The sequence below is a fragment of the Carassius carassius genome, chromosome 5, assembly GCF_963082965.1.
Source record: "Carassius carassius chromosome 5, fCarCar2.1, whole genome shotgun sequence".
NCBI lineage: Eukaryota > Metazoa > Chordata > Actinopteri > Cypriniformes > Cyprinidae > Carassius > Carassius carassius.
In genome coordinates, this window is record NC_081759.1 from 17,978,606 (window position 1) to 18,039,553 (window position 60,948).

At 36.8% G+C, this 60,948-nt stretch overlaps 6 protein-coding genes, 1 long non-coding RNA gene and 1 other non-coding gene across 9 annotated transcripts in view; 5 read left to right on the top strand and 3 right to left on the bottom strand.

The window, feature by feature from the left end:
- LOC132140889 (alpha-ketoglutarate-dependent dioxygenase alkB homolog 4-like) overlaps positions 1-10,057 on the top strand; it is a 62,598-nt gene extending 52,541 nt beyond the window's left edge. The window contains exons 1-3 of one of the 2 annotated variants that reach the window (XM_059549941.1): positions 7,241-7,398; positions 8,899-9,093; positions 9,435-10,057. In XM_059549941.1, the coding sequence (XP_059405924.1) occupies positions 7,243-7,398; positions 8,899-9,093; positions 9,435-9,953 (870 nt within the window). In that variant the 5' untranslated portion in view covers positions 7,241-7,242 and the 3' untranslated portion in view covers positions 9,954-10,057. Of the gene's footprint in view, positions 1-7,240; positions 7,399-8,898; positions 9,094-9,434 lie in introns of those variants that run through there. The other variant, XM_059549942.1, reaches the window with a different exon arrangement.
- Positions 5,129-7,141, top strand: LOC132140890 (DNA-directed RNA polymerase II subunit RPB11-a). The gene is made up of 4 exons (XM_059549943.1): positions 5,129-5,272; positions 5,761-5,850; positions 6,076-6,250; positions 6,841-7,141. Exons 1-4 carry the CDS (start codon positions 5,220-5,222, stop codon positions 6,874-6,876), a joined length of 354 nt encoding a protein of 117 aa, XP_059405926.1. The 5' UTR covers positions 5,129-5,219; the 3' UTR covers positions 6,877-7,141.
- Positions 10,058-11,059: 1,002 nt separating the features above from the next.
- Positions 11,060-11,957, bottom strand: LOC132140316 (uncharacterized). Its single transcript, XR_009433773.1, has 2 exons — positions 11,340-11,957; positions 11,060-11,206 (listed from the first exon to the last, which is right to left on the bottom strand). It is a non-coding gene; the product is annotated as an uncharacterized LOC132140316 (long non-coding RNA).
- Positions 11,958-27,369: 15,412 nt separating this feature from the next.
- On the top strand, positions 27,370-42,359 carry LOC132140891 (3-methyl-2-oxobutanoate dehydrogenase [lipoamide] kinase, mitochondrial-like). Its single transcript, XM_059549944.1, has 11 exons — positions 27,370-27,759; positions 29,281-29,349; positions 29,728-29,838; positions 31,313-31,360; positions 32,238-32,357; positions 32,495-32,593; positions 33,427-33,500; positions 34,740-34,868; positions 38,812-38,901; positions 40,349-40,504; positions 40,988-42,359. Exons 1-11 carry the CDS (start codon positions 27,532-27,534, stop codon positions 41,130-41,132), a joined length of 1,269 nt encoding a protein of 422 aa, XP_059405927.1. The 5' UTR covers positions 27,370-27,531; the 3' UTR covers positions 41,133-42,359.
- Positions 42,360-43,612: 1,253 nt separating this feature from the next.
- On the top strand, positions 43,613-49,349 carry LOC132140892 (protein orai-2-like). Its single transcript, XM_059549945.1, has 4 exons — positions 43,613-43,773; positions 45,899-45,929; positions 46,196-46,431; positions 47,143-49,349. Exons 2-4 carry the CDS (start codon positions 45,908-45,910, stop codon positions 47,692-47,694), a joined length of 810 nt encoding a protein of 269 aa, XP_059405928.1. The 5' UTR covers positions 43,613-43,773; positions 45,899-45,907; the 3' UTR covers positions 47,695-49,349.
- A 1,752-nt stretch (positions 49,350-51,101) lies between these two features.
- Positions 51,102-51,202, top strand: LOC132141650 (Z30 small nucleolar RNA). The gene has a single exon (XR_009433918.1). It is a non-coding gene; the product is annotated as a Z30 small nucleolar RNA (small nucleolar RNA).
- A 2,406-nt stretch (positions 51,203-53,608) lies between these two features.
- Positions 53,609-56,205, bottom strand: pex12 (peroxisomal biogenesis factor 12). The gene is made up of 3 exons (XM_059549107.1): positions 55,844-56,205; positions 54,472-55,001; positions 53,609-54,380 (listed from the first exon to the last, which is right to left on the bottom strand). Exons 1-3 carry the CDS (start codon positions 55,967-55,969, stop codon positions 53,990-53,992), a joined length of 1,047 nt encoding a protein of 348 aa, XP_059405090.1. The 5' UTR covers positions 55,970-56,205; the 3' UTR covers positions 53,609-53,989.
- A 3,086-nt stretch (positions 56,206-59,291) lies between these two features.
- Positions 59,292-60,086, bottom strand: LOC132140193 (gastrula zinc finger protein XlCGF57.1-like). The gene has a single exon (XM_059549000.1). The coding sequence runs from the start codon at positions 60,084-60,086 to the stop codon at positions 59,292-59,294; it is 795 nt and encodes a 264-aa protein (XP_059404983.1).
- Between the last annotated feature and the right edge of the window lie 862 nt (positions 60,087-60,948).

Here is a 60,948-nt window from a genome sequence, read left to right on the forward strand (position 1 = left end):
ACATAAACATATTAGAAACATTTGATAATATTGACCTTTAAAAAAAGTATTTTCTGAGGTTTTGGAGGTTATGCCAACTCCAAATTTTTATTTGATTATGTCCTTGATTTCATTAACCAGTTGGGCATGAAGTAACCACTGTTCTAGCATCCAGTTTGTTTCTTTCTTGTTGTTGTTTTTTACATTTGCATGTTTTACTATCAGCCATGATTATTCTACTCTGTTAATTAAAAGGCTGTTTATATGCATATTCACTAATTATGAAAAGCATACATATAAGAGGCTGACATTAAGCTGAACACATACTTGTTTAATTAGTGACACGTATCCTGCATTTTAAAATATTTTATTTGAATGTGGAAATTAACTTTTTTAAGCCTTTATTTGAATATAGCAACATAATGCACTATACAATATTTCTATGAATAAATCTCTGACAGAGACAAACAGCCAATCACTGTGTGCATAGTTAAAAAACTCTTAGCTTAAAACTTTTACTGCTATTTAGGAGAACTTAGTTGTAAGATAAAATGATTTGTGAATATGGTCCCAGGTCTACTGTATTTCAACACACACATAGTTTTTCATAGTTGATGTCATTGTTGGCTTACAGTTAAAGGCAGGGTAGGTAAAAAAATGTATAAAAAACTTTTTTTCCAAATTTGTTTAAACTTTATTTATATATCAATACATAATTAATATGTAAGTACTCTGAAAAAGAAAGTATAAAAATCGAGTGACTGTAGACCTCTCACGACTGTTTTGAAGACAGCTCATTATTTACATTCACTCCACCCCCTCCCTTCTGGGCTCCTTCAAAAGCCTCTACTACAGCTCGCTAAGTAATGTTATGTTAGCTATATTACGCAGCTACGTGTGCTAATGACACATGCTTCATGAAAAAAATATGTATGATCAAAATACAAAAAGAAAGATTTACCTGTCCAGCAGAAATAAAGCCATCAAGGAGTCACTTTTCAGCCCCTTGAGTTCCTTCAGTTCTCGCCATCGCTGGAAAGCCACGCCGATTTTTATTTCTTTGTTTATCCAAAGACTTTTTGTCATTGCCTTTTCTTGTACTGTTACTGTCTTCCTTTTTTTGCCTGGTTTGCCTTCACTAACTGCATAGGCTGGTACTGTGAATTTTGCTTGCTGTTTCTCTGCCATTGTTTTGGTATTCCTATAGGATCCGTGCCTGTTGAATCAAACGTGCTGTTTCCTCAAATCAAACGTGCACGCGCAAGTGGGCAGGTCATGTGTGGCAAAAGGGTGGTTGCCATGGTTGCGAGAGAGTGACAGTCGCCTAAGCCAATCCTATGTTTCGTCCAGAAATGGAAATAATGAGCTGTGTTTAATACAGATTAAACGGTCTAGAGTCACTCGATTTTTATACTCTTTTTATCAGAGTACTTACATTTTAATTATGCATTGATATATATAGAAAGTTTAAACAAATTTGGAAGAAAGTTGTTTATACATGTATTACCTACCCTGCCTTTAATGCAGACATTCTCTATGAGCAGTTTCTTACGTTCAAATCTTTGTCTTTAGATGTCCTTGTTTGCTCAAAAAGAGAAGGAAGCAAATGTAAAAACAAACTCTTTTTCAGGTGGCCATGACGTTTTATGGCTTATTCCTCTCTTTTTTAATCACCAAATTGTTTTGTAGTTATAACTTATAACTGTGGTGTTTCATCAACATAAGAGTCATGTCTGTTTCCAACTAGCAATACTCAGTGAGTTATAACTTATAAGTCACTGAGTATTGCTAGTTGGAAACAAACATGACTCTTATGTTGATGAAACACCACACTGCTTCTGAAGTCATTTTATAAAAGCTTCATGACTTCAGCTAGTCAATTTTACAAGGGATTTCAGAAGAATTGTGATGACTTACATAACCACACACTATACACCACAAAATGCAAAATGCAAGTTCTGAAGCATTTCTGGACTGATATTTAATGTGAAAAGTGCTGCATAAATATAATTCTGGTCTATATATTTACCATAACTCTAATAGTAGCTAGAAAAGAAAATATTAAATACAAAGTCTTTTTTAACTGGCTTCAGTACAGTAACTATATAAAAACAGAATATTTGTGACCCTGTTTGTGAAATCCAGGCTAAAGTCTCAAAACCTTATTATGAGATAACTAGGATCAATGTTTGATTTCAACCATTAATTTCAACATGATTTCAGTTTTTGATATAGCCTTGCTCTGTCAATATTAAAGATATCAAGGTTACATTTTCACAGAATGTTCTTTACCTTTTAAGTAGAAAACAGTAACACAGCCAGGGTCACATTTAATTTCTATTCAAGGCAAGGCAAGGCAAGTTTATTTATATAGCACATTTCGTACACAATGGTAATTCAAAGTGCTTTACATAAAAGAAAGTAAAATAATCATGAAGAAAAATAACAAAAATAAAACAAGGAATTTTAAAACTTTTAAAATGATTAAAAAATGTACTTAATTAAAATTAATTTAAAAACAGTTAGAAAATGATTTTACATAAAAAATAACAAGTTTCTTCAGTTTCTTTCCTCACATACAAAGGACTTTCTTCAAAATATATTGCTGCATTTATATTTTTGGAAGAGGGTCCCTCACAAGGGGATCAGTTTAAATATCACCTAAACTACACTACAGACATCAATCTGTCACTGTAGGTAATATTTTATTAATATTTATTACCATATTGTAACTACAAACTACTTATTTGTTTGTAAATTTGCAGTCATTTTAAGTAATGTTCAGCTTTTTAGGTAAGATACAAGGCAAATTTAAACAAAAAATACAATAAAATAAATAATAATAATACTGCTATTCATGAACACCTCATAAGATTCCTTGTGATAGTGACAGTTTTCAATAGTAGGTGTGTTACCACATTAACAAGATAATAAAATGTAAACATTCTGGTTCTGAGTCATTATTGAAGTCATTTCAAATATGGAAGAAATGAAGAAATTTGTGAAAGACCCGTGGTCTGCATGATTCCTTCATGACATTTCTTTACCCGCACTAGACATACTCCCATACATAAACACACACCCAATTCTTTAGTGGTTATAAGACGGTTTGTCTTAATTCTCATTTCCCTTTTTTTACCTTTTTCATGTGACTTGATTTTAGAAGGTCATCAAGGATCATTAAAACACAATCTTCCTGCATTTATAAAGTCTTCTTCTGATTTAATGTGGCAGCTGAGTAGCTTCATAACTTTTTACTATGGAAACAGGTGAATTAAGAAAACAAATGGGCAGATTGGGATACCTCACTGCTTCGGTCTTTCCCAACCTAGACACTATAACTAGATAGTGCTTACATTGCTACTTTTCATAGATTACCATAACGAATGACTAATAACCTCCAAGAACTGCTTAGAGAACTATTGAGCTTCAAAAACAAAAATCAAAAAAAAATCTCATCATCTCATTTCCTCAAAGGACACCTTCCGAATTGCCACATCAGTTTATATTTTACTCACCAGGGTGAAACGAAGTGTAAGATGTGTGAATCATGTTAAAATTAAAGACAGTGAGTGAAAACGCTGTCATGTCTTTGAACAGCAGGTTTTCATCACTGAAAATACACTTGAATTATTCATTTAAAACTTTGATTGTTGCACAAACTTGATATTCAGCATTGGTATTTGTTTTTACTGAAAATTACAGGCCTGCTAAACAAAACAACAACAAAAATATATAAATTTATGTATATGATGGTAGACCTAACAAGCTTAGAGACATTTATAATGTGTTGTGTGTTAAATAGACAACATCTTAATGTCTTGGATTTTGATATTTTGTTACAGTTTTTCTCGATTGTTAAAACACTTTAACCAGGCTTTGGAACTAAAATTTCAAAACCAGAATGCCAATTTTGAAAAAGAACACCCATCTTGCTGAACTATAAACACTATTTCCCTGCTTTAACACATGAGTCAGATTTGGTGAACTGTTACTGCAAAACTCTACACACAAATCTCTACATTTCTCATTTAGAAAACACTAGCATTTACAGTAATATTGTTCACTCAAGTCTGCACAGTTTAGAGTTCAGAGTTCAGAGAGTTCAGTTCAGAATTCAGAGTGGAAGAGTACCCAAAAGGAAACACTGAGTCAAAATTTATCACACACCAATCAGAAACTTCAACAGATAGATACAAGTGGAAGAGGAAGAGGAGGAGGAGGAGGAAGAGGAGGGGGAGGATGAGGGGCAAGGAGACAAGGAGACTCAGATTAAATTTGTGCCACTAGCTGACCATGTCCTTGTCCATGGTATGACTATGAGGGAGGCTGGGAGATGAGCTCAGCCAAACTTACAGTAAGTAGCTTCCCAGTTGCCTTGGGCATAAGAACCTTAAGGCAGGAAAACATGTAGGCCTTAGTGTACTCTACTGTAACTTTTGAGAGCTGTACTCTGTAACAACGCTTGCATCATATTGCTTGACATACAAAGATAGTTTCTGTCTGCTTCCATTTTGTAAAAAGGATATCACAGTTACAATAGCCAGTACTTCTATTTTTGTAGGACACGGAGACGATGGAATGGAAAAAGAATGACTAGACATTACAGTTGATGTGTGACAGGGGCGGATCAGTCATGCAGGAGGATTTTACCCCCACTGCCTGGCTAGGGCCAGTATAGCCTGAGATGTGGATGAGATTCTCTGGTCTGGCCCAGACCAAAGATGTGATGCTGGGGCAGAATATTTTGTTGTTGTTTGGTGTATTGTACTGTACAGTACATTAATGAATAGAAAATGTGCAAATGTATACACGTGTTCATCATGTGAAAAGTTTCTTGAGGGGGAGAACCACAAGCAACACAAGCAAACCATCTATAGACCATTACTTCAATACCACCTTATCATAACATTGTTATTAGGTGTTAAGTCAAAATTAGGTTTATGTTAATATCATTTAAACTTATGAAGGAAGAATCTGCAACCAATAATTAAGAAATTGTAGCCTTTGTATACTTTTCACACCTTTGTGTCGGTGTGCTGAAAACTGAAAACATAGACTACATTTCGGGTAAGCATTTTTGAATAAGACATTTTTTTTATTACAGCTCTTCGCTTCCCTCCAGCGATCTCCACTCAACACTGCACTTAAATACTGACGTATTATTATCACGCCGTAAACTGCGCATGCGTCGCTCAGTGTTCGTCCATTAGCGTCATCGCTGCTGGTTTTTAAACAGGATGAACGCGCCACCGGCATTCGAGTCGTTTTTGCTATTTGAGGGAGAAAAGAAGTAAGTTCAGTACATCGCTATTTAACTTTTAAGTGAAATTAACATAACTAACTGAAACCTGTAATGAAACAAAGTCAGTAAGCTCACTGGAATACAAGACTTGGCTTGTAAAGCGTATAACATTAGCTTGTTGGCTAACGAGAAGTCCATGTATAAAACAAAAACATGTTAATTAACGTTAGTTGTCTGACTAGCTTTTGTTCTCATTATATGACTAAATACTTTATTGAGCTTGATGTTTTGCAGGCTATGCACTGGACATAAATATGTATCTAATGTAATTTTTTTTATTATGCTCTCTCTCCACACACACAAAACCAACGTTTTTGGACATGGGACCATGACATTTTTTAGTATGTCGTGTAAATAACTATAATGTATATATCAAAGTACCATATTATTACCATCATTGTACCATGGTGCCCTCAAATAACTGTTTGTAAAGGGGAAAAAATCGGCTAATATTCCTGTTCAACTTCATTTTTCAGGATCACAATAGTTAAAGACACCAAGGTGCCAAATGCATGTCTGTTTACACTGAATAAAGAGGATCACACACTGGGGAACATCATCCGGTCGTAAGTGCACACGCATCTGATGGCCAAACATATCCTGAGTCATTTTGGGAAGCTGTGGCCTAATGGTTAGAGATTCATTCTTGTAATCCAAAGATTGTGAGTTCGAGTCTCTGGCCGGCAGGAATTGTTGTTGGCTGTATGTCATGTCACTTTTTACTCTCACTTTTGTGATCACGGTGATGCTCTGTTGGTTTGTATATTCAACCTTTGACACTTTTGTGTAAGGCAACTGCTGAAGGACCCTCAGGTGCTGTTTGCTGGATATAAGGTTCCTCATCCTCTGGAGCACAAGATAGTGATCCGTGTTCAGACGACACCAGACTACAGTCCCCAGGAAGCCTTCACTAATGCCATCACTGATCTGATCAGTGAACTGTCCCTTCTGGAGGAGCGATTCAGGGTATGTGACATGTACATAGCTTTCAGTTCAGTGAGGAGTGCTGTGTTTTATTAGTGGTGTTTGCTATTGCTCATACATATAATTATGGATTTTTGAACTAGATACCTAGAACTCCAGGTATGAAATTTAAGTGTATAAAGGCCTGTTCACACCAAGATTTGGTGCAATAATTTTCAATTGAATGAACAGCTGATAATGTGTGTGTTTAGACCGACACAAACATTTGCATGTCGTCAATGCAACAATGTCTTTTCCACTGCACTGCAAAGAAAACTGTCCAACCAATAATATTAGTGCTTTTGTTTGCACATGCCCAGACCTGCTGCTTTTATAGAAAGCTATAACTTGTTGGCACTCACATATAGAGTATTCGGCTAAATGACAGTGAATAGCAGAGGAGTTGGATTTGCAACATCAGTGTTATTTTATGACATTCTAATATTTTTAGATGCACTTGTATTTCACATTTTTAAGTTGTTCTGTTTCAGTACATATGATACACACAATTATTAGTGAATGAGAACTGCTGTGTTGTATATTCCAGAAAATGATTTGACTTTTTTTAATTATTATTATTATTATTATTGTAGGTTGCCATCAAAGACAAACAAGAGGGAATCGAATGAAGGCCACCACACACCACTGGAACACAACAACTGATTCACTATGGACTGAACTGTAAATCTTGAACTCGGTTTCTGTAATGGGCTACAATATTCCCATTTATGTATTTTCATGAAATATTATAAGGTCAGTTGACAAGTTCTCATAATGAATACTAAGAGATCTTTACCAGCTTCTAACAACATAATTTTCTCTTCAGTGTCCCACTCATTTGTGATTTAGTTTATTTTTTGTTATTAATAAATTTACTTTTGTAATGAAATACAATGACTTGCATTTATTTGAATCTCAACATTGTGGCTTGATTGTGGCTTCGTGGGTTTGTTAACCTCGTAGCTTTCAATGTAGGAACTGTTTTGGACCTTCAGATGTTTCGAAGGGGACGTATTAAAATGATGCACAAATGTAACTGGGTGGCTACTGGAGAGATGGAGAATATTAACTGTGGTTGTAAAGGAATAAGAACATGTTTGAGATGTGAGGCAGGGGAGTCTAAACAATATTTACTACAGAAGAACGAGCTGGTGAGTTCACAAGCTTGACACGCGGAATGTGAGCTAACATGATTCGACACTGTCTATCGCCACCAGAGACGAACTGGGTTCTCTGACCGATATAAAGTTGGTTCGACGTTGGATGTTAGACAGATATTCAGCCGGGAAGAAAATCAATAAATTCTTAGTGGATGAGTGTAATTGTATTTAAAAAAAATGGCTCATCTGAAAAGCAACTGAACGTAGAACTGAACACACATCGCAGTTTAATTGTTTTAATTCTCCACGATTTGTTGAAACACAAAGTATCTAGCAGCAGCGCCCTAGCGCTTAGGCCATCTAGGAACCGTCTACAAAGTACATGATAATGAAAAAACGATAATTTTTCCCACCGGAATGTTTTTTCATAGTTAACAAAACGAGCAATTTGTGCACCCAAGGTCTTTGAAAGATATAAAGACAAACACTTATAGTGCTCACTTGGAATATAAATAAGAAATATTGTAAACAAGATATTTGATAGTGGTTATTATTACTATTACAGTTTTTCTCAATTGCTAAAACAATTTCTGAAACCTTGCTCCATTTTCTGAAAACATTGAACACAAAACCTCACCTTCAAGCACTATTTACAAAACCTGTGATTCCTCTTGCAAAATGAAACTTTCACCTCAAAACCGTTTTACCTCTGTTCAAAATCAAACACTGCTCTCAAAGCATAAACAAAGTGATCAAAATTATATACACTATCAAGCAGTCAGTAAACAATACACCAACAAATAGAAAATACATTGTTCAAATTATCAGAAATGCCTACTCTGCTTTGCTCTTTGCATGTTTTTTTTTTTTTTTTTGGTTCTTTCTCCTTCGATCCCTATTTTTACAGTACTGTACTCTGCATCTCATAAACTTGACCTTGGTCTCTATGATAGTGTAATTATTGTTCTTTGTTGATATGAACCTGCAACCATTCAAAATCTATATTGAGCAGTCAGTACTGTTCACAAATGGAAAGCACAGTGTTCAGAGCCAAAAAATTTGTTTATTGTACAGTATACAGCCTACAATGTACTGTAATATGGAGTAAAATCATTCTCTTATGCTCATCGAGGCTGCATTGATTTGATCAGAAATAAAATAAACTGCAACATTGTGAAATTTTACAACTATTTTTCTATTTTAAATTATAATTTTCTAAAATGTCATTTATAAATTGAATGGTAAATTCGAATTTTCGGCATCATTTTACTCCAGTCTTCAGTGTCACATGATCTTTCAGAAATCACTGTAGCATGATGATTTGCTGCTCAAGAAACATTTCTTCTGTTGAAAACAGTTGTGTTGCTTAATATTTTTGTGAAAACATTGGTAAATTTTTGAATTTTGAATTCTTTTTAACTTTATAAATGTTATAATGTATTATAAATGTCGCTGTTGATCAATTTAATTCAAACTTGCAGAAGTATTGTTTTCTTAAATATTAACATTAGTAGTGTGTATAGGAAAAAAAAATGATATATTCTGTTGCAGATACATTATGATTTCACCTATGATCCAGTGTCAAAGTCAGCAGTCCGAGAGGAGGAAAGCGGCACTCAGCAGTCCTTTGCATTTCCTGGAATATTTCTGTGGGAGAATTTTGTGTCAGAATATGAAGAGAATGAACTGATTGCTAGAATGGATCAAGATGTCTGGAGAGAATCTCAGTCAGGCCGTCGAAAACAGGTGAATGAGAAAATAAACCGTGAAAGAATAAACTAATAAATACATTCCTATTAACCTTTTATTTCTTAGCAGTATGATCTTAAAGTGGTTATGAAAGTCAGAATAATTTGGTTAAAGTCAATTACCTTTTTTGTTTTTTATTCTTTTGTTTTGTTATTTATTTGTTTTCTGTGGCAAAAACATCTCCTTAGTTCAGAATTTTAATTTAGTTTCTCAGTTAATGTAAGGTTATAAAAGTTGTAAATAAAATCTAATTAACAGTATGAAGTGGAAGAAAAATGTTGATTAAAGTTGTCCTAAGACAAGAACACATTTAGATTTTAGGTTTTATATATCCACAGGACTTTGGGCCAAAGGTTAACTTTAAGAAACATCGTGTCCATGTGGGAAACTTTACTGGCCTGCCTGCTATCAGTCGTCAACTGGTGGACAGGATGTCAAAGGCACCTCAGTTGGCCTCCTTCAAACCAGTAGAGCAATGCAACCTAGACTATGATCGCCTCAGAGGCTCTGCGATTGACCCTCATTTAGATGATAGCTGGCTGTGGGGAGAGCACCTGGTGACCATTAACCTGCTCTCAGACACCGTCCTCACAATGAGTTTAGATCAAGGCTGGGGAGACATGGATGATGGAGAAGTGCGAGTGGCTGTGCATTTACCACGCAGATCTCTGATTGTACTCTATGGAGAAGCACGTCATCGGTGGAAACATGCCATCCACAGGAAAGACATTCAGGGGCGCAGAGTGTGCAGCACCTTCCGGGAGCTGTCTGAGGAGTTTCTACAGGGAGGGGAGCAGGAGAAACTGGGCTCAGAGTTGTTAGATATAGCACTGAGCTTTAAAGGTGTAGCTTTATAAATTGCCTTTACTTTGTTATGTCAATGCATGTACAGTTTTCTGTACTCACAACTGTAAAGTGATGATTTTTAACTCTTAATTTAAATAAATGCGTATTATTTTTATTCTGTGTTGTTATTTTGTGAATGAATTATGGATATGGTATGAGATGCAAAAATATCTAACTAGGTCTAACACCCTGTTGAAGGACTGCATGAGCTGATACACATTGGTGTCCTTTTAATTAGTTTTTAAAAACTAGTGGGTGGTGACATGCCATAATCTCATGACTACCAGCTATGGAGTTTTGTCCTCTGTAGATGACGTAATTCTTTAGCAATTTCTCTGAAATTTCTCTGTCAGTTTTAAGTCTGGATGTCAGTTTTAAGTCAGGACTTTTCAGAAAAATGTTCTGGGGTTTCAAATCAAAATATGACCTGTTATGAAACAGGATATTGATTTCATACATGTCCTCATATGAGGACACCGGGGCTTAAAGCATATTTATTATACATTTTAGGAGACACAACAATTCAATGGAGAAAAAGTATATATATATATATATATATATATATAATATTCGATACCATTATGAAAATCTTGTTAATTATTACTCCCATTATTTCATTTATTTATTCATTCTATGTTGTCCCAGTGTTTTGTCATTTAAAATAAAATTACATTTTGTTTGAGGGATTTAAGATTTTAGTTGGACATAAGTTATTGTACTGAAACCAAAATCTTCTGCACTAAAAATGTTTCAGTGTAGATTGATTCCACGATTCCAGTTCGAAACAATTGCTGACCCCTCAGAGGACCCCAGATGATGCTTACCCTGAATCAACAAACAGAACTAACAAATATTGCTACAAGTGTGACTGCATCATATAATAATTATTAATAATATTAATAATGTTCATCGTCTGGCTGACTACGTCTTGTATTAATTTGTCTAAAAATCCTGTCATATGTACACAAACTGACAATCATCACTTATATGCTACTACTAAATATTGTAGAAACATAATTTTCTGTAAAGTTGCTTTGTAACGATTTGTATTGTAAACAGCGCTATAAAAATAAACTTGAATGTTTTCCAATCAAAGGGCATCAAAGTGTGTGAGACATGAATTTAAATTGGGTTTATTTACAGAGGTAAATGATGTCCATCAACTAGTAGAGTTTGCACTCTGTAACATTCTTGGAACATATTTAACAAGTCCATCAAAGAAAGACTGCTGGAGGTCAGTAGAAACCATAAACTCAGCACCAATCTGTAGGAAGAAGAAAACAATTAAATAAGAGTTTGTTGTAATTTTGTGCACATTGCAATGAAAATAACATTGACTCATATTAATTCATCTTCTAACGTTAAAATAGTTTAATTAAATTGTTGCCATTTGGTACCAAATTGTTAACTCGTTTATGTGCTGAGCTTCACACTTCAGCTCCCTCAGACGGCCCAGCCTCACACTCTTCAAACGCCTGGTACAGGACTGAGTGCAGGTCGATCGTCACAGGCTTCACTAAATAGATTTCACTGGTGTGGCTCTGTATTATGCAGTTTTTGGCCTCATCTTCTGGTTCCTCCAGAAGCATACTTCTTATAGGCCACTCCTTCGGTATATTCAAATACAAGACCCGGTATTCACGGGGAGGTACTTTTGGGGGTAACATGTCCCACCAGACGCGCTCCTTTTTAAATAAGGCTTTAACATTCTTCCATTTAAGTAAGCTCTTTCTTCCACGAAATTGGAAGGGGGAACAAGTTTTGTCCATAACATCTTCCCTCCAGTCACACTGATAGCCTGGCAATATTACAAACTCTCTTTTAAGGAAGTTCTCGCGTCTTTTGAACTTCCGATGCCACTCTTTAAACTCTGCACGCTTTTCTTCCAACAGTTTTTCAAACATTTTGAGTTTTATGTCGTTATGGCGTTATCAGGAGAAATCACGGTAGAGGAGCTCAAGAACAAAGTGACTCGACTCTCGAGATTTGCGCTGCTTTTATATGCCGGGAAAGTTCTAAAAATGACGTCGTCTCACTGTGACGTCACATAGACCCCTAGACGTAGTCTCTTCATCATCATCACCGCGATGGCCAAGGATGAACTGCTTTCAAATGAATTTTAAAACATCACTTGATCCATAATGAAATGGCTTTGATTCGAGTGTGTTTTGAGGTTGTGGTTAGGACAGTCATTTACGTTTTTACACTTTAAATTGATTTGGTAACATGGATAAGAAATTCAAAAGCAGGACGTGCTTGATGTTAAAAATAGTTATTAAACCCTATAATCACCAAAACGCAAGAAGTACGAGCGCAGAGAGACGTTTCTTTCACGCTTGTAGCACTTTAATAGTAAATAAACCCAAAGTTATTGGACAAAATGGATTTCATGGTTAGTGTAGTCAGTTGTGTCTGAAATAAATATAGTTAAATATTGTATCTTGAGAAGTATGCAGTGCACTCATATTACATTTACATACATTGCATTTTTGAAGATTGAATTAATAATTGACCTAATTTTTAATCTCAGAACTGAATATGGTGGTTTTGCATTTGAACCCAAACTAACTCAGATAGTCATAAAGATATGCCCTTTATATTGCACAAGGCGTAATAAAAAAATAAAATAAATAAATAAATATATATATATATATATATATATATATATATATATATATATATATAAACATTTAAATTAATTAAACAATTTAACTGTGTGTCATTATAACATAAAACCAATAATGAAATGTTCTGAAAAACATCCCTGTTATTGCACAAAGCTCCATTTTTGGAATTACCGTTTTATGTGTTTTATAATAATTTTACAACTTTTAACGTATGCAGTAATATAAATCCATTAAACTCTCAGACTATTAAAGATAAAGGAATCAAACCAACTGTAAAATATTCTAAATAATATCTCCTATAATGCACAAGACTTGTTTTTTTTTTTCAAATTATGCCTTTATTGTTTTTATATACAGTACTGAATCCATATTTTTCATGTTTTATATACCGTTCCCAATTAAATGAATTAAACTCTGACACTATTTGAGATAAAGGAATCAAACCAACTGTAAAATATTCAGAATATTATTCCTTATAATGCAAAAAAACGGATTTTTTTTTTCAGATTATGCATTTAATGTTTTTATATACAGTACTGAATCCATATTTTTCATGTTTTATATATCGTACGTACCAAATTAAATGAATTAAACTCGAATGAATTAGACTTGGTTTTTCAAATTAGGCCTTTATTGTTTTTAAAAATAATAATGAAACTATATTTTTCATATGTTTAATATACTGTATCCACTTAAATGAATTAAACTCTGACACTAATTGAGATAAAGGAATCAACTGTAAAATATTCATAATATTTTTCCCTATAATGCAAAAGACTTGGTTTTTCAAATTATGCCTTTATTGTTTTTATATACAGTACTGAAACCATATTTTTCATATTTTTTTTTATACTTCACCCACTTAAATTAATTAAACTCTGACATCCTAATTAATAATAATAATAACAACTAAACTCTAAAATCCTCTGTCCTTATTGGCTGCCGACACTGCTGAGAATGCTCAGTCTCGTACCTGATTCCCGGGTCCTGATTGGATGTTTGCACATCAGCACATGCACAGTAATCAGATTGAGTCTCTGACCACTGCACTGTTTGGCGTGTCCTCGAACCCATTTAAAAAACACATTTTAAAACTCATTCAGCAATTTTGTCAACAAAGTCATTGTTTTGAATGGTTTACAGGGTTTAAGTAACATAGATGAGGACCATTATTTCAAAAACAAGCATAGTGCAATATAGATTAAAATATTCAGAACAATATGCATAATCAGATTAAAAATTATCTTTGTCAAATATTATAAAGGCAATAAAATGCAATGTATATCAACAGTAAGAAAAAAATATATACATATAAAAGTTATAAAAACACAATTAAAAAATGTATATGGGTTCAGATGAAAAATAAAACAAAATAATAATATAAAAATAGGCTTTGTACAGGGGCTTCCCCAGCAGATAACATTGCACCCCAAATCATCACAGACTGTGGAAACTTAACTTGGGACCTCAAGCAACTTGGGCTATGAGTTTCTCCACTCTTTCTCCAGACTCTAGGACCTTGGTTTCCAATTGAAATACAAAACTTGCTCTCATCTGAAAAGAGGCTTCTTACGTTGTCTGTGGTATAGATTAACAAGAGGAATACAACAACTGTAGCTAAATTTCTTGACACGTCTGTGTGTGGTGGCTCTTGATGCCTTGACCTCAGCATCAGTCCATTCCTTGTGAAGTTCACTCAAATTCTTGAAATTATTTTGCTTGACAATCCTCATAAGGCTGCGTTTTTCTCGGTTGGTTGTGTATCTTTTTCTTCCACACTTTTTCGTTCCACTCAACTTTCTTTTAACATGCTTGGATACAGCAATCTGTGAACAGCCAGCTTATTAGCAATTAATTTTTGTGGCTTACACACCTTGTGAAGGGTGTCAAAGATTGTCAGAGACCATTTTGAAGGCTCAGGAATCATTTGCAGGTTTTTTGAGTTGATTAGCTGTTGGAATGTCACCATATTCTAATTTGTTGAGATGGTGGGTTTTTGTTAAATGTGAGCCAAATTCATCACAATTAAAAGAACCAAAGACTTTATTTAATACATGAGTTTCACAATTTTAGTAGAATTACTGAAATAAATGAACTTTTCCTTGACATTCTAATTTATTGAAGATGCACCTGTACATTATAAGAAATATAATTTAGGGAATCCGATATATCAGATATACAGTTAACTTTATTGTTGACTGTGTTTACTAACACAGGGAAATTGTTTTGCTGACAAGATCTTCCAGTGCAGAAAAACTTAAAAAGAACCAATATATTGCAAGTATAAATAAAATTTTATATATATATATATAGAGAGAGAGAGAGATTTAGATATAGTGCTACGTCTGACAAGTCACACCACACATCATATTCTCACTCAGTGAAAAATACATTGTGGGACAAAAAAGGGAATGACAGACAAGACAGAGCAGTTTTTTTGGTTTAAAACAAAGTCTCAACTTTCAAATTTTGTCTCTTTTTTAAGAAATGTAAACAATAAATACTGTTTAGGGTCTCTTTGAAGGGACTTGTGACAGAACGCTGTAGTAACAATTACCTGTTTATTTTTTTTAATTCAATGGTGGAAACAGACTTCCATATAACGTAATCTGCCATTATTATCCCTCTTTTTGAAGGAAGCGTCAAAGTTTTCATGCTTTTCATTTGTTTTGTTTTTTCCTCCACATTTTGCGCCTTGAATTGTTCACGCTGAAGAAATCTTGGTAGAGTAACTCCAAAACTCACCAGCATGGGACTCATAGTTTCCATGGCTTTATATCCGAGGTCAGATATAAATTGTAGAAAGGTCTAATTTGTAGTAACCATAAATATTACTTACAGAATGTCTGGCTATGATGTGAAATGTGAAGTTGTGAAAACCTGATCTGCCATTCAGGATGAACTAGTACTTGTTTAAGATGTTGTTAGATTATAACATGATCTCTATCAGATATTTTTGTGAGATAGCCTCTCTGCAATCCCTCCTCCCTTCTTACTCCTTTTCTTCTGTCTTGCTCCCTCCTCCCGTCTGTGTTCTTTCTCTGTACCTCAATGTATATTTCCTCATGAGTTCAGATGTTCAGACCAGGACGGGGGCTATAAGCCTAAAGGTTATTGAGTTCAGTCTGTCCTTCTGCTCAGAGTTGAGTTTACATGGCCAAGTGTGCTCCTAATATGTCCAGAATTTTCTGACCATACTTCCATTTTATATAGCAAATATTTCTTGGCTTGTGTACCACACATATGTAATCCATATCTCATTGGATAAACTAAAACTGCATATGCGGCAAATGCATAACATTACTCTCTGCACTTTTATGTATTACGATTTTGAACTGTTCGTTTTGTTTATAAAGCTTCGGTACATAACGGCACGTGCGTCAGTCTTACGAATGTACTGAAAATGCTCTAAAGAACGTTGAAGGCGAACATAAATGAGATGTACATCTCTCTGCTTGCAGCGCGTCAGTCACGCTCACCAGGAAACACAAACACACTTTCATCAAATAATTTGTCATTAAAAGCGGTTCACTTCCGTGATTTGGTACGATTGCTTTCACATAAGCAGCGAACCATACCAGAGTTCACATGAAGCATACCCCAGACCACCGTTTTTAAGCGGACTCGGGTACGGTAGAGTACGGAAGACAGTGTTCACATCATCCAAACGAACCGAACTCTGACATCAATCGAACCCGGGAGCGCACCAAAAGTGCTAGTGTGAAAGCACCCTAAAAATACAATTTGTGAAATATGTAAATACTATGCTGGCAGTACAATGTACATTGTAAAATAGTGTACACTGTGTCTCAGTTCTGATTCATTTCAAAATTACTTGGCATTGACAAAGGAAAGAGTGAATAAATAAGCTTTTCAGATCGCTGTGTATGCAACATGAATGCCACTGACTTTATGAGTTTAGGCATTAATTTGAAAAAGACTATTTTAATGCGTCACATTAAATCACATTAATATGGAAATTATAGTTCATATATATGTATATATATATATATATATATATATATATATATATATATATATATATATATATATATATATATATATATATATGTATGTATGTATATATATTTACACACACACACACATTGTACATTGTAAATAATGGGAAAAACACTCTTATGGCCATTTTACATGCACTGCAAACCCTAATAAGTTGAGACTACTCAAATGATTTGAGGAACGTGATTCCCTCAGTTTAATTGAGTAATGGGAAATTGACAACTCAGTTTAATTGAGTTCACCTAATGTGGTCTTCTCATTGAATTAACTTATTTTTTTTAAGTACAGATAAAAGGCAACCAGACTAAACTCAAACATTCCAGTTTAGATATTGTGTTTATTGGCTTTAATAAAATTATAAATCATTAAAACATTTTTTTTATTTACATCACCAACTTTATTTGGGTTACACTACATACAGTAGATGAGTTTCAATTATATATACTGACAATTAAAACCACACTGCAACAGACATGTTTGTCACCTTAATGTATTTAACAGAAACAATGCATTTACAAGAGTAAGTCACTTTTTCAACAAAATTATTTTAAAAGTTGCCAAAATGTGAATCTATATGGAGCATAGAAATTCACAGAGTATTTGTGAATGGTAGCTATTCAAAGTGTGCAACAAAAAAAAAGTTTTTTACTTTTTATCCAGATAGGTTTGCTGAGGACTGTATTTTAGGATGCAGGTCTTACTGCCCCATGGAAAGTACAAAATACAATGAACACATCAAGGTTCATGCTGCGATCATCAGACATCTACAGAAGATAAATAAACATTTTCCCATCTGTCTCAGAGGGGAAAGCGCCTCGTTCATGCAGTTCGTAAAAGTGTGGGAAGCTAGAGACAGCCCGAAGGGAAGGACTATATATTGGTAAGCCACGCCTTCAAACGCGAATCTCAAGGATCGTCTATGATGGGGGGATATCTGGATGTGAAAATAAGCATCTTTCAGGTCCAGTGAGAAGAACCAGTCCTCGGGGCAAATCTGCGTGAGGATCTGTTCAATGTCAACATCCTGAACTTCCATCTCATGAAGGAGAGGTTCAGGAGCCTGAGGTCTAAGATGGGTCTGAGACCACCAACTTTCTTGGGGACTAGGAAATAACGGCTGTAGAACCCTGATCCGCTTTCTGAGGGAGGAACTATTTCTATGGCTCCATTTCTTAGCAGAGTCATCAGTTCGGAGCGGAGGACCTGAGCGTCGTCCATTTCTACCAAATTGGGAATCACCCCACAGAAATGCGGGGGTCTTCGGGCGAACTGCATTGAGTAGCCGTGTTTTATTATCCCCCAAACCCACTTGGCCTCGGCCCGCGTGACAAGAGGATGGATAGGGTCGGATGGCAGGCCGCTGAACAGGGGCCCGAACACTGATGAGTGTGGAAGAGGAAAAACGCTCTCTTTTTGAAAATGTGAAATATTAATAATAATGCCGATTTGCATGGGTGAAACAACAGTTGGCCCAGATCGCAGAGCGGGCAGGAGAGAGAGCTTTTGGGGTGGTCCAGCCGTGGTGGGACTTTGCCCCTTCCTCTTTCTTCCCCAATGATCAGGAAGATTTGGAGGGCGTCGGGTCCAGCACAATCCTTGGCCGGGGGCCCTGATGTCTCAGTGGTTTAGCGTACTTAGCGGGGTGTTGCTGATGCTGCACCTTAGGGTTATAATTTTCATTTTTCGGTGAACTAACCCTTTAAGGGGCATAACACTTCCGTCTCACGCTTGAGGCATTCGACTAATCACAACACACTGGATAGCTGGCCAATCAGCGTACACCTCGCTTTTCAGAGCTTTGTAAAAATCAACGCGTTTCGGAAAGGCGGGGCATAGAGGAGCAACAGTAATGTACATTATTGTGGAAAAGAATGTGTTTTTTGAACCTTAAACCACATGAACACATTTCATTACACCAAATACACAAAATAATGTTCTTTTAAGCAACGTCATATGACCCCTTTAACCAACTGATATGTTTGTTACTATATATCTCTTGTAATTTCAAGTCAATCAGATCATTGCACACTGAGGTATGGGACTCCTATGGTGATAATATTTTAGTTTTTCAAAAAGAGGACAGTTTTTTTGTTTTATAATAAATCAAAAGAAAACAGAATAGGAATGCAAGTGCTAGAGGGTCATCTTTAAATAAAACTGAAACAAGTCAATAAAACCGAAAAAGAATAGATAATGCAAGTGTTAGAAGGTCATTATTTATAATAAATAAAAAGAAAATAAGTAGAAAGAATAGAGAATGCTAGTGTTAGAGGCTCTTCTTTCTTTATAAATAAAATAAGTAGTTAGGATACACAGTAAAAAAAGATATGATGATATGATTTTTTTTTTTTTTTATCTACGGCATAATTAGTGGTGTTTTAGACACTATGGATCTTGTTCTAACTATGAATTGTTTTATGTGGGGTTTTTTTAGGTCAGTGATGAACACAAAGTGATCTTCCTGTTACCTAAGCTGAGGATGTTCAATGGGAAGGACATCAGCTCGTAGATATTCGATAGCAGCCTATCATATTCACCATGGCAGCACCGAGATCCTCAGGAAGAGGGTGAGAAAAGATTCTTCCACTTTTTAACCATTTCAGTTTGTCTATGCAGTTTGTCTTGAATGTGTTTTTTTTTTTGGCAACCTTTAGGCGATTGGTGTGTGGGAATGAAGCTTCAGTCTCCCTGATCCCATTACGGCCCAAAGTCTGGCTGCTGTGGAGAAGCGCTTTGTTAATGCTGCTTGCACCCAAATCAGATATGGCCCTAATTCCTTGAGTGAATACACAAAGTGGAGAGTGGGTACTCTAGTGCAAATATTGTGTTTACAGACACAGATTTTGAAATCATATATCATTCACTAGGGTGATCATATGTCCTTTTTTCATCAGACTTGTCCTGGCCTGGATTTCTGAATTGCTCAAAATGTCAGGGTTTTGGCTTATTTTTCCTATTGTCATGCTCTCTATAGTCCTCATATACATTATATCTATATGTGTTTGCTTTGTTTTGTCTCCTTTTTAAATGCTATGATTGGTTGCTTTTGTACAATGTCTGCACACTTTTTTTGTCAAACTGTTACTAAACCTACAGCAAGTTTGAAAACAATAGGAAAACAAAGCCAAAACCTGGACATTTTGGGCAATTCAGGAGTCCTGGCCAGGACACGACTGTAAAAAAAAAGGATGTATGGTCACCCTACTTCAATGTGGTTGCATTTCAACTTTTTTTAGATGGAAATAATTGCAAAAGAATATTTGAAGCAACTGGCATGAAGTGAAAAAGAAGGCAGGGTCACAGACACAACTCCAACAAAGGTAAATGAGGTAAAGCTGTCAGACTCATTTTGTGTCATATTTGATACATCAGGCTTGTATGGCTCATTATAATATAAAACAGGATAATTTTTGCTACTCCATTAGGAACAAACACTTTTATTGTGTTCAGTGAGCCAAACTGAGTAAAAATGATTAATTTGGTGCAGTCTCTATCCAAAAAGCTTGAACAAATTCTGATAGCTTGTAAATCAATGTTATCTTTATAAGAACACAGCAACTGCATAAAATGTATATAAATATCAATGGTAGTGGTGGTGAGCACTATCATGTGTTGTATGCTTGAATGTTTTTAATTGTTCTGGCATTGTTTTTAATTTGTTAGAAATCAGTGGTGGACTATCGCTGCATGTGGAGAGGAAAAACTGTGTTTGACTTACTGTGAGTCCTGACACGTGCTGAAGAAATACAAGGTTCCCGGTGAGGTGAGTGAGCGCAAATAAGTTCTGTACAGTACCTTATATTACCACTAGGTGGCTACACTGGCTATTCAGAAATTCATACTTCTATAGTTCTACTACCCTATTCATAGTTCTACTACAGGTGCAACTCCAAAAAATTATTATTATTTTTGGTAACTTCAAAAAGTGAAACTTTCAGATATTCTAGATTCATTACATGTAATGTAAAACATTTCAAACGTTTTTTGTTTTAATTTTGATGATTAGAGATTACAGCTCATGAAAGTCAAAAATCCAGTATCTCCAAATATAAGAATATTTCCTAAGATCAATCAAAAAAGGATATGCAAAACATAAAAGTTCAAGTTATGTAATGTTATGTTTAAAATTATGTTCATTTATGCACTCAGTACTTGGTCTGGTCTCCTTTAGCACAAACTCCAGCAGCAGTGAGGTGTGGCATGGAAGCGATCAGCCCTTGGCACTGTTGAGGCACCATTGAGCCTTCAGCTCGTCTGTATTGTTGGATCGACAGTTTCTCATCTTTCTCTTGAAAATATCCCATAGATTCCATGTGGGGTTCAGGTCAGGCATGTTGGCTGGCCAGTCAAGCACAGTAATATCATGGTCAGCACACCACTTGGAAGTGGTTTTGGGAGAGTGGGCAGGTGCTATAGTCCTGCTGGAAAAGGAAATCAGCATCTCCATGAAGCTTGTCAGCAGATGGAAGCATAAAGAGCTCCAAAATCTCCTGGTACATGGCTGCATTGACTTTGGACTTCATAAAACACAATGGACCAACACCAACAGACGTCACAGCAATGCCTGTGCCTCTCCAGTTTTCCTCCAGATTTCCAAATGAAATGCAAAAGTTACTTTTATCTGAAAAGAGGACTTTGGAGCACTGAGCAACAGTCCAGTTCTTTTTCTCCTTAGCCCAGGTAAGGTGTTTCTGTTTCAGGATTGGTAGCCCTTTTCCTGAAGACATCTGAAAGAAAGTTGTGCCAAGTATGGTAACCCATACTCTCGGGAATTGGTGCTCTGCATTTAATCCATCCAAGTGCACACACACAGCAGTGAGAATTGAAAAAAACTTTTGAAATGTTTTACTTTACATCTTTTTGTGTATGATGCCAACAAGCTTTACACATCAGCATTTGGCAATTATCTGCCATTCTTCTCCTCATCTCTTCACCTCTCAAGCTCTGTCAGGTTGGATGTGGGCAGACACACATTTTCAGGTTCCTCTTGAAATATTTGATTGGGTTCAATCCCAGGCTGTGGCTGGGTCACTCAAGGACATTCACAGAGTTGTCTATAAGCCACTCTTGCTGTGTTTAGGGCCTTTGTCCTGTTAGAAGGTAAAGTTTTCAGAAGACTGGGTTTTCATTAAGGCTATCTCTATATTTTTCTGCATTGAGTGTTCCTTCTACTCTGATGAGTTCCTCAGTCCCTTTAATTTTTTTGTTGTTTTATTAGAAATGTGTTAACATAATTTGAATATAGAGTTAATATTAGGAATTTCAGAGGGTTAGCTATTGAGAGAAGCTTTTTGTTTTACAAGTTTTTACAATGTAGATAGTGCTAATTTATATAATAAAAAATAATATACATAAAAAAACTACATGAGGTAATATAAAACTATGGAAGCTGATGTTCTAAAATGGCAATTGTTATTATAATTTAAGCAAAACAGTTGTGATTATGATTATGGTGCAGCCATATAATATAGTCAAATGTCAACATAGAGACAATTCTTCTTCATGACTAAAATATGTAGAATGTGCCTAAGCAGTGCTCATAATAATATACAAAATCACTGGTGAGATTTTTATGTATTTATGCACATTCAAACAGCCCAGAAATATGGTGTCGGATATGCAGAAAATCTGAAAGCAAAACTGATGTGGTCTGTTTTTCTTGTAGGCTATGGTTATGTGGTGCGTGGGGGTGAGCAAGGCAGACTGTGGATCTACCATATCCCAGGCACCATAATGGAAAAGTTCAAGAGTGGAAAAACAATCTCAGCTCCTGAGGTAAGTGAATCATTGCTGGGTGAGCGATATGGTATGTGTTAATGTAAGACCTTGGATTGGGAATTGATAATCTTACATGTACCAAATAAAAGATGGCAAGTATTCACAGTTTTGTTTTATTTATTAAGCCATTTTCTGTCGTACAGAAACATGAAAGGCATTATCTCTCACTAAAATAATCCTATTAGCTACAGTACAGAAGCATTAAAATCTTTAGGTATTTTATCTTTTCAGCATCTTAACTCTAGAGGAGTGGTTACTGTTGATGTTTGAATACAGAGCCCCTGGATCTTATTTTCCTCATTGCTCATGTTATTTTAGGTGCTGGAGTGGCCATCACTGGTTACAGCCGGAATGGGTGCATTAGTCCCAAGAAGGTCCATCTATTAACAGCATTGCCATGGATCCTGATCTAATAAATTACTTGGTTGTCCTTACTGAAAAGAACATGGCTGTGGTTTGGAAGAGAGAGAGATTCAATGAGAACAAAGAAATATTCAGTTGCTAGCAGTATTCCTCTTTATTGCTTTGCGTTTCTGGACTCAATTTGAATTGAGATCATGGTTCTGTGAGGAAAGCAGTTAAAGAGGAAATCAGACACCCTAATTCACCCATGTCAAAGACTTATTGTCTCAAAGTGACTAATGTAAGCCATCGTGTTAAATTTGCTCCTATTTCTGTTTACTACTTTTTGACTACTTTTGTAGGTTAAAGTCAATTGTTTTGTAACGTCTTTCGTCATTTTAGGACTTTTAGTATTTTTTCCTGTTTTTAAATTATTCCCATTTGTGCCTCACTCTTAGTTGTGAATGTAAGTGTACAAATAAAAGAAAAATTAATAATAGTTTGTATTGTGTATGTATGAGCCTGCTTTCATTTGTTATCCTGTTTTTGTTACATTTAATGCAGTTTTTAGACGTTTGGTGCATTTAGATTTTTTTTTTCTACAAACATGTTTTTAACATAAGACTGCAGTCCTTTTTGTTGTTGCTTACTTCTTTACTGTTGCACTTTCCTTCATGTAAGATAGTGAGCTTCAGCTGCATCCTTAAATATAACTATTAATTTAACCCATTACTTACAAGTACTTCAAATGATACAATGTACAACTAGTAGAAACATGGTATTGCCCATATCTATGGTATTGACATGGTATACTTCTAAAATACTTGGTAGCTATTAAAATGTATATGTTATAACGTTATATTCAAAATTTTATATTCGCTTCATTTCATAAGCAAGATTATCGTTTTGTTTCTTTGGAATCAATGCACTGATATATTAATGATTTTTTTTTGTCTGCAGCACGATTAAAAAAAGTAGGTAATGTAAGTGAAAGGCGGATAAGATATTTAATTTAATTAACAAATAAGGGAGGCATACTTTTAAATCTCTGATTTTGGTCTCTGTTATTTTTTTAATTTTTAATTTTTTAATTTTAAGTTTTATTAATTAAATGCCTCAAAAGCGAGATGTATTATATGGAACGGTCTTCCATAGTATTACAAATAAACATTTTGTGTTAACATTAGCTCCCTGCCCGAGAAAAAGGAAGAAAAAACACTTATATATTCAGGGCTTTAAGGCTCGTGTCTTGTGACGTCACAGTGCAAGATCGAGTATTTATTGACGGCTGTTGAGCGATTCTCCTGTCAGTGTGAAGGTATACAAATAGTACTTCTAACGTTTTATCGCAGTTATGGTTTGTTTACAATTTGCATATAGCAAATTTTACTGTTTCTATTTGGAGTCGTTGCACTGCTTCAAAGAGAAAATAACCAACAACAAAAAAACAATAGGTTATGTATCACAATTATCCAGTGATAAAGGCTAACTTAAGCTGAACTTCTCAACTTATTTCTCTCCTATTTGTTTTTCTGCTTTAATGTAGCCGACTTCACAGGTTTGACCAGAAGAAATTTTTTTACAACACCTCACCTTTTAAAAAATATTTTACCAGTGGTAAGAAAAATCTAAAGTAACCTTGAAAAACTGTATTTAATATATATGTTTAGAATACATTTCAGAGACTTTACTTGGCTTAAATAATATGTTCATCAGTGTGTGGCTTTTAAGCTGCTCTTAGTACAGCATCAGTGGACAGAACAATCATCTGAAGGATCTTAAATGTCCTTGTTTGAGAAGCATTCATACTCTGAGAAGTATGATTTAGTTATTTCCAAGGATCACCTGTGCACAGAACTGACACATTGGTTGTATGAATGGATCCATACTTGGGACAGTCCTGCCTGGGTTACTACTCTTTAGAGTAAAGTTACAGGTAAGAGCTGGCACCCCCACTTATTGTACCAAAGGACGTTTTTCCTTTCCACTGTCACCTTTGGCTTGCTCACAGTTGGTATGAATACACTGTAAAACTGTTGATGTATGATTGCATGTTTCGATACATGTTAGCTATATCATATCTGTAACACAAATGTTGACCTTTGAAATGGTTGGTTGTAAAGATAATCAAGCATCATCTTTGGCTCACATCAGAACGAGATTGTTCATGTTCATTCTTCATGTCAATCCGCGTTGGAGCCAGGAGGACGACAGACCAAGATGGAGCCATAATAGAGAAAATGAACCCCAGCAGAGCCAGAGGAATTGATGAGCTGTCTTTTATATTTCAGTCATCTATGCTGCATACTTTGTGCTTGCTACATCTCATTCATGTGTATTTTCCCAATTTTTTCTTTCTTTCATATTTTACTCGCATCGGTTTGAGTCATCAATGCTTTATACTTGCATTCGTGTCATCTCCTCATATTACAGAGGGAGGACCCTAGTGGAGCTAATGAGTTAGAGGGTCCAGACGCAGCTAAAGGCCTAGAAGTTCATGTAGGAGCCAGGGGGATCGACGAGCCATCTTTCATCTGTCATCTGTGCTTCATAATTGCGTTCACTACATCTCCTTCCATTTCTTGTCTTCATCGTCTCATTCATGTGCATTTAGTCTATGGGTTCTTGGGACCACAGACCAAGGTGGAGTCATAGAGACGTGGAAACCCAGCAGATCCAGAGGGATTAACTAACCATCATCTTTTTCGTGGGCATTATGTTGTTTTGGATTATTTTCTGAGTATATTCAGCTCACATAGAAGCGAGATTGTTCTTGCTCTCATTTTTGATTCATCAATGTTTTATACTTGTGCATACATGTCTTCTCATATTATGGAGGACCCCAGTGGAGCCAAAGTGTTAGAGGGTCCAGACGCAGCCAATTGCCCAGAAGTCCCTGTTGGTCCATTGGGACGATAAACCAAGTTGGAGCTGTATAGATGAGAGACCCCGGAAGAGCCAGAGGGATCTTTATATTTTCTTGCATTATCTTTTCCTCAAAATATGCATATCAGCTTCATCTCCTCATATTTTTCTGCTAGTTTCGGCATCTCATTAATGTGTATTTTCTCATTTTGAATTTTCTTGCGTCATCTTTGCCTCATATCGGAACAAGATAATTCTCTGTTTTTATCAAGGAATAGAAAAACTAAATATTGCAAATAAATTAATTTTGAGTTTAATCAGTGTTTGTTATTTTATTGCGAGTGTTACACAATCTGAGCTGTGAAATGAAAAATCTAGTTCATTCAGCTTTTGCCTGAAAGTTTATTTTCAGTTATGTTATTCTTGCTTTTTTTTTATAACCTGATAAAACTCAGCCCAGCAGAGTTGTGTGCCCATTCCCAATTGAATTAAGAATGTCTATAGAATTCTAATTAAAAGTAAAATAAAATGCAAATTCCAACTGCTGCTGAGCTTGCTGCTCATAACGTAGCCTATCCAAGATTTATGTGGTGAGGGTGCAGCAATAATGCAATGAAAAAAGTTGTATTTTAACTAAAGAAAATAAAAAAAGATTACAAATATTTTATTACATAGTATAATATCATTTACCGGTGACATTTTTTTTAGGAGAGCTCCTAAAAGCTGTCATATGCAACTTCATGCTTGCCGTAAGCATTACCATGTGATGTAATGAGCGAAGTAAGCAACATGAAGCTTGGCTGCATACAAAATCCCATACATTCCTAGTATATAGAAAAACAGAATGTGACAAAAGTATGTCTGAAATCACAGTTAAAGACTACAAAAACAGTTCCAGTGAGATTATGAAATGTATATTCAGTGGAAACTTTACTATCCCATGAGGCCACAGGAGAGGATTTGTGAATGGCAGTGAAGCATTGCAGCTGTCACTGGTAGGTGATTTTGATGATGATTATGATGATTTTGGGTGGACATTTGCTTTAACTGGTTTACAGAAATGATTGTATTTTGAGTGCATTTTAGTTCACTTGTTCCCTAATGATTCAATTTAGCCCTTGACATTGTGAGGCAAATTGTGTCACTGAACTATATTTTAAAAGTGCTATTTCTATAGTCCTATGATGTAGATTCCTTCTTTTTTCCATTAGGAGTATTGGTTTTACTTACATCTTTCTAATTCCCCCTTGTGAACAACTTGAAGGAACAATCCACCCCGCAAAATTACCCACCATCATGTTGTTTTAAGCCAGTTTCAGGCCTTACTTTCTTAGTGTAACACAAACAGAGAAGTTAAACATAATGACAGTGACTGACAGTCTGAGTGATCTTTCACTTCCATTGCGTATTTTTCCATACAATGAAAGCAAACAGTAACTCAGATGTTTCAATAGCATTCCACTAAAATCTAAACGGTTTAGAATAACCTGATTGATTGCTAATGGGTGTTGATCATTTGAACAGAAACTTGAATATATAAATTTACATCAGTATACTACAGAGCATAATACATAATAGTCTTGCTTTTTAAAATTTTTATTTCTCTTCTACATAATATATTTCAGAGCATAATCTGCGAGAGTTAGTCAAAGGAAGTACACCCTGTTCTCGGTCTGTGTCATTGTCCTTGCTGCGTCGTGACTCATTGGCTTTTAGTTGCTGCTGAGGTCGTGATGACCCACAAGTCCCGCCTCCTCTGCGCGCTGATTGGCTGTACATGAGGGTCTTCAGATAAAACACCAGAAGACACGGCTATTTTCACATCTAGCGACGAGATGATGCCAGAGTCGTGCCTTTGTGCAAGAATGAACTCGCTCTATTGGATGGCGAGGTAGACGGATTTTTAAGCTACAGGCAGGGGATTGAATTTTGTTATTTACGTTATCAAAGAGTAAAAATGCGTCGTGTGACAGGCCAGGCCATGGAGCTGCTGGGCAGCGGCGCCTGCAGGATCAGCGTGAGCAGGCTCTTTCTGTCCACACCGGCCAAAGCAGCCGCTCCGCTCGGAGACAGGAGATTTCGCTCGACATCGTCCATGTCCAGTCACACGGAGCTGGCTCGGGAGCGCTCCAAAACCGTTACGTCTTTCTACAACCAGTCTGCCATCGACGCGTCTGCAGAGAAGGTCAGTCACCGTTTCCCGAGAAGTTTCCATCAAGTGCTGTCTCTCTACCCCCGCGATGTAACAGTTAGTAGTCCAAACGCCGTGGTCTCCAATCCATCCATCCGTCCATCATGGTTTGGATGGCCTAAAGATCCCACTTTTGTGGGTTAACGTTATTCGTGTTTTCACGACCCTCAACTAACGTTACCGTTTTTACGTTAACTAGTCTCAAATGTTTCAGTTATCCAAGGTTAAGTTAGTATTTACTGCCTCATCCGGTGAAATGCCATTTAACGTTAGCTCTTTAGCAGCTAATAACCTCTATGATAAAACCCTCTATCGCAAAACCTAAACCGCATAAAATGAAATACAGTGGGCCCCCAAAATAACTGATCTTTTCAGATTTTCATCGCATTAAATTAAGCATCACACTTCACTTTCTGAGTCATTTTCCCCATATACCATATACCATGTACGGCATCTGTGCACTAAAGAGAAAGTTAGTTGCTTTGTTTGCCATCTGAGCAAAATGTGTCTTAATAGTAAGATTATTATTATTATTTTGTAGTGAATGCTTAAGTGTGTTGATTGCTGATATCTTAGGTCAAGGCAGATAAACATCTAGCATATAATGTGTCATCAGTTAAATGGCCACAAGCCATGGGTCACACCAAGAGCAGAAGGCTTTATAAATGTGCCAATCATTTGGGAAATGCATTTTATTTCAAACTCTTGGTTTTATGTCAAACGTGCAAATAAAGATCCATCATGTTGTGTTAAGTCTGGTGTACACTGTATCCTTATGTAACCTGTTCTACTTTGAGCGGCTCACTGGGGATAGTGTTCATGACTCAATCAAACCCAATGTGATCACCACTCTGCCACTGCTGCTTTTCTACTAAAATGTTCATTATGAATATTTCCTTAATTTAAACAAGTAAAAGGAATGATCAACTCCGACATGGAGATTCTGGCATCATTTACCTTCATGCATTTACATTAATCCTGTATCCCTTAAATGGCTTTTATAGTGTGATATAGTGAGGCTCATATTTCATTTTATTTGCCAAAAAGCTGGATGAAATTCTCCTAAATAGCATTTAATTTATATATTTTTAACAGCATTGCAGACTACTTGCATAAAATGCATCACACTATATCTCTCAATGATATGTCAAAGTAAGATGATGTTTTCTGATCAAGTCTAATTTATTCTTGCATGTGGTTAAAACACAAGAACCACTGGTGTTTTACATTGTTAACCTTGTGAATTGGAAATAGTACATTTAGATTTGTCCTTTGCCGCTGAACTCTAATGCACTCCCTTCACTTACACAGGCCTATTAATAAATGTAACTATACCCACGAATCACATTTATAAGATACAGATATAGCTAGATCCTATCAAACTAAATGGAATAGGTAAAAATTCTTTAACTTTTCCAAAAACAGGCTGAAACCTTGATTAATAAACTATTCACGTGAAGTGAACACTTTTAGTTCAAGTACATGCTATTTTTAACAGTACTGTTCTCTTCACAGCCTTCTGTCAGACTGACACCAGCCACTATGCTGTATGCAGGGAAGTCTCCTGATGGACATCATATCCTGGTAATTACACACTCCTGTCCTCTGTCCTGCATTTATCCCAACCCACAGTGGAGCCGGTCTTCTAAAAACTAGTCGTTTGTCAGTACATAAACTGTGCTTTGTGTCTGTTTAGCATCATTATGTTGATTTGTCATGGGATACATCTTATTAATTTTTTTTTGGTGGTGGTATTATGATACATTTATGGTGTTAAATGGTAATAATGTAATATATTGATATATGTAACATTCAACATACCGGTAATTAACATTTTCACATACCATGGTATAAACATGCTACAAGGTCCATAAAGACCTTTTACTTGGCATTGGAGAAATGGTCATTATGAGAGTTAATATTGAGCTCTAATGAAGCTGTGTGTGATTTGATTCAATGCAGAGCAGTGCCAAGTATCTACACAAAGAGCTGCCTGTCCGTATCGCCCATCGCATCAAGGGCTTCCGCAGCCTGCCCTTCATCATCGGCTGCAACCCAACCATTCTCCAAGTGGTAAGTTCCCCTACGTCCCTGTGGGATTTCTCTTGTTGTGATGGGTAGTGTTACTGTCTCCTTTACAAGTTAGTTTGTTGGAGAAGCTTCCCCCTTGATTCTCTCAGAGGGGATATTGGGGGATGAGGAGCTGGGGTTCAGACGGAGAACTGAACTGAACATGTTCGATTCAATGCCAGTCTTCTCAAACCCCTGCAGTGATGTCCTGCTGAATCCCTCAAGCAGAGTCCTGGAATTGATTTTTGATGGACAGAAAAAGGGCTTTGTCAATACAAGCATGGGTTATATTTAGTGCAGAAAAAACAACATACCTTTTCTATTCTTATCTCATGAAAGTACTTTACTGTTCATGTTTGGTGTCAGTAAGTTGCATTATGAAAAATGACAGTAAAGACGTTTATCATGTTAAAAATATTTATAGTACACATTATTAATCAAAGAGTCCTGAAAAACAAGATTCTTTAGTCAATAGTAAGTTCACTTTCCTCAAAAGTTAAGCAGCATTACTATATTCAGCTGTGATTAATTCTGGATTGATTTCTGAAGGACTTTGTGACACTCAGGACGATGGTGAACAGTTATTTTAATTCGTAATACTATTTTACAATAATTTAAAAGTTTTTACTGGATGTTTGTTTTAATAAATGCAGTCTACTTCAATAAAGTTAAACATGTTATGATATCCTGGCCTCCTTGAGTTGTTCATGTCTATAATACTAATAATAATGTGTTCCTGTAGCGCTATCAAGCACAAGGTTGGGGGTCTGATTCCCCGGGAACACATGATAGGTAAAAACAGATAGCCTGAATGCACTGGAAGTCGCTTTGTATAAAAGCGTCTGCTAAATGCATACATTTAATTTAATTTAATACAAAAACATGAATAACTAAAATGAACATTGCAGGCAATTCTCGCTTTCATGGTCCACTTACAGACCAAACAAACACCAAGTAATAAACAGAATGAGGAAACGGGTTCCCTCCCCTTTCTCCTCCTTGTTTACTTCCTTCAGCAAGTCCTCCTCCTTCTGTGAACTTTTACCTACATCTGCCCCAGAAGAGACTCTCGTCTATAGCTTGTTTTGGTTTGTGAGTTCACCAAGTTGAGTTCAGAGGTGTTCGGAACAACTGAGTCTGCAGAATAAAAAAAAAAATGCTGACCTTCAAAATTTGTTTATTAATCAGTGTTTTTTTATTAATTTTTTTTTAATAATGTATGAACATCTTCAAGTCAAATATCTTCTTATTCTACAATACCATTTAAATGTTTGGGGTTAGTCATACCCTTATTCAGCAAGCATGCATCAATTTGTTCCTCGAATCAATAGAAGAATGTAAGCCATGCGCTTCTAGAGGGTTGGTGAGGGGCCAGGAATGGGATTCAGAGAATGCTGGGAACACCAGCTCTAGGAACTGCACCACAGCACATTTGTTACCCATATCTTGTACTCAGTCCATCTCTCTTTCTCCACAGCACGAGCTTTATATCAGGGCCTACCACATGCTGAGCGACTTCCCAGCTGTAAGTGCAAGATGACCAATCCTCCACATATGAGTTCATACACAGCCTAGTCAACTGTTGACCAGCTTGTAAATTTCCATAATTAATTCTGTAACCTGAGAGGCCTGTGAGTGTAGTGTACTGACTGAGCCGCTGTAGAAGATGGTGTGGAGTTATCACTTCTCACCAGTGAAACAGAAGTCTTTGTTGACTGACTGACTATGTAAAATGCTGGCTCTTGAATAAATGGCAGTTTAAATGAAAAATACTCATTTTTCACTAACTGGAAATGGACAACTTGAGACAACTTGAAGGTTACCTCATTCGGTTACCTTTGTCTTTCACCCATTTTAGAGTAATAGTAAAGTCATCCAAACTATGAAATGACACAAGTGTACACTAACTGTGCACTACAAAAGTGTTTTTGAAAGGTGTCTCATATTCTTATTAAATCTACATTAATTTGATCAAAAACACTGTAATGTTGTATCATTTTAATATTGTAGTATTGTAATTCTATATATGTATTTACATTTTTGTATGCTTTGTCAATTGTATATTGAAGGAGCCTCATCTCCACTGTCTGAAATGTATTTTCCTGTCCATCCATCCGTTTTATATTTCAAGTGCAACATTTACATCACAAGGTTGTAAAGATAACAAGAAACAAATTCATTAATATGTATCAAAAGCATTTTCTGTTAGTGTAAATTGATCCATGTATTTGCTTGGTAACAAGCCACATAGTAAGGGAAAAGAAGAGTTAAGATATGATAATTACCCAGTTAGATTTTATAATTTTAACTATGACTGTAAATTGTCTATTACATATGAAAGTTAACAATTCATATTATTTTGCTAACCTAACCAATATTATTTTGCAAACCTTTATCTTCAGATAAAAGACCAGGAGACTGAGGCTCGCTATAGCAAACTTGTAAAACAGCTTCTTGATGATCACACAGATGTTGTCACCATGTTAGCGGAAGGATTCAGGGAATGTCGTAAGCACATAACGGTAAAGTTCACTATCAGCACAATAATCTTACTATAGCGTCTTTCTGCAAGGTGCGTATTATACTTTTGTTTTTGTGATCTGTGACTCAGACCTAGTTCTTTCTTTCTTTCATTATTTGTTGCATTCTGTTTGTTCAGGACGAGACTCTGGTTCGTAATTTCTTGGACACAACGTTGACGTCTCGTCTGGGCATACGCATGCTGGCCACACACCACATTGCCCTGCACGAGGATAATGTATGTCCCTAGCTTAATATTTTAGCACCACCACCATTTCTTACAGCATTAGGGTCATTTCCAGCAATTTTTTTTGCATTCGATAAGTTTAGATTCAAGATTATTATTTGTCACATACAGAATTATATAGCGCATATATAACCAGCAGTGAATTGTGCTATGTACAGTAAATAAAACCATATTAGGAAGCTCTCCGGGTCTTCTTTAAAATACCCATGAGCACATGGACATCACAGCAGTAAGAGCAATGCAGTCCAGTGATGCAAGTGTCTCCTACAGGCAGCCAAGTGGACCACCAATATTTTCACATGAGCCACATGCATAGACTAAATATACAAGTGGAGACCCCCCCACCCACATCTGCTGTCAAATTACAAAGAGCCCTGTTGCAACATACAATCTGTTGTGGACTCACTTGAGAGCTGTAATGCTTCAGGACAGGAAACACATTTTCCAGTTGGTTGCTGTAATTTAATCGCCAATAAAAGGAGATTGATTTATTCAGACTGAGCTACTGGAATAAATAAACAGTAGGAATTGTCATGTTCAGCTTTAACAAACTGAATATGTGCTTTGTGATGCTACTGATGTTAATTGTAAAATTTCGAAAAGGTAATAAAAAAATCAAACTAGTACAGACCGAGTCAAAAATGAGATTGATTCAGCTCCTGAAAAACGTCCGAGCTGAACTATGAAAGATTCAAAAGCAGTATAAATTATATCTCTTCCAGCTGGCACAGTTATTGCAGTCACATGACCCAGCATTAATACTGATGCTTGCTTACTGTGTGATTTTGTTACTTTTTTACATTTTGTTCTTTGCTCTATCTCAGCCTGACTTTGTAGGCATTATATGCCGCCGCCTGTCCCCTAAAAAGATCATCGAGAAGTGGGTTGATTTTGCTCGGTGAGTGTGCTGTCCTTTTAACTTCCTTCTGTTTGCCATCTGCCTGCATCCTGTTGTCTGTTTCCATATGTGAGTGCTTAAGACTCAAGGACTATTTTAAGAGGTTATTGAGTTCTTTTGTTCTGTTATCAGCACAGTCAGCTCCATTTACAGCAGCGTGTGTGTGTGTGTGTGTGTGTGCGCGTGCGTGTGTGTGTGTGTGTGTGCGTGCGCTTTGTTTGCCCAAGGAAAGGGTCAAAGCCCAGTTCTCATTTGTGATTTACCAAGATGAGTGTTAAAGGTCACTGTTTAACTACTGTCTAACATTTGCTGTGGGAGCAAAACATGTATTTACTACTTCTTCATGAGTGTAATGTGTCAACAGTCCAGGTTTGTAGATTTGGATGATGTACACGTGAACATTTCTTTAACTGTTTGCTTCTGTTGTGAATTTATAGTACCATAATATCTTGCTATTATTCTGAAATGCTTTTGCTGAAATGTCAGACTTTGTTGAAAAGCATCAGGTCACAATGCAGGTTATGTGCCATATGCAGTCAGCGGTGTCACTCTTATTTCACTTTACTTTTTCCAATCAGTCACTCATCCCTTCAGCCTACAAATGGAAAAATTATCTCTGCATTCTCATTCTGATCTGAGAGATCAGTTTCTCTTCCTCTATACGAAGCTGACTTTCAACCTAAAGTCTTCTGCCCAATAATAGTATGTTTGTTTTGGTTTTGTGTGGCTTTCATGTGGATTGATCTGAAATAATGATCTCTTTTATTTTTAATGGTCTTATGCAAGTTTGGAGGTCTGGCTGCTCTGTTGGTCTTGACTGTGAATATGCTGCGTCAGCAGAGCTGTCCTGTTCCTCTTAACAGTTTCATGATCAAAGCCTTCCCTCAAAGACCAGACAGAGACCACATTTTACTGGCTATAAATGAAACGGTCGCTTTAATTAGTGTCAAATTATTTGAAAAATGAATGTTTTTAGACTAAATAAAATGCTTGAGGCAATTAATTTACCAGTGCTTGCATAACCTGGTGAAGCAGAACCAGTAGCATGTGCCTCATTTTCTCTGTATGCAATTTTGTGTTTATTTCTGTATAATGCTAGTGTTTTGACCAGTTTATTTGATGTTTCTCATGATCACAAAATAATCTCATTTTGAAGACTTATGCTTAAATTTGTAAATAAATTATGCAAAATTTCATTAAAAGACTTGTAATGGTCTTGATCTCCTCTGTTCCACTCAGACGGCTCTGTGAGCATCAGTACGGGAACTCTCCACGGGTTCGCATTAATGGCCATGTGGCGGCCCGCTTTCCCTTCATTCCACTGCCGCTGGACTACATCCTGCCTGAGCTGCTAAAGAACGCCATGAGGTAACATTCCTGTCACATATAGGTCAATGTGACACACACGAGTCGATACACCTCTCATTCTACTATGCTATCTGAACTATCTAATCCTGTTGTGACAGTCAGATTTGCTTTATTTGGACTGTGGTGAGTGTTGTTTTAGCAGCTGCTTACATGGACAATATTGAACTTTTACCGGTATAATACAGTGTATGTGTTGCTCCATGAACTACGACCAAAAATATATGTCTGAGCTAGGGGATGTCAATTTTGGTCATTTAAATTAACAATCAATTAATCGATTAATCATTAACCTTAATGCTGCAAAATGCATCTATTGCAGCCATGCAGTCACCGGCATGACAGGATTTTCCCACTCAAACATTTTTTCAATAAAATTATCACCCTAATTAAAGGGGGTTTAGTTTGAATAAAATGCTAGTAGCAGGATTATGAAATGAATAGATGTGATTATGATCATTTGATAAAATGAATAGAACATGCCATACATTTGAGATAATTTTACTGAATATTGAACGCACCTCTTTAAATGGTTTCCTGGTGCTCGTTGTTGTATTATAAAACACAATTGCAACGTGCTGGCTGTGCTGTGCAGTAAGTGAAGTGCTTTCATTTTATGACCAGTACTTAGTTTGATCCTGCTGGATCCTGTTCCGGAAAATGTCGGATTTTGAGTTTTTGTGTCCTGGTAAGCCTTCATGTTTTTAAAGAGCCGTCATTTACAGTGCATTAGATCGTGACTGAGCCAGCATGGGTTCGGCTAGATTTGGAGGTTATTGATCACGTCTTATTCGGCACAAATCCAAATGTTTTGAAATTTGCAGTGTATTTGAATGTTAAACTATTATTTATAATCTAAACTACTAGGCTTGTACTTTACACGCATTCGCATACAAACAGAAAATATCATCCTCTTCACATGAGCAAAAACGTCCTTGGAATAACCGCAGATTGGATCGGTATACTACAGTCTTATTTAAACTGCCCAGTGTAAACTTTTATATGTTTGGTTGACTGTATTTTATTTTGATAATGAACAGACTGCGATGTAAGTTTGAATTGAATTTTTCATTTTTCATCAATTCCTTTAAGGTCCCATTTTTCATGAATTAAGAATTCGATTTATTAATTTGTTCCCTCAGTTCAGTTAAATCATGGGTTAAGAAACAAAATTGATTAAACCTGAACAGTTGTCACATATTAATAAGTCGTAGGAATGGATTAACAAGTTATAAGAATGAATAGCCTTTCTGTCCTGTGTCCCGCAGCCCTGCAAAGCACACGATATGAAATAATTATCTGGTGAAATGACTTAACACAAAGTTCTTCAACATGGAAAGCAATAGAAATGTAGTAGCTGTTTCTATTTATTGTACTTTTAAAGTTTAAATCACATTAAAAGCCTAATTTGTACATTATGAATGAATGATGATGCATTTATATACGGTCTCCGTCACTCACAGCCGCTCGCATGTGTTTTACACTGGAGCTGCACGCAGCCCAACATTAAATAGGTTAACCGACCATCGACAGCGTTAATCGATAGCATCTCTTATCGACAATTAATCAATCATCAATTAATCGTTGACATCCCTAGTCTGAGCAATTTCTCCTGTCTGTCAGTGCATGATGGGGTTATTGTAGTGTAACCGTGTGTTAACACTATAGCCTTGGGTGAAACGCCAGGGGAAAAAAAAGTCATTTACATTTCAGATGTTATGCATGTTATGCAAGAAGCCTGGAATGGAATTTGAGTTTGGAACTTTTCCTGCTTGTGCAGGATTGCTGGCCATTCAATCGGACACAGTTATGGCAAGCATGGGTCATTGTGACCCAGCCATCAGATGCACAAGTTATGAAATGCCAAAAGCATTTCAGCTAAAAAGAGACACAATATAGTGCCAGATATTATATTGAGAAAGAAAATCAAACGTGGAGCTCCTTCACTGTTTAGAGACTTCAAAGTCAAAGTGAAATAATGTTAATTCTGAAAAGGGTTTAATGAAAAATGTTCAGGTTATTTGAAAGGTTTGCATAACACATTTATCTTTATTTATAGTATCAAACTTATTTTAAAGCAAAGAATTTTGAAATGGCTTCGTTGGTAATGATTATTTTAGCTGGTTATTTTTCTGTTACTATGTTAACAGACCTCCTAAACTTCTTTTAGCTTGCTTAGACATGCATGACTGTCACAGTTGCTGATATTTTTTTACCTGCTGGATGATAAAATCAGTACAAGTATCTCATGGACTTGAGAATAGGCCATATTTTGTCTTTTGACCAATAAGCAACTACAAAACAGTGACTTAACAACCGCCCAGAATACACACTTGCTCATATAACATATTTTAGAAAACCCCAAAATCTGAGGACAGTCCTATGAGGTCTTTATAATTGTATCCATAAGAAAGCTGAAATTCCTGTTCTGGGACTGCAAGTTATCATGACTAAAATGGCCCGCTAAACTCTTGACTTTCAAATAAAGGGTGAAACCAGAAGGTTTAGATGCTCTTCATCTGTTAAAGTACAACCACCATGAACATGTACAGAGAAATATTATTTTACAGTAAGGATAAAGAACGTTAAGCCTTGGCTCAAATACCTCCAAAGCCCTGTATTGAGCTTGTCGTACAAATTGAGAGACATGTTTCTGGTCTGGACTCTTCTTCAGGCAGTCACGAGAGAACGGCATGTTCTTGGCAGAAGAGCAAGTCACAGTTGGTTTACTGAGAGTGACCCAAGGCACAGACTGTGATAGTCCTCACATCCCTCATTCTTTTGATTTCTGAGGGAGGCCATGACTTTGTATTAAATTGGTAGGGACCGGGGCAGCTGAAGAACTTATGATTGGTGGAAGTTTATGACTTCACAATTTTTTCTTATGAATATTGTTTAGGTTTTTTTTTTTTTCAAATATATTAATATGAACTAATATTACTTTGGACAATGATGTACTGATCTGGCCTGTAGTAGTTTTACTGCAGAAGTATTGAGTAAGAATTATTATTATTATTTTATTTTTTTATACATAAATCCAAGTGCTCAATGAGAATTAACAATTTTAGTGCCAGTTACTAAACCGTGCAAAACATGAGATCACAATCCCATAAAAGCACAGATTGAAATGGAAAGTTCTGTTAGTGATTTAGTGACAATGCATGAATTAAAGAACACCATGCATTGCATTTATGAACCAGTTAAATCTAAATCTTGACATTAGTTTAATGCTTAGAGTTTGCACTAGTGCATGCCCTCTTTATGTAAGTATGGCAAGGCAAGGCAAGTTTATTTATATAGCACATTTCGTACACAATGGTAATTCAAAGTGCTTTACATAAAAGAAAGTAAAATAGTAATGAAGAAAAATAATAACAAGAATAAAACAAGCAATTTTAAAACTTTTAAAATTATTAAAACTGTACTTATTTAAAATGAATTTAAAACAGTTAGAAAATGATTTTACATAAAATTAAATAAAAAAACAGTGAAAATATATATTGCAATCAGTTCGGACATTGCACAGTGCTCATTCAATAAATGCACAGCTAAACAGATGAGTTTTAAGTCTAGATTTAAATGTGACCAGTGTTTTAGCACATCTGATCTCTTCAGATGTATGGCCCTAAGTGTTCAAATAAGAGTATTTGTCCTATCTTTATGGCAGTAGATGTATATCAGCACTGTATACTAGCCTATATATCATAATACCCACAAAGGAAATGAACTTTCTGCTCAAGACCTGAAGATGCTTCCAGTGTCTTAGATAAATCCCTGTCACATGCACTTTCCTTGCTCACAAATTTTTTTATCATGCTTCTCAGTCAGAGGAGAAAGGAGAGCTTTTACAGTTATTTCAGGCCTATACCAAGTTTTCATCATGAGTTTGTTATGATCAGATGTTCATAAAAGATTGCTCATGAATGGATTCTTTTGTGTTCTTCAGGGCCACGATGGAGAGTCACTTGGAGACTCCTTACAATGTGCCTGATGTCGTGGTAACAATCGCCAACAATGAAACAGACTTTGTCATAAGGTGAGTCTGTAAGCTAATGCTATTGAAACATCACACCTGCATATGATAATACATTGTATGACTTTACATGCACATGAGTTCTAAATAAAACATTTGAGTTGCCAACTGACTATTCACACTGAAACCGATTTGAATTGGTTTTCAAATACAATACAATACAAATTTTAAAAAATCTAAATCATGCTGAGTTTTCATGTGGTTAGAGCATGGAATTTAAAGAGAGCTGAGTCAGATCTCTTGGAAAAACCATCTGAATGAATACATGGCTTTTAGGTGTGGTTGGTCCGCTTTAAACTCTGCAGAATGCTTCTTCCTGGAAATAGTGAAGAGTTTAGTTAGCAGATATTTGAGCTCTCATCATGTGGAGTGCTGCTGTGTTTATAACCAGGTCCATTATCCCACTGTGCACAATCAGCAGTCTGGTTAAAGGGGTCATATGATGCGGTTTCAATTTTTCCTTTCTCTTTGGAGTGTTACAAGCTCTTGGTGCATAAAAAAGATCTGTGAAGTTGCAAAGACTAAAACCCAAAGAGATATTCTTAATCAAAGTTAACACTCGTCCTCACCCTCCTAAAACGTCTCGTTCTAACACGCTCCCACGTCTACCTCACCATGTGGGGTGATTTGCGTAACGCCACCCAGATGTTCATGCAAAGAAAGGGTACCCTTTATTCCCGTTGTAGTGTTGTTGCTGCAGCAGCCACCATGTTGTATAGACGCTGTGTGTATGGTTGTAAAAGCGAAGCTACTTTGTTTGGCCTTCCAAAAGAGGACACTACTAGAAATCATGTTTATATCAAGATTATAATGGGTTTTATGTTTCTGTCTCGTCGCTCCGGCCGGACAGGGCATCACAGTATGGTGAGGGGCGTAACATTTCTGTCACACACACTTGAGGTATTCGGCCAATCACAACACACAGGATAGCTGACAAATCAGAGCACACCTCACTTTTCAGAACAATGAGCTTTGTAAAAATCAACACGTTTCAGAACGCTGGGCATAGAGGAGAAACAATAATGTACAGTATGTGGAAAATAATGTTTTTTTATACCTTAAACCACATAAACATTTTATTACATCAAATCATGTTCTCTTTAGAAGCATCATATGACCCCTTTAAAACCTCTTTCCAAACTTAGCATATTTACTCATGGACCATGTTTATTTTACCATAAACTTATGGAACGGGTGTTCCTCCATGTCTGTATTGAGTCGTTTCAGTCATGTTTGGTGGAGGTCTGAAGTGATGATGCTAAGTCCTCTCTGTTTCTGAGTTTTTGGTCCTATGTAAATTTATACTCTATTTGATGTTTACACAAAGGTTTATGAAACATGATCGTTCATCTTAGTTTCAACAGGAAAAGTTATGCTGTTGTATTTATATCTGTGTATGCACACTACCATTCAAGTTTCAACTATGATTACAGTGCGTTTTACTTTCCAGGATCTCAGACCGTGGTGGTGGAATTCCTCACAGCATTTTGGATCAGGTGATGGATTACCACTTCAGCACAGCTGAACAGAGCGCACAGGATCCGCGCATGAGCAACCTTTTCAACAACATTACCAACAGCGGCCCCCAGTCTGGACCCATGCATGGGTAAGAGGAGCTCGACCTATGTGAAAAAGAGCACAAGCTCTGCTTCAAACGTTTGGTGCTAAAGTTGGGTTTTTATGTAAATTATTGATGGACTTTTTTTCAGTTATGACATGCTTTTTTTCACCTCTTCAAGAGTAAATACTTGGCAGATTCTGTGCATTCTTGCGAGATCAGTATAGTAGCTAAAGTGGTCTGCACTACATGATCCAGATTTAACCAGCTCGATCTGGATCTGTAAGTGTGAATTGTTAAAGGGCGGCTCTCCTCACTACGAGCAGTCTTAAATCACAATTACAGAACACCAGATTTCAACTGGCATCCTTTTTTAAATTAAAATAATATTTTTTTCTGCTTAGAATAGTTTGTGATTTTGGCACAGTTTAAGGTTCATTTTTTGAGGATTTGGATAAATTAGGATGTGCTGTGGTGATCTGTAATGGGATTGAAGAACATCTCCGTGATGCCACTTGTTTTCTCCTCCAGGTTTGGCTTTGGCCTGCCTACATCTCGGGCTTACGCCGAATACTTGGGAGGTTCCTTGGCCATCCAGTCGATGCAGGGCATTGGCACAGACGTCTACCTGCGTCTCCGGCACATTGATGGCAAAGGAGAGAGCTTCAGAGTTTGATGTCATGGTCTGTTCATAGAGCTTTTGGTCATTTTCTGTGCTGAAGATTTTAAAGCTCGAAGTCTAACCCAAACCAGGATGTTCAACAGTTGTCTTTTCACACATATTACTGCATCAGAATCACATTTTGGATCGTGTTTTCTGCAGATTATGGGTGTCGTGCTTGCAATTCGCACTGCCTTGCATTTGTATAGTGAACTGTGATTTCTGTAAAACTTTCAGCCTTTAGATTACCAAGTGATTTCAAGATTAAAATCAAATGTGTTACTGCCCACCATCACCAGTGGGACGAGTCCTTACACTCCAGGCGCCTGCAGAAGATGCTCTCCAGACAGACATATCCTGCTTTTCCTCAGAAATATGAGTGAATTTTGAACTCTTTGGAGATAGTTCACACTCCAGTGGTGAACACAAATCATCTATGAACTCTGAATAGAGACTGACTGCCTTACAAAAAAGAAAAATGTTGTCATTCTTGCTTTTGACACTTCAAATGAACCACATGAGCTTAAAAGTTTGTTGTAGATTTCATGCTTGAAATTGTTTGTAAAAAAGCCTCTTTGGGGTTATAGCAAAGTGTAGAATTCTCTCTTTCTCTCCAGCAAACTCATGTTTGAATGGATGTTTAAACTCTGCCCACCTGTACATGTGGTGTTTGATCATTGTTTAGCCAACTGATTTGAGAAAGAGAGACCATGAAGTTTGTTTACCTGAATGCATTTGAAATTTACCCCAATGACAAAAGTTCTATTGAAATACCAATTGAACTGCTGAAGTTCACATTTCACATACACCGTAGAAGTAAACTGTAACATTTTGTCTTGTAATGTTGTGCCTGTGGTTTCTTTTCTCTCCCTTTGAAACGATTTTCAAGAAAAGGAGCCTTCGTGTGTTTTCTGCTCCTCATCTGTTCTGTAGAGCTGCAGATGTGTTGCCCCAGTTTGCCCTCTACTGGTGGAATCTGAGTATTAACAACACGGACGTACTGATGGTTTAGTGACGAATGGTGTACAGTAGGGTTTGGATTATTTAGAAGGACTAACACGCACATATTAAGATTTTCCTTTGTTTATATAAAAGGACAAAGTGTGGCAAGATGCACCCAGAATGATCTCAAGGAAGGTTTCATTTTATTGTATTTTGTTTTCTTTTTGATGTCAAGTTTGCATTACATAGACGCCAACTACGCATAATTTTTTAGGCATTATAAAATTCTGGAGGAGAAAATTTGTGTCTTTTTCTTGATTTCCTTCATTTTCTTTCTGTTGTTTGTTGGTTTTAAATTAATGCACTGGCACTGTTCGTATTGTGGCATTTTCTGGTTGTTTCTGGCCTCTGTGAGGGGTGGCGAGCTCCGGTCCTGGACAGCCGCAGTCCTAATTAAAACTCACCCGCCTCGAGCTCTCTAGTAACCCTTCAGACCTTGATGAGCTTGTTCAGGGGTGTTTGATTAGGGTTGAAGCGAAACTCTCCAGGACCGACGTTCGTCTACCTTGGGCTTTGTTGAATAGGACGGAAACTGACTTCATCTACTTTAAAGATTCAAGATAGTTGGAAGAAAAGTTTTAGCATAATGTGCTTACAGATGCCACATTGTATTTGTGATTTGATATTTTGTATGCAGCACAATTTAATTTAAAAATGCATATACTTCTTATACTTTTTGAGCTACTATAGCCTGTTTGTTTAAATCTAATTATAGAATCACTTTCCCAGCTCTAGACCATAGGTCTAGACTAGAGTGTGAACAGCAAAGGAAGGAGTAAAGGGGCCTGGTGCACGTTATTAAACTGGGCAAACAGAGGACGCTTTCTGCCTGTCACTCATTTTGATTTCGGGTTGGTTGACATGTCTGTTGAAAATCCCGCCTTTATAAAATAAATAAATAAACGTTAATTATAATCGTAAATTCTGACGTCACGCGATGCATTCAGAGAGCGTATGGGAGATCACGTGACAGCTACAGAAGCCTGATTAATTTCCGCGAACCGATTCTTTCGAATTGTTCCATTCAAGAACCGGTTCAAACAACTGATTCACTGATTATTTATCTCAGCACGTATTTACATTTCGACATGGTCCCTGACATCCTTGCGTGGCATATTACTTGTTCTTAACGAACATACATGAACATCTTGCTGTTTATTGTGTTTTCCTATTACATTTTTGAACTAATGGTATTTCATGTATGCTATACACTTTTTAGTTCTTGCATAATTTGAATTTACATCACAGAAAATTAATCATCGATATTTATACTCTGGTTCTATGGGTTAATACAACTCAGTCAAAACATATTTAAAGTAGATTATATTTCTGCATTTTGGCTCGTTGTGAGTCATCGCAGAGACGGTTGTTAGTTCAGTGAATTGGTGACTCGAGAACCGCACTGAATACTGATACTGATTCAGTCCAAATGGTGAACGAACAAATCAGGTCAAGTCGTGAACAGGTTTTGTTCAACCGATACATTGTAAAGATCCGATTCAAAAGGATGATTCGCTGAGGAATCGGAGATCGCATTCGCGCTGAATGGAAAAGCGAGTCCAGCTAGAGCTGTCAACGGTCATTTATCTCCCAAATCCAGTTTGTGTGTCGGCTCTCATGTGGATGTGAACACAGAAAGTGACTGGCAGCAAAGGTGAGTCGGATGCGAGCACAAAGATGATTTCAGTCAAGCTGTGCAGTTTGATCGCTGATGCTCTGATATATTGTGCTTGTGGTGGTTTGGAGGGAAGTTGTGTGTGCCGAGAAACACATCTGTGGCCTGGCGTTCATTGTGCTCCGATTTATAAGTTAATTAGTGGACCTCACAGAAACACACTTTGTTTGGACATATATGTTTGCACAGCGGCTGTTCACTAATAACCCTTTTTCCTGAAGTTTTATTCTGGTCCCAAGCGTCTGACACGAGGGTAAAGTTAGTTTGACGGTCATTGGATATATATATATATATATATATATATATTATGTTTTGAGCCCAAACTGAATCAGTCATAAATATATGCTCGTTACATTGCACAAGGCTTTGTTTTTCTAGGGGATTTTTTTTATTAATTAAACAATTTAACTACGTGTCATTATAATATAAAACCAATAATAAAATGTTCAGAAAAACATTCCTTATATTGCACAAAGCTCATTTTTTGGAAGAACCATTTTATTTGTTTTATAATACTTTTACAACTTTTAATGTATGCAATAATATAAATCCATTAAACGCCAACACTATTTGATCTAAAGGTATTAAACCAGCTGTAAAATATTCAGAATATTATTCCTTATGATGGACAAGACTTGGGTTTAATTATGTCTGTATATAAAAACAATAAAGGCATAAAAAAAAACAAGTCTTGTGCATTATAGGGAATAATATTCTGAATATTTTACAGCTGGTTTAATACCTTTAGATCAAATAGTGTTGTCGTTTAAAGGATTTTTATTATTGCATACATTAACAGTTGTAAAATTATTATAAAACACATAAAATGGTAATTCCAAAAATGGAGCTTTGTGCAATAACAGAGATGTTTTTCTGAACATTTTATTATTGGTTTTATATTATAATGACACGTAGTTAAATTGTTTAATTAATTTAAATGGTTAAGTTTTTTAATTTTTCCCCCTAGAAACGAAGCCTTGTGCAACATAAAGGGCATATATTTATGACTATCTGAGTTAGTTAGGTCTCAAAACATAATGGGCTGCAAAGAGTTCAGTTGGCAAAAAAAAAAAAAAACTTTACCACCGTACGTCAGACATGGAGCACATTTGCTGTCTATTTCAATAACCAACACACCGCAGCTACATTCATCTGTAGAAATAACCACACGCTAGCTGTTGTAGGAATGTGTGGCTCCACTGTATGATCTGACTTAAGAAGAAGGTGCTATCTAAAATATTATGGAAAAACCATTGGTACAGTGATGGTGTCAGACGGTAGAATCATTACCATAGTTACATATATATATATATATATATACCATGATATTCACATGTCTCTGTAAAAGTGAAATATATCAGCTTTCAGTATTCAGTTAGTTTGGTAAAAAAAAATTATTCACCGTTCTATTTTTGATGGTACAACTCATTCCTTGTATCACTTAGGAGGTTAGAAAGATTAATAGTCATCTTTTCTATCTAGGCCATATCTAGGAACGCTAGGCCACTGATCATTTTTAAAATAACATGTAAAACAACAGAACTGAATTGTTTCCGCCTTGAACACTATTAGCTTCAGACCTAGACTTGCATGAGGTTGATCGAAAATGATATTTTTCTATTTTGTTATTTGACCAGGCTGTAGCAGAAAACAATGGAATACAGATGCTGAGGTGCACTATATTTGCTTTCGGTGCAGTTAAAAGCGAGTATGTCTGATGCAGATGTCTGTGAGGATGAAGATAATAGAGTTATTGTGTGAGCAGCCAGGGAAGAAAAAGATATCAAGAGCTGTTGTTGGGGTTTTAGTTTAGGTATTTGATAAGTCTGTGTGATGTTTAAAGTTGATTATTTTTATATATGAATTTATTGTTAAATATTTTAATTTAATACTTTTTATTTATATAATGATTTTAAAGAGTAACCATGTATTGTGAATGCATACAGCACCATTGAGCCCAAGACTAGCAGAATAAAAAGGACTTCGGTTTAATTTATGCTATATTTTTAGTATATTATTTGTCTGTGTTAATCTTAGCATTTATTAATTCTAAATGTTAGTTGTAATTTGTATTATTTAACATATTAACTTTCTGTTTAACCAGAGATGTGTGATGAAAGCAGAGCAAGGCCAAGGTATGTTTCACATTTTTAAATATATTTATATCACATATAATTTCATGAATGATTAACTTATTCATATAACATGGTATTTAAAGGTCCTTCAAAGAATACCATGGAATTATCATGATTATCATATATATATATATATATATATATATATATATATATATATATATATATATATATATATATATATATATATATATATGCACTGCTTTTATGTTATAAAAGAGTGAACATTATATTGTATGATATTATGTTTATAAACTTATTCACAGTTACTATGAGCAGTGAGCTCAGTGTACCAATGGGCTCCCCCGCGCCCGGGGGCTCTGACCGGCTGCAGGATGGTGGTGGGATGGACTACAGGGATTGGGTTCGGGGCAGCTATCTGGAGCTGGTCACCTCCAACCACCACTCGGTCCAGGCTCTCTCATGGAGGAAACTCTACCTCAGCAGGGCCAAGCTCAAAGCCTCCAGCCGAACCTCAGCCCTGCTGTCTGGCTTTGCCATGGTGAGTATGAAAAGTGTGGGAGCTATTAAATATATGTGACCCTTGTCACGGCCACACTCTTGTGTAGATTTTATTTCAGTGAATGTATCAGGAAACTGTTGCTAAACTTCGTACAAAGGGTGTGGGTTGCAGAAATTCTCCGAAGCATGAGATGGTTTGGAGATAAGTTTGTCTTTGTCTGATAGAACTTTGTGTCTAACCACTTTTGGCCAAGACAGAGCATAACAGTGACCACCCACTTGATCGGAAGTATTTTTCACGTTCATTTTCTCCATAGGGACTTCAAACATTCTTCAGTAAAGAGTTATGAAACCAGCCAGTTCTGAGATTAATTGTAACATTACAAACCTTGATCTGAACCAGACAAAAGACTTTAGCTAGTTCAATTATTATAATATTAGCAATTTTATTATAGGATAGAAATGAGAATCTTTAGGTACGTGGTTTATAGTTATTGACTGAAGTATAAAACAATTTTATTTTGCCTTTATTGTGACAGGACAGATCAGAATTGACAGGAAGCGGAGTGGGAGAGGAAAGGGGAAAAGGTTTGGGAAAGGTCCTTGTGTCGGGATTCGAACACCTGCCCCCTCCCACTTCACTTCCTGTCTAAAATGCAGTCCTATACTAATAAAAGCCAAAAATGCCAAAACACGTTCTAGGTGACCATCAGTAGTGTTATTTTCTTGTTTCTCGTGTGGTTGTGACCAGGTGGCCATGGTGGAGGTGGAGCTGGAGATGCAGTACAACTACCCCCCGCTCCTGCTCATTGCCTTCAGTGTGTGTACCACAGTGCTGGTGGCCGTCCACCTGTTCGCCCTCCACATCAGCACCTGCATCCTGCCCAACGTGGAAGCTGTCAGCAACATCCACAATCTCAAGTCCGTCTCCGAGTCTCCCCACGAGAGGATGCACCACTATATAGAGCTGGCCTGGTGCTTTTCCACCGCTCTGGGGATCCTTTTGTTCCTGGTAGAGGTGGTGCTCCTCTGCTGGATAAAGTTCTTGCCGGTTGACTCTGGGGCAGCCCTCAAGCAGAACTGCAGCTCTCCCGCGGTTCAGCCCTTCCACAGCGGCTGGCAGGCGGCTTTGGCCTCCACTATCATCATGGTGCCAGTTGGATTGATCTTTGTGGTGTTCACCATTCACTTCTACCGCTCGCTAGTGCGCCACAAAACAGAGCGGCACCATCAAGAGATCGAGGAACTGCACAAAATCAAGGTGCAGCTGGACGGCCACGAGCGAGGCCTGCAGGTGGTGTGAGATCCAGGAATGCCCTTCATTTCGCGCAGTGTCCCGTTGCTTGACTCTTCAAGCTTACAAGCACATTTAAACTCCTCCTTGAATCTTTCCTGTTTATTATCTGTTTTCTTCTGCGACGAAATGCCTTGTTAGCTGGTGGGAGGATTACTTGTGTAGAAACTGAGAAAGATTTACAGCCATAAGCCGCATGTTTACAAGATTTCTACCGCAAGGGCTATTTATTTTGTATTTCTTTAGGCTGTAGGTCATTTGGACTTGTTTTTGAGTGCCATTTTCCATGCCTCTAAATATACAAAAATGGACATCACAGAGTGGCTTGCTTTGATATCGTTTGCCCTTTTCTCTTCCCTTTGCGGTGCCATCCTGGATCAATAGTGTGCCACAGATAATGAGACCATGAGTTGGTCTTGGATCCATTATGGATCACAGCTGCCAGAGTCACTTTAACTGCAGTTCCCAGCTTTTGTAATGTACATGCCTCTTTGAGCTTCAGTAGAAAGTGATAGTTCACTCAAAAATGAACATTGTCATCATCAATCACCCTCATGTTGTTTCTTTCCTTTGCACTGATAACGCTTTATGTGCGGGTGAGTAAATGACCGAATGTTCAATTCCCTTTAAGAAAACAACGCAGATTGATGCACCCCGTATAGTTTGTGTGTGTTAGCAGTGGATCTTTAATACTGTAATCTTCCAGCCTGCAGAGGATTCATCTTCAATCTGTTACAGAAGTATCGCTCATACTAGGTCTATATGTAGTGCAGTATTTTTAGCTTGGGTGTGAAATCAAGACGCTTTAGCCAGACTCACTGCTTGCTTGTACTTCATTGAAGGTTTTGAATGTGTGATATAATGCACTGTCACTTGTCAAGCACAAAGGTGGAGTTTTTATCCATATTTCACACAAGGCCTTTTGAATTTAATTCCTTTGGGCTACTAGAAGTTTACATTGTCGATGTCAGTAACTAAGGCCAGTGATGATTTGCTCCAACAAATGACTTTAATGGGCACAGGTAGTTATACTAAAAAATACTTGAAAAAAGACAAAAAAACGCAGCAGAGCTGAAACTGTTTAATTGTGAACCAAGTTGGCAGTCCTATCATCGAGATCAAAATAATGTGAGTTTGAAGAAAACATTCCAGGGGGAAAAGGAAGTCGGACCAATTTCTGCCTGCCTTAAATAATAAATATGACAAAAGTGCACTTGTAGTATAGTCCATGGAAATGTGTCTGGTGTGTTTTCAGAGTATGCAGACTGATTTCATCTGCTGTCATTGTTTGTTGCTTTATTTCATGCCTTAAGCATTCATTTAATAGTGTCATGAGTCAGTTCTGTAACCAGGCATAGTGAAGCACTATTCGGTGAACTTGACCACAATCGTGTGTACACTGCTTGTGGGGGCTTAAAAAAGCACTTTTCTATTTGTGTATGTGTGGAAAAGTACTGTTCATGTCATCTTCGAAAGTTCTGTTGCATTGTGCCACACTATCAATAGATAAACGCATATATAGTGTAAACAGTTTTTGTTTTGTTTTTGCATCTACATGTAGCCGAATATTATCCAAATGTTTTGCTGAGCATGTCCTTTCACTTTGTCTGTACTTGTATGTTAATTTATGTCAAATAAACGCAAACTGTTTTGTTTACTTCAAATCTTTATTTATCATTTCTGTGTCCAATGGACATTTGACATGCCTCTGTGATCTGTTCAAGAACGGACTGCTGTTTTCTATGTGACTTTCATATTATCATATTCATATTTCAAGAAATGGCTGTCTGAATCAGCAGACAACCTTAAGAGGCTGAGTCATGAAAATGCTTGGGTCGTGTACCACTCAAATCCCATGTCCTTTATGACTTGTACATCTTTGTAGTATTTTTTTGTACGTCCTTTAATGTTTAAAAGTTTTATCATTTATTTTAAGATTTCTTTAATTCTTCTTTATTTTCTTTTTTTGTAAAGATTGCTGTACTACAGAAAGAAAAAAATTTATTAATTTTGTGAAATGTCCTTAATTCCTTAATGTCACAATGCAACATGGTACAGAAATGGGATTAATTTTCTCTTCGTGCAAAATATAATGCCTCTTTCTTTTCTTTTGTTTAAATTTTTTGGTCAAATGTGGCTGAACAAGTTTTTGTGAGATTCACATGATCCTGGTCAGTTTTTTGCTCCTGGGAAGCATGTGGATGGTCAGGTTTCACAGCTGTGATTGGCAGACATTCGTGAAGTGAGGCGACACGCTGGCAGAGAAAGACATTGCAAATGAGATTAAAGCAAGTATGCGTCTAGCTATGATGCAGAAAAAGTACTAAATGCCTAATACACATTCAACTTTTAATGGTGAATGAAGTTATTCTATAAATGTATGCATTTGGAATAGCATATTTCTGCATTGCATTGTATGAATACTGTGCATTGTTTACAATTTTTCTACATGAAATGCATAACATATACTTTTTGCAAAATGTTTACAATCCAACAGTCTCAGCTTCTCCAAAGTGATGAATGCATTGGAAGTAATATCTGCCACAGAATATTAATTAGACTGCCAAGAGATAAGATGTTTTTACACTAGATTTTCACATTAGATTGCAGTGTACCTGCAGTTATCACTCCACACACAGCCAAACCTATGGAAACCCTCCTGAGCCTCCTCATATTAAAATCCACATTCAGTCCAGAGAGCTACAAAATGGATGTTTGACTAATTTAATGTGGGTTGATCTGTTAAAAAAGCTCTTGTTTCTCGTGTTTGATCGGTTACAAATGTCCAAACTAAAATGAGTTAGCAGCGGGAGTTTGAGAGCAGCCTAACCTCTTTCGACCTCAGTGACATGAATTAACTGGAGAAATGACTGATGATCCCTTGGGCTTGATTAGTAATTCAGGTGAAGCTGTGTTACACCGCAGGCTAATGATGATAAATGTCAACAAGTGTGCAGAGGAGGCCTGGAGTGGCTAGACAAACTATAAAGGTTGAAAGGCAAAGGTAATTTCCTTGTTACTTAATCAGTCAATGACTTGACAAACTGTGGTTTTGTGTGAAGATGCTGTTGAAAAACCCGTTTCAAGCAGGTCTCCACAATGTTTGAGGTGTTGGATCAAATTCACATGTTTATTATACATAACCAAGCAAGTATTTATTGACTTGTGGCAGTTTTTGTTTCGAAACAAGCAGGTTTGAGGGAGAAGTTAGGATTTGTACGTTCAGTCTTCAGTAACTGACCGGACGATGACCTCTTTGTCAACTGAGAAGTTTATTATCCTTTATTTTTAAATGTTTCTCGATGCCATATCCTATCACAGGTTTTGGTTAAAGTGTTTGAGTTATTTAAACTCTGGTAGATGTTTAATGGTGAGTGATTCTGCTTAATTGTTGAAAGACCCTGTAAAGTTCCTGCAGCAATGATGAGTGAAAGAACTTAACTGACTTGGTATTGCTGCCCTTTGGCATCATTTGACCAAGATCTGATTGACTAAGTTTAATCTTCTCTCTGAGCTGCTGAGGTCTCATGTTTGAGTTCGAGCAGAGAGCCAGTTTGATTACTAATACTACAAAGGTAGGAACCAAAGATCATTTGTAACCATCTTGTGTTCTCTTAACTCTTAACACATGTTCTGTAATGTTGCAGTTTTTCAGGGAGTGGTAACATGGGGCCAAGGAATTTTCCCCGACTGGGAATATCAATCTACCAGTTCTGGGAACGTGCTGGTTTATACACCCTTAGTCTCAATGTTCTGGGCTCCTGAGTGCAACTGCTATCTCCCATTTGGAAATGCATTAACGTGTAAATGACGATTGGGTTCATATTAAAAGATCTATATTGTCAGTCAAAAAAGCTGTTAAGTCTGTAGACTTTTTTTTTTTTTTTTTTTTGTAGCACAAGCTACATGGGGCTTGATTTTTCAGATTGCAGCTTTGCTTAATGTATTTAGTATTTGATTTCTGAGCTGATTGGATTTGGTTCAGCTCTATTGAAATATGCTTTTGGATCTGAAGTGACCTATACCTGCTTGTTTAAACCAGGTTATTTACTTAATTCAAGTACACAAACTGCTAAACCAACCAACTTCACTTAATTCACTTACATAATAAGCAGGTATACAGGGCACTGCAGGGATGTTTTTTTTTTTTTTTTCTGTAGGCTAACCCAGAATTTTTTCCCCCCCTTGGCTTATAGATTATTGCAGAAAAGCAGCTCTCTGGCCAACAAATCTCATCACGGTTTCTTCAAATAAAACGTTTTAGTTTTAAAAGCTATAAACAAGTAAGCCACAGTAGCATGGAGTTAACATAACTAAGCTTCCAACAACTTTCAGTTTTTAAGATTGATTTTCCTTGGAAGCTTGAGTTAGACTAGTTTTGCAAGAGTGTGATTTAAACCCAATGAGACTGAAAAGCAGCCTATTGAGTAGATGTTTGTTTTTATCATCATTAAATATTTTGATTTATATCATAGAGATTAAATTTCCCAACTTCTCTAGTCTTATTTAACCACTTGTTAGCAACAGCCTTTTTCAAGACAAGTAGAATTACTAGTTAATGTCGTAAAGGGAAAACATGAAACTATCCAGAGCTTGTTAACCACAGACCTTATTTCAGACAATAGACCACAAACATATATATAAACTACCGACTTCAGGACAATGAAACCACAAGTGGTAAAGTGCAAACTCATTTCCTGGTTTTGACCTACAAAAAATACATGCTCCGTTACAGCAAAATCAACGTGCTTTTCCTCCATCTGTGACGTAGCTCAGATGTCCTTGTGTTGTCACAGATTCGATCATTTGGTTGACTTCTCAAAACTTCATCTGTTTCTTGCACAATTAATCTGCCAGTCAAGACTTCATATCAGTTTTCTCTTACAGTTTGAGGCGGTCAGAGGCCCCTCGGCATGCATGTTGGTCCGTCCATTAGTCAGCTGTAAATTGCAGTGACAGAAGGCTTTATACATTTGCTGTCACTAAGCTACAACAGATGACAGAGTCAGAGCCTGTAAATTTGAGGATAAGCTCTGACTTGTTGCTATATATAAAATGGCTGTATCTGAATGTAAGTGTGTGAAAATAGCACCATATGAACAGAATTAAATGAATTAGCTGTCATCAGTATCATAGACATAACTGTCTGGATTCAATAAACGTGGTTTGAATTATCATACAAAAAATTTATATAAGCTATGATTAAAAGAAAATATAAATACATTTCAAACGATTCAGCATTTTGTAAATGCATGTTAGATTAATTGACTGTGCTGTTTTAACGATATGTCGTAAGTGGACCTTCTCTGACAATGTTCCTGCAGGTTTTATGGAGATAAATGTAAAAAAAAATTTAAGACCAGTTAAAGAAACTGTAAGCAATAAATTGAAGGGAATACATCGATTAGTTTTCTAACGTAAGGGAGCACACATTGTGTTGTATAAGCAACACTTTAACTCAAAGACTGAGTTACAACAGATCTGTATTAGCCTACTTTTGAATTAATAAAAAAATAAACAATTTCTTAGAAACGGATCAAAATGACATGTTTACGATTAAAACAAGAAATATCTGAGGCACAGAAAAATCTACACAATTCGAAGGGGATATTTTCACACCTCACTGACAAGATACAAAAACTCACTTAATTTCTGAGAAATCTATTTTTCATCTAGTAAATAATAAATATCTCTTGTTTTAACACGCTTGTAATGGAGAGCAAGACAAATATGTATTTTTTGCAGTCATTGCACCATATAATCTCATGACTTTATGAATTGAAGACTTTCTGCACCAAGTTTTCCAAGGCTTTGTTTGTGGCAGGCTGAATTCAGACTCTTTATGGCCCACAAAAACCCTGTTCTGATGAGAACGAGTGACTATAGCCTCCCTCCACTTTTGACTGCAACGAACATCTCAAAATCCAACCGACAACTGGGGCACAGCAGTCCCAGCTCTGTTTTTATTTTTCCCCAGGCATTTATTACAATTGAATGCATGTCACAATATGAAAGAAAAGATCTACCATTAATTTAATTGCATTGCAACTATAAACAAGAGTCAGCAATGATGAAATCTGTACAAAAGAATGTAATCTTTACACATCTCACAAATTAAAAATACATTTTAACCGTATCACAAAAACTAATTATAGTAACTTATAAAAAGCATTTTAGCTTCCTTAGGATAACAATTAACACTTAACCTGTTGTTCACCTGAACAATGTGCAATAATTATGTCAAATCAGACAGATCCACATTAATAATGCATCTTGGAAATCAAACTAAACAGATGTTACCAGTCTATCCATCAGGTGTGTATATTTTAATGAGGTGCTGCAGTCCTGAAGGGTAGCCAGTGAGGGGACACCTGTGATTGGCTTTAACAAACACATATATACACTTGTAACAAAACACATAGCCTGAAGTGGCCAGCGCAGTGTCATTGGTGCGCACTTTCCTGCAGAGCGGGCAGACTTTGATGTGTGTGGGTGATGTCTCCTGGCTGTGAAGGTGGAGAGGCGGCGGAGGGGTTGGAAGGGTGGTCAAGGATTTAACAGTGCTGTGGTTCTCAGATGAATACCACCACTCCAGGAACTGCAGGAAAAACACTCCAATCGAGAGGCTGGTTGACAGAGACACAGCCACACCACCAACCGCTGTAGAGACCCAGCGCTGAAATTTCTCTCTAAAGCTGAAAAGAGAGATTTTGGCTTTAATTAAACGTCTTTATATTTTGGTAAACCTCAAGAAAGTAATGTAGCAGAGACTCAAAATAAACTCACCTTTGACTGGGGCTCAGTGCGGATGGCTTGAGATCCAGGCTGCGTATGTCATTAGCCGTGAGATATGAGAGTTTAACCCCTGCCAGCCACAGGAGCGGAGAATGTGTCCGAGTTTTGCCGAAAACATACAAAAGCTGTTGGCAAAAGACCCAACCATCCCAAGCCATGCACACAAAGGGGTATGCAGCCAAAAAAGCCCTGTACAACTTCTGCATGAAGGACTGAGGCAAGCGGATGGAGAAATCGTCCTCGTCTCTCTGTCGAGCCAGGATTTTTTCCAGTTTGGTGTGTAGGTAAGGAAGGAGGGCCAGAAGGAACAGGGAGCGCCAGTGCTGTCTGCGCCGGAGTCCCAGATGAGCTGCACGTGTGCCGTCTTCTCCGGCACGCTTCAGACCGTAGAAATTCTCCGAAAATGAGGCGCTGGTGCGGGAGAGGAAATGATGCTGCAATAACACGTCCAGGATAGCGTAAATCTCATCAAACCTTCTCCAAAGAACTCCATAGCGAGCGGGGTTAGACGTGGCAAGGATCTTTGGACAGAGACGGGGTTTACACATCAATGATTTTCAATGCCAGTAAATACTGTGAAGTATATTTCGTCATTGCTATATTTTAATACATATAAAACAACAGAAATATGTTTGAAATGGTACGCTAGGGGGTCCCAGGAAATGCTCAGAGACAAAAAATATTAAAAATAAGATTAAAACAAATAAAATAGATTTTAAAATCTGATTAAAATAAATGAAAATTTAACTAGACTTAGATAAGATAAATAAAAACAATATAATATACAACAGTGCAGGACTATATTAAATGTAGCTTAATATAAACTAAATATTTTCCAAATTATGATTTAGACGTATAATAAACAAGTTGTTTTTCACAGGAAAACTTTCATCTTTATACAGGAAACACATGAAACTATCATGTGGCTATATCACATTAGAAAGATCATATTTGGGGGTCTGTGGCATCTAAAAGATTGGAAGCCCATGGCCTATGCTCACAAATGTGGTTATTTTGTGTTTTTAAATCCGGTTTTGTATAAATAGCTTCAAGCAGTCCAGTTCAGCCTGGTTCATCCTTCTCTCTGGAGATGAAAGGTCCAGCTGAAGGTTTCAAACACAGTGTTCTTGGACTGTATTTTGCTCATTAGGGCAAGTAGAGTGGGTCATAAGTTATTCAGAGTGTATGGGCACAGCTGTACACATACTGCTAGTATATTTCGCACACAGCAAGTTCTTGTGATTCACTTTACAGTCTGTCAGGTATATGAGAGCATGAAGCAAGATTAGTCTTATACCATAAGGTCATTTACTGTACAGTAGTGTCAAATGCAATTCACGATATATTGAATGCGTAAGCGTACCTTCACAGCATGCAGTAATGCAGGTTTAACAGCATTCATCAAAGAGTCCTGAGCTAAAACCTCAAACACGGAGGGTCTGTCTTCAGCTGGAGCCGCTGTTGTTAAATGTGCTCCTCTCTCTGCCATTATACTGGGATCAATACAGATGTGAGCAAACACGGACAACTTCAAAGTTCAGACAACAACAAAGCGAGCGAAAAATTTAGGATTAGTCCTAATGTTCTTTTAATTTTTATATTTTCATCGTTTTATTAAACAAGACAATTTCGGCAGAAAATTACACTGCACAAAAACAATGTACTGTGCAACGGTCACAAGCTGTAGCAATACTTTTTCTTTTTCCTGTTACTGGCGTTATCCTTCTGTCGTCTTTTAGGTCAACAAAATAGGTTCATACTGCCACCTACTGTGCTGGGGTAATCTATTAAATATTATATTCTGTTCTACTGAATTTCTAATGAATTGATTCTGAAACTATCAAGAAAACTAAATTTCTCAATAAAAATTAAATGCAAATACGTCAGATTACAGTAACAAATCTGACGAGTTCCTCAGTCCCTGACGCTGAAAAACAGCTCCACAGCATGAGCACACTTTACTTTTGGGATGGTACTCTGCAGATGATGATCACTACTGGTTTCCTTCAAACATGATGCTTAGAATTGAGGTTCATCAGACCAGAGAATATTGTTTCTCACAGTCTGAGGGTCCTTTAGGTTCTAGATGTTAAAAACATGTTTTTTTTGTTTTTTTGCTTTACCATTATGGTGTATGGAGTGTAGAATGATGTGAGGAAAAAGTAATATAAAGCAATTTAACATAAGGCAGCAACATAACAAAACATGAAAAAAATAAAGGGGTATGAATACTTTCGCAAGGCACTGTAAATGTATAGTACCACTAATAATGTTACTGGGTGGGAAATACTATATTCACAAGAAAATGTGGACACTTTAAGCTATAATTTATAGCCTGTCAGGGTTTTGCACTGTCACTTTGTTTTATGTTTGTTTCTTGTGTCTAGTGTCAGCACATGGCCTTGTTAGTTATTTTCTCGGCCATGTGCTCCTTTAGCCCCTCATCCTTGTTTCCTTTTTACCACACCCTCTTGTTACCCTAGTTGGTCTAATTGTGCTCACCTGTCCCTCATGTATTTTCCTCCCTATTTATAGTGCACCTTACCCTTTTGTGTTTGCTGGTCTGTGGTCATTCTCACCCCCTCTGTTGCTGTTTGTGGATGTTGCTGAATATGTGTCCGTGTCTCCCTGTCTGGTTGGTCTTGTGCCCTTGTTTTGTCTAGTCCTTATAATTCCATGTTCTTTTTTTGCTCCTTGTTTTAGTAATTTGTTTGTTCTTGCCTTTTGCTTTTATTTGTAATATTTTAGTTTTTCTAGCCTTGAGTCTTGAGCCTTGAGTTGATTTAAATTTGTAATTTCTTCCTTTACTTAACCTTATATTGGTTTGTTTTTCCTTGTCTTGAGTTTTTATTTGTTTTTGTGGAGCTTTGTCCTGTCTTGTTCGAGTTCCTGACCTGTACCCATGTGTCCTGCCCTGGTTCTACCAGCCTGACATCTGGTCTGTCTCCAGAGTCAGTGGTCAACAAGTTTCTGAGCTCTGCTCTATGGTGCCTTGTGTGGCCTTCTCTATCAGCCTGGTCTTGCTGCCCCCTCTGTTGCCCAAGTATTCTGCCAGTTGTTTCATGAAGCCTTCCCTAGCTGTTCCTGTTTATTGTGGTATCTATTGTGCACTTCACTACCTCTTGTATCAGTCTGTCTTGTCAATACCTTGTTATCTCTCACTGGTCCTCCTTCCCAGATCCCTGACAATGACATCTGTTCAAACTTATTTAATATATTTTGTTCCATGAACTCTGGGGAAAAAAAAAAAAAAACTTAATCAAAACACATGATAAAACATGTCAAAGAATACAAGAAAAATCTGCCATTTTTAAGTTTATTCTTGCAATATTATTGTGGCTATTAAATAATTAATACATTTAAAAAGGTATTGCTTTATTAAGCATTGAAATAAATGTATCAAATAATGATGCATTAAAACAGTTATTTTTATATCTTCTTTTATCACTACATACCTGCACATGTAATTGTGTAAACTAGATTTGGTGTTTCTGCCATAACTGTGAGATTGATAGACTTCCATACAGTGCACTTTGTGTTGTTTGTGCACTTTGTGCCTCTAAAAATCTGTAGTAATACAGTTTTCCCAATTTACTGGGAGTGGTGTTTAGAAAAGTATATAAATATGTGCTCTCAATAACACAGCAAACACACAACTGAAATGACAAAAGGGCAGTTAATCAGACAATCATAAATATGTGGATATTCCTTTATCAATTCTGATTGAAGTATATTGGTGACTTTAGGCTCATCGGACACAGAGGTTGGTTGAAACTGGATGAAACCCAATCCAAACTGCCCCTGTCTAAGATGAAGTAATTTTTTCTTGATGCAAATAGAATTAGCAAGCAATAAAAATGGACAAAAAGTTAGATAAAAAGATTGTTTAATCAACAAGTAACTGAAACAAATACAAAAATCAAGTTAAGGTAAAATGAAGAGGAGAAGTTGTAACCAGTAGCAAAACTACTTTATCGAATCTACAACTTGCCTCATAATATGGTAAATATATCATAAGTGGCAGAATAGCTAGATGTTCCAAATACAATGACAAATGATTAAAAAAATATCATGAGTCTTTACTTCAGCTTCTTGAACTACACATGAAAGCACAAGAACTTTATGCAAACAGTAGAACAAATATAAAGTAGAACAAATTAACTAAGAGTAATACATATGCATAAGAAAATTACGTGATTAACTCCATCTCTGTGGGTATGTGAACACACAACAGAAACTGATGGGAATGAAGATGAACTTTGAATGATATTGATCCTCATCTTCACACTCAATGTGCCCGGTTAGGGCAGATTTATACAGAAGAGAGCTTACGGCGATTTCATACATTTGTGTTTTGTATGAATGCATCATTTACTATAACTCTTCTCACTTGGAGGGCAGTGTCTGCAGCTTCTCTCTAGTATGGATCCTCCCATGTTTTTTCATGTTTCCCAGCAAAGAGAATCCCTTGTGACAGTGTGAACACTTGTAAGGTTTCTCTCCAGTGTGACTTGTCTGGTGCTGTCTCAGTTCAGTATTTGTAAAAAAGGACCTCCCACACTCAAAGCACAGAAAAGACTTCACAGAGCCGTGCCTTCTCTGGTGCAGCTTAAAAACACTCAGCAGACTAAAACTCGTCACAGAAAAGACAAAAATAATTTCGGACTTCAGCATGAACTTTCAAGTGGCTCTTCAGGGTTGATTCCAGTTTAAAACCTTTGCCGCATTGATCGCAGTAAAACGGTTTCTGTTCAGAATGGGTATGTAGGTGTTTTTTTAGCGTGGAAGTGTGTGTGAAACTCCTGCCACATTCATCGCACGTGTGTAGCTTTTCGCCAGTGTGCATTTTCTTGTGTACCAAGGTGCGATCTCTGTGTGAATTTCATCCCGCATTGCTCACATGTGTGCGGCTTCTCTCCAGTGTGGATAGTCATGTGTACGGCAAGGACGTTTTTTCTTGCAAAACCCATCCCACACTGATCACATGTGTACGGCTTTTCTTCAATGTGAACCAGCATGTGGCTCTTAAGGGATTCCTTTAGAGAGAAACTCTTTGAGCACTGATCACACGAGTACTCCTTCTCTCCAGTGTGGATAAGCATGTCTTTTTGAAGGTGTTCTTTTCGTGTGAAACCCTTCCCGCATTGAACACATGTGTGCGGCCTGTATTCAGTGTGGATTGTCATGTGTTGCCTAAGATCTTTTTTGCATCTGTATCTCTCCCCACACTGATCACAAACGTGTGACTTCTTTACACTGTGGATTTTCATGTGTGATAACAGGCTTCTTTTGACGTCAAAACTCTTCCCGCATCGATCACATGTGAAGGACGCCTCTCCAGTGTGGATTGTCATGTGTCTCTGAACACTGCCTTTTCGAAGGAAACTCTTCCCACAGTGATCACATGAGTACGGCCTTTCCACGGTGTGGATTTTCATGTGCTCCTTAAGGTGTGCTTTTTGTGAGAAACTCTTTCTGCAGTGATCACATGTGAACGGCTTCTCTTCAGTGTGGATCCTCATGTGTATCCCAAGTTGTCCTTTGAGTTTGAAACCCTTGCCACACTGTTCACACGTGTGCAGCGTCTCTCCACTGTGGATTTTCATGTGTTTCTTCAGGTCTTCTTTGCATGTGAAACTCTTCTCACACTGATCACATGTGTACAGTACAGTTCATCTTCAGCGTGGATCCTCCTCACCTGCTGCCTTGTGGCTTGTTTGTGTTTCTGCTCCTCTCTAGTACGAATTCTCGTGTGAGGAGAGCTGTTGATGGATTTCTTTGGTTTCTTTTTTTCCTTTCTTGCTCACTTCCATCAGGTCTAAAATAAACATTATACCATTACAAATCAAAAGAGATACCAATTAAAATTGAGCACCACAGTTAATGAACTCACAACACAAACATCTTACCATGTTCTCATGTTTGATATGCAATAACTGCACAAATGTGCACTTTTATGAGCATGAGCTTGTAATGCTAAATGATAAAACAATAATTCTGGGACATGTTAAAGCTGCCTTGTAACATCTCGAATTCCTTTTTACATTACATTACTTTTACATTACGGAAATGTTAAACTGAGCAATCTTTTAAAGCCCATTTTAACTCAGAAATATTGCAATATCTCCACAGTCTCTACTTAATTACACACGCGCGCACGCGCGCGCACACACACACACACACACACACACACACAGTAACATGGTGGTTCACTGGCTGGGAGACAATGACTTTTTTATGGATTTTAATATAAGAGAGGCTTCCAGATACTGAATACCTTGCTTTTATGAGAAAACCTCTTTTTGCTTAATGATTGACATCCTGTTCTCTAATCCTCATTGTCTTTATCAAAGAATTATTTTGCAGTGAGCTACAGTTTGTCTACAGCAAAATAATGCTGTTTTGTTAGCAAAGTTTTTGCGACAGCTAGTATCAAAAACTGCATACACCAAGATGTTTCACTAGTAT

Excerpts from the sequence above, each read along its gene's own strand:
- LOC132140890 (XM_059549943.1), top strand. The coding sequence starts at position 5,220 with ATGAACGCGCCACCGGCATTCGAGTCGTTTTTGCTATTTGAGGGAGAA. Across the intron at positions 5,273-5,760 it reads CTATTTGAGGGAGAAAAGAA|GATCACAATAGTTAAAGACA; the intron begins GTAAGTTCAGTA and ends TTCATTTTTCAG. Across the intron at positions 5,851-6,075 it reads CTGGGGAACATCATCCGGTC|GCAACTGCTGAAGGACCCTC; the intron begins GTAAGTGCACAC and ends CTTTTGTGTAAG.
- LOC132140891 (XM_059549944.1), top strand. The coding sequence starts at position 27,532 with ATGCGTCGTGTGACAGGCCAGGCCATGGAGCTGCTGGGCAGCGGCGCC. Across the intron at positions 32,358-32,494 it reads AATGTCGTAAGCACATAACG|GACGAGACTCTGGTTCGTAA; the intron begins GTAAAGTTCACT and ends CTGTTTGTTCAG. Across the intron at positions 33,501-34,739 it reads AAGTGGGTTGATTTTGCTCG|ACGGCTCTGTGAGCATCAGT; the intron begins GTGAGTGTGCTG and ends TGTTCCACTCAG.
- LOC132140892 (XM_059549945.1), top strand. The coding sequence starts at position 45,908 with ATGAAAGCAGAGCAAGGCCAAG. Across the intron at positions 45,930-46,195 it reads GAAAGCAGAGCAAGGCCAAG|TTACTATGAGCAGTGAGCTC; the intron begins GTATGTTTCACA and ends ACTTATTCACAG. Across the intron at positions 46,432-47,142 it reads TGCTGTCTGGCTTTGCCATG|GTGGCCATGGTGGAGGTGGA; the intron begins GTGAGTATGAAA and ends GGTTGTGACCAG.
- pex12 (XM_059549107.1), bottom strand. The coding sequence starts at position 55,969 with ATGGCAGAGAGAGGAGCACATTTAACAACAGCGGCTCCAGCTGAAGAC. Across the intron at positions 55,002-55,843 it reads CATTACTGCATGCTGTGAAG|ATCCTTGCCACGTCTAACCC; the intron begins GTACGCTTACGC and ends CTCTGTCCAAAG. Across the intron at positions 54,381-54,471 it reads GCACTGAGCCCCAGTCAAAG|CTTTAGAGAGAAATTTCAGC; the intron begins GTGAGTTTATTT and ends CTCTCTTTTCAG.
- LOC132140193 (XM_059549000.1), bottom strand. The coding sequence starts at position 60,086 with ATGAAAATCCACAGTGGAGAGACGCTGCACACGTGTGAACAGTGTGGC.